At 51.4% G+C, this 68563-nt stretch overlaps 5 protein-coding genes across 7 annotated transcripts; 3 read left to right on the forward strand and 2 right to left on the reverse strand.

Moving 5' to 3' along the window:
• Positions 1–6208: 6208 nt before the first annotated feature.
• Positions 6209–12618, forward strand: CUNH19orf85 (chromosome unknown C19orf85 homolog). Its single transcript, XM_051207445.1, has 2 exons — positions 6209–6441; positions 11863–12618. The coding sequence occupies exons 1-2, from the start codon at positions 6269–6271 to the stop codon at positions 12377–12379; spliced, it is 690 nt and encodes a 229-aa protein (XP_051063402.1). The 5' UTR covers positions 6209–6268; the 3' UTR covers positions 12380–12618.
• A 2917-nt stretch (positions 12619–15535) lies between these two features.
• Positions 15536–22862, reverse strand: LOC127238738 (isochorismatase domain-containing protein 2A). Its single transcript, XM_051207440.1, has 6 exons — positions 22731–22862; positions 18968–19108; positions 18597–18806; positions 18339–18409; positions 18102–18219; positions 15536–15712 (listed from the first exon to the last, which is right to left on the reverse strand). The coding sequence occupies exons 2-6, from the start codon at positions 19103–19105 to the stop codon at positions 15620–15622; spliced, it is 630 nt and encodes a 209-aa protein (XP_051063397.1). The 5' UTR covers positions 19106–19108; positions 22731–22862; the 3' UTR covers positions 15536–15619.
• A 7253-nt stretch (positions 22863–30115) lies between these two features.
• On the forward strand, positions 30116–41820 carry LOC127238593 (isochorismatase domain-containing protein 2). Its single transcript, XM_051207218.1, has 6 exons — positions 30116–30253; positions 36928–37074; positions 37202–37411; positions 37618–37688; positions 38638–38755; positions 41411–41820. The coding sequence occupies exons 2-6, from the start codon at positions 36937–36939 to the stop codon at positions 41504–41506; spliced, it is 633 nt and encodes a 210-aa protein (XP_051063175.1). The 5' UTR covers positions 30116–30253; positions 36928–36936; the 3' UTR covers positions 41507–41820.
• A 110-nt stretch (positions 41821–41930) lies between these two features.
• On the reverse strand, positions 41931–43861 carry LOC127238501 (uncharacterized). The gene is made up of 3 exons (XM_051207117.1): positions 43799–43861; positions 42584–42875; positions 41931–42352 (listed from the first exon to the last, which is right to left on the reverse strand). The coding sequence occupies exons 1-3, from the start codon at positions 43859–43861 to the stop codon at positions 41931–41933; spliced, it is 777 nt and encodes a 258-aa protein (XP_051063074.1).
• Shisa7 (shisa family member 7) lies at positions 42018–58213 on the forward strand. 3 transcript variants are annotated; one of them, XM_051207215.1, is made up of 6 exons: positions 42018–42179; positions 50403–51123; positions 53265–53419; positions 55636–55686; positions 56719–56868; positions 57341–58213. In XM_051207215.1, the coding sequence occupies exons 2-6, from the start codon at positions 50444–50446 to the stop codon at positions 57973–57975; spliced, it is 1671 nt and encodes a 556-aa protein (XP_051063172.1). In that variant the 5' UTR covers positions 42018–42179; positions 50403–50443; the 3' UTR covers positions 57976–58213. The 3 variants fall into 3 exon arrangements, with proteins under 3 accessions (XP_051063172.1, XP_051063174.1, XP_051063173.1); XM_051207216.1 differs by lacking the exon at positions 42018–42179 and adding an exon at positions 43927–44076; XM_051207217.1 differs by lacking the exon at positions 55636–55686.
• Positions 58214–68563: the final 10350 nt, after the last annotated feature.

Raw genomic sequence — 68563 nt, forward strand, 5'->3', positions numbered from 1 at the left:
TTAGTGGCAAGCACCTTTCTTTACACACTAAGCTATCTGGATGACCCTTAATTAAAAATAAATAATAAGAGGGCTCAGTGTTGAAGATGTCCTTGAAAGGACAGATGCCCTGTTTAGTCAGAGGAAAGTCTTTCACGCGAGTTTGCCCTTTTTGTTTTTTTTAACCCTGGTGCCACTCTCAGCCAGTGAAACAAGGGTTACAGGAACACCAGCACTATGGTACTGTGCTCGCCCTCCTGATAACTGAGATGGTTACTAAACGATTAATGGGAGAGTAGCATACACAGTGTGGATACACCAGACCAGGAATTGGTTTTGTAACAGTGAGGAGTGAATGAAGATTTCAACACACCACTCAGAATGGCATGCAGATGAAAAGGAATGGTTATTTCTGAACTTTTCCATGTGATATTTAAAGACCAAGGTTGACCGTATGTAACTAAAACTAGAAAGGAAGATCTCACATTATGTGGTTGGTATGGGTGGGTGGCTCTGAATACCACTGGCTTTCCATTTCACGCACGATCCCATTAACTTTTTTTTTTTTTTTTTTTTTTTTTTTTTTTTTTGAGACAGGGTGTCTCTGTGTAACAGCCTTGGCTGTCCTGGAACTAGCTCTGTAGATCAGGCTGACCTTGAACTCACAGAGATCTCCCAGCCTCCACCTCCCGAATGCTAGGCTTAAAGGTGTGCGCTGCTGCCACCACCACCGCCTGGCAAACTATTTCTTTATAATCTCTTCCTGGAGACATATAACTGTGTTGAAATATCTATCTGTTCATGCCTTTCTAGAATTATTGATTGATCAATTCTTTGAAGGATAAATACTTGATTTTATTGATCCTGTTTCTCTAGGGAAGCTTTTTAAATGGATTTGTTTATTTTATTTATATGAGTTCTCTAGCTGCATGGGCATGCCTGCGTGACAGAAGAGGGCATTAGATCCCATTATAGATGGTTCTGCGACACCATATGGTTGCTAGGAATTGAACTCAGGACCTCTGGAAGAGCAGCCAGTGTGCTCTTAACCACTGAGCCATCTCTCCAGCTCTCTGAAAAACCTTAATGTAGGAAGGATGCACCATCTTGAATTGTATGTCATCAGTCAAGGCATCCTTAGGATTGGGGCTACAAGTCAGAGGTCCCGTTGGCTGTGAAGACCAAGGGACACCATGGATTCCACAGATACAACTCTCCCTTGTGAAACTGTAAGAGTACTCAAAGCTGGGTGAGATCTTAGCCCTGTGAAACAGGAGTGAAGATTGGTCATACCCTCAGGGAAGGCATCCTTATGGAAGCAGCATCCCTGCCCCCCATCTCCCTGACACTGCCTAATTTGAGGGTGGCCCTCGGGGTTCCTCCTGATCCAGCATTTTTTCATTTGCTTGTCTATGGACACTTCAATCTCAGATCCTGAGAGAAAGGGACTGGCTATGCTTGTCTTGCCGGCCATTGTATCCTGGGGCTCTTCACATTAAATCTCCAGTGAGTGTGGAATCCCTGAATTCACTCCCTCCCCTATGCCACTGTGAGTGGAGGGTGAAAAGGGCCAAGGGAAAATAGCCTAACCCTGACTTGACCCCAGGACCAGGGCTTGAAATCCCACCAATCCCTGAGCTTGCCCCAGAGTCAGGCTGTGGAATCCCACCACTCCCCTGAGGTCCCTGAGTTCAAAATGCAATCAACACCCTGAGCTTGCCCCAGAATCAGGCCACAAAAATCAACCAATCCCAAGCCACCCTGGAAAGTTCTGTCCCCACCCCACCCCCAAGAAATCCTATATAAGCTCTGTACCCTGTTCAGTTTGCTGCTGTTTCTTATCAAAGGCAGCCACTCTTGTGGATTCTTCCTTCCCAATAAATTTATTTAGTGAGGTTTGTTGTGCCAGGAGACATTTTCTCTGGATCAGAGTCCAGCTGTACCAACTTTAGCCAGAGTGGAGTAGAGCAGAACTGTAACACTTTCACTGGGGAAGTAGTGAACATATTCATTGACTGAGCAGAGCTGAAACACTGTTTCTACATTAATTGACTGAGCAGAGCTGAAACACTGTTTCCACATTCATTGAGCAGAGCTGAAACACTGTTTCTGCATTGACTGAGCAGAGCTGAAACACTGTTTCCACATTCACTGAGCAGAGCTGAAACACTGTTTCTGCATTAATTGACTGAGCAGAGCTAAAACACTGTTTCCACATTCATTGACTGAGCACAGCTGAAACAGTGTTTCTACATTTATTGACTGAGCAGAGCTGAAACACTGTTTCCACATTCATTGACTGAGCAGAGCTGAGACAGTTTCTACATTGACTGAGCACAGCTGAAACACTGTTTCCACATTCATTGACTGAGCAGAGCTGAGACAGTTTCTACATTGACTGAGCACAGCTGAAACACTGTTTCCCCATTCATTGACTGAGCAGAGCTGAGACACTGTTTCCACATTCATTGACTGAGCAGAGCTGAGACAGTTTCTACATTGACTGAGCACAGCTGAAACACTGTTTCCACATTTATTGACTGAGCACAGCTGAAACACTGTTTCTACATTAATTGACTGACCAGAGCTGAAACACTGTTTCCACATTCATTGACTGAGCAGAGCTGAAACACTGTTTCCACATTTTAATTGACTGAGCAGAGCTGAAACACTGTTTCCACATTAATTGAGCAGAGCTGAAACACTGTTTCCACATTTTAATTGACTGAGCAGAGCTGAAACACTGTTTCCACATTAATTGAGCAGAGCTGAAACACTGTTTCTGCATTAATTGACTGAGCAGAGCTGAAACACTGTTTCCACATTAATTGAGCAGAGCTGAAACACTGTTTCTGCATTAATTTACTGAGCAGAGCTGAAACACTGTTTCCACATTCATTGACTGAGCAGAGCTGAAACACTGTTTCCACTTCCCTTAGAAGAGAAGAGCAAAGTAACACTTTCGCTGAGAACATGGGAGCAGAGTTGTTACACTTGCATTGGAAAAAATCTTTCCCTGGAGCAGGGCTGTAAGCTGCTACACTTATTGTGTTAATCCTTGACTCCTGGCTGCCAGGATACCTTTTCACCCCATCTGCAATGCTCACATGAGGGCTTGGAACAGCGAAAGAAAGAGGGCCTGGTGAATTCTCAGCAGTACATATGAGTGTGCAGGATTTCAATAAATGGTCTTCTCAGCCTGAGGGATTCTCATACAAAATTTGACAAGAGTAACGGGGGCCTGGAACCTTGAGCCAGGCCTCCCAACATCAGCTTGTACATCTGCGCCCCCTAGTGGAGAGCATCCTTAAGCGGCACTCTGTGTGTGCTCAGGCTAGGCATGGCTTGAGAACCTGGGAGTGGGATGGATGTTTCTCTTGGCTCCAAAGAGCGAGGAATCCAAGTTAGCTTCTGGAGCTGGGCTGCAAGAGTGCTGTCCTGGCTACAGCAGTGGTGACCCCTGGCTGGCCCTTGGAGTCTGTGCCTTTCATTCTACTCTCCAGAGACCTGAAAATACACTTCCAGCAACTCCTTACTGAGGAATCCCAACCTTCCCCCACCCACGAAGATTTGACGAATGGACTGTATCTGGAGGCAGAAACAAGCCATTGTCTCCTTTCATAAGGTCTAGGGAGGCAGGTTCTCCTTAAGATAATACTATTCCTCTCCAGAATTCTTGCCCACTGCTGCAATCCCAGGAGCCACCATGAGGTTCAGCTCTGTTTGTGTACCTTTCCTCAGAAAAGTGTAACTTTTTTTTCCTTTTTCTTCTTTTTCCATCAGATTCTGGCCAGTGCCTGGTATGCTCTTAAACTCCCCAACTGTAGCTTTCGGCTTCCTTGGTCTTTTTCTAAAGCTCTCTTACCCCTGCTGTGTAGCTAACTGCTGTCCTGTGGCTGACTTCACTTCTCCATCCCCCTGCTCCTCCACAGGCAGCTGTCAAGATTTATAACTTGCCTACCTTGGGGTTTCCCTTTATAAACTCTGATACGTGTCCTTGAGCTTCCATCTGAGTCTTAATTCTTTTATTAATGGAACTAAGAACCCCCGAGGGAACCCTGATTTCCCCTTCCTGTATCATGACGGTTTTTGCCAGGATACCTCAAGAGATCCGGTAACATTTAAGTCGGCAGAGAAAATGAACCTGTATCTACATCACTAGACGGTAACACACACACACACACACACTCACGTACGCGTAGGCATGCGTGCGTGCAGAGGACTGACCCTGATCAACATAAAAAGGCAGCCACAGTACACATAAATAGTGAGGAACATTCAGAGAATGGAGAGTGTGGTGATGTACTCTTGTAATCCTAGCACTGGGACGGTCGAGACAGGAAGACCAGAAAGTTCAGCTACCTATTGAATGAAAAAGGATGCCATGACCACTCCTAGGTATGGCTGAGGGAGAAGATGCTGTACATATGAGAGAGCAGCTAGAGGCATCTGGAAGGTTCTAGACTGTAAGATGACAGGAATGGGTAAAGAGAGAGAGAGGAAGAGAAGGGAAGGAAACACAGAGAAGCAGAGGGTAGAGCATGTGGTGGGATCCAAGAGAGTGACAAAATGGCCAAGTTATATAGGGATCAGAAGGGGGGGGAGTGAAGCCCCGCCCCTGGGAGGGACAGGGTTAGGGTAAGGGGGGTGAGAAGTACTGGGAGGAGCCACAGGTACCGAGTGAGACTTGTCCTGGGTTTCTTCCTTTTTTCTTTTTCTTTGTATTGTTTTTTCCAAGACAGGGTTTCTCTGTGTATCTTTGGAGGCTGTCCTAGAGCTCACTCTGCAGACTGGGCTGGCCTTGAACTCACAGAGATCTGCCTGCCTCTGCCTCACGAACGCTGGGATTAAAGGCGTGATCCACCACAGCCCAGCTTGCCCTGGGTTTCTTTCAGACTCGACATATATAAAGTTCAAGGCCAGCCAAGAACTACATAAGACCCTCTCTCCAAAAATGAAATAAATAAACACTGAATGGACACGCAAAGTCTCCAGAGACGCAGAGAGGAGCCAAGAAAGACCAACACGGTGGGAGACAGGATCCAAGACACTAGAGAGGAGAGGCGTGTGGACCTGAGGGGCGCCCAGAGAAGGACTGAAGCCATGGTGTGTGTGTGTGTGTGTGTGTGTGTGTGTGAGAGAGAGAGAGAGAGAGAGAGAGAGAGAGAGAGAGAGAGAGAGAATGTGAGGCAGTGGCTTTCTGTATCTCTCTAGCTGTCCTGGAACTCGCTCTGTAGACCAGGCTGGCCTCGAACTCACGGAGAGCTTCCTGCCTCTCCCTCCCAAGTGCTGGTATTAAAGGCGTGCGCCCGGCTCAGGAAGTCTCCTAAGATAACTAGAGACACCAGAGAGGTGGAGATCCTGACTATCCCCAGTACAGACACCTGTCATAAGAGGCTGATTCTGCTTCTCAACCCCAGGAGACAACACCGGGTCCCCAGCACCGACACAGGGAAGATCACAGCCGCCTGTAGCTCCATCTCCAAGGGATCCAATGACCTCCCTCTACCCAGAATTGTGCTCACATGCACATACCCTCACTCAGACGTGCGCGCACAAAAATAAACCTTTAAACCAACCAAAATCTCCCCCCCCAAGGAGACCCCTCCCCCCAAGTCCTCTCCCACTCTTCCGAACTCGAACCTGCTTCCCTACTCACAGCTAGAGCTCCTGAGCAGCTGCCTCCTCTTGCAGCCCAGAGACTCAGGGCCTCGATTTCTCCTTCATGATTCTGTCCCCGGAACAGGGGCCCTGGGGTGGGGTGAGCCTGGAGGTGGTGGGCTGATGTTCTTGACTCACGCCTGGAGGTGCTGACACCCTCTCAGAGACGGTACCCTTCTTCCAACCACCAGCAACCCCCCCCTCCCCAAGTCTCCTTCTAAAGGCCCTCGACATTAATCGCTGCGGTTGACTCTGCACCTGCCTTGGCCTTGCTAAAGAGGCTTTTGTCCCCTTAATTGGCTATCTCCAGGAGCTTTCCTCTGCCTCAGCACCCACGCGCCCCTGTTTTATATCCCAGGCCCAACTATGTGTTAATTGGGCACGAAGGAGATGCATAGAGCACCCCCTCCCCTCCCTGCCCCTTGCCTTCCTATAAAACCCATCACCTGCAGTCATGGGTCATCGGCGTCCAGCATCTGCAGTGGTACAGGGACAGCGAGAGGCTCACCCTAATTGCCAGGGTGGCTTCTCATTCTGCAATGCCAGACCTTGAGTCCATATGCTCCTATCCCATCTCCGGTTTGGGGGGTGATTTCTGATCTGCATTGTGACTGCAGAGCAACTGGCCATGCACCCTGGGTTCCCTGCGGCCCCTGGGGTCTCTGAGCCAGGGCCCCGAGAGCTGTGCGCCTTTGTGAGCGGGGCTTCGGCCCATATGCTGCGGGCCCTGCAGCCAAGGCGTACCAGGCCCCCCAAGCGCAGGCCCAATCACCGGAGGTTTCTACACAACCAGATCTGCAGGTGAGTAGGGGTGCTGGAGGGGAGGCTGGATTTAGCACCAATTAGTGTGTATCTACCGTGCACCGTCTGTGCGCTAGACTCAACACGACACTGAGCAAGGCCAAGGAAATCTTCAACCTTCACCGAGTCCCTGTGGGAGGCAGCCGGTATGGAATGGCCTGAATAAATACGTATATGAGCCAGGCATTATGGCACATGACTGTAATCCTAACACTCCTGAGGAGGCTGAGGCAGGAGGATTGCTGAGTTTGCAGCCAGTTCACTGTACCATGTAAGAGGCCAGCCAGGTTAGGTAACAAGTTTCTGCCTCACAAATAAAGAAATAAAAAATAAATAAACGAGAGGGGATGGCACCACCGTGTGGATGTACCTTGAAAAGAGATTCAGGAGATTCAGGAGAAAGTGGGTCTCAGCTATCCAGCCAGATCCCATGGAGACAGAAGCCCCACAAAGGGGCCAGGCACTCACCGGCAGACAGGCAGTGGTAACAGGTAAGATGTCCCCTTGGAAAGGATGAAATGGCCTAGAGCTAGAGGTATTGGTTGTACAAAATGGCGAACACTGGTCAAGTGTGGTGGCATCTGCCAGTAACCCCAACACTTCAGAGGCCAAAAGGCATGGCCACAGTTACAGGTATACAGGCAAATATATCCCTATAGTTTGCCTTTAATCTTAGCACTAGGAAGGCAGAAGCAGGAGGAGATCTGAGTCCAAGGGCAGCCTGATCTACATAGTAGTTCCAGGACAGCCAGCGCTACATGGTGAGACCTTGTCTGAAACAACAACAAAATAGTTCTTTGTTGTATAGAAGGTCTCGGTTCTAATTGATTTTTTTTTTTTTCCAAGACAGGGTTTCTCTGTGTAGTCCTGGCTGTCCTGAAACTTGCTCTGTAAACCAGGCTGGCCTCGAACTCACAGAGATCTGTCTGCCTTTGCCTCTGTGGGATTAAAGTGCTGTCAATAAAGGTGTGTGCAGACAAGCTAATGAAGCTCCCATTTATCAAGGGTTTTCACCTTTGTTTGTTTTTGTATTTGCTTCAAAATGCCAAATGGCTACAAGGAGGCCTCAGAACTCACTGAGATCCACCTGCTTCTGCTCCCTAGAGCTGGGATTAAAAGGGTGCGCCACCACTGCCGGCTACATTAGACTACATTAGAAGGTGGCAAATGTTATGGAGGGAGAGAAATGGGATGAGAGGGAGTGTGCCTGTTTTAAAGAAGGCCAAGGAGGATGCACTGAGAGTGGGTTTGAGAAAAGACTTGGAGAAGGGGAGGGAGGGAAGGGCACCCTCAGCATCTAAACTGCAGGCAGAGCCAGGGTGAAGACAGTGGTGGTGGTGATGATGGTGGTGGTGGTGATGGTGGTGGTGATGGTGGTGATGGTGGTGGTGGTGGTGGTGTGATGGTGGTGATGGTGGTGGTGGTGGTGGTGGTGGTGATGGTGATGGTGGTGATGGTGGTGATGGTGGTTATGGTGGTGGTGATGGTGGTGGTGGTGGTGATGGTGGTTATGGTGGTGGTGATGGTGGTGGTGGTGGTGATGGTGGTTATGGTGGTGGTGATGGTGGTGGTGGTGGTGATGGTAGTTATGGTGGTGGTGGTGGTGGTGGTGGTGATGGTGGTGGTGGTGGTGGTGATGGTGGTGATGGTGGTGATGGTGGTGGTGATGGTGGTGGTGGTGATGGTGGTGGTGGTGGTGGTGGTGATGGTGGTGGTGGTGGTGATGGTGGTGGTGGTGGTTATGTTGGTGATGGTGGTGATGGTGATGATGGTGGTGGTGGTGGTGATGGTGGTGGTGGTGATGGTAGTGGTGGTGATGGTGGTGATGATGGTGGTGGTGGTGATGGTGGTTATGGTGGTGGTGGTGGTGGTGGTGATGGTAGTTATGGTGGTGGTGATGGTGGTGGTGGTGATGGTGGTGGTGGTGGTGTGATGGTGGTGATGGTGATGGTGGTGATGGTGGTGATGGTGGTGGTGATGGTGGTGGTGGTGGTGGTGGTGATGGTGGTGATGGTGGTGGTGGTGGTGATGGTGGTGGTGGTGGTGATGGTGGTGGTGGTGATGGTAGTTATGGTGGTGGTAGTGGTGGTGGTGATGGTGGTGGTGATGGTGGTGGTGGTGGTGATGGTGGTGGTGGTGGTGGTGATGGTGGTGGTGGTGGTGGTGGTGGTGGTGATGGTGGTGGTGGTGGTGGTGGTGGTGGTGGTGATGGTGATGGTGGTGGTGGTGGTTATGTTGGTGATGGTGGTGGTGGTGATGGTGGTGGTGATGGTGGTGGTGGTGATGGTGGTGGTGGTGGTGGTGGTGGTGATGGTGGTGGTGGTGGTGATGGGTGTAATGAGGGATGGTGATGATAGGAAGGCAACGGTAGTGATGGGGTGATGATTGTAATAACAGTAAAGGTGATGTCGGTGACAGTTGTAATGACAGTGACTGTGATGGTGGTGATGGTGATAACCATGATGGCGATGGTATGGTGGTGATGTTGGTGATGGTGACGATTATCATAGTGATAGTAACGGTGGCCATAATGAAGATGATGGTGGTGATGGCTGTTACAATTGTATGACACTTAAACGGGCCGCCGCGTGCTCTACTAAGCACTTGACTATTAATTACCAACAAGTTAGTACTCAGTCACACTGAGTACACTTCTGACCCGCCTGCCTCTGCGGTCAAGGGCTGGGACGCAGGTGTGCACCACCACACCCAGTGTGTCCAGTGACGGGGATCTGACCCAGGGGTTTGTGCATGCCAGGCAAACACTCTGCTAACTGAGCTATATTCCCAACCCTACAGGAGTAATTATGCCTCGAATTTATGTGTGTGTGTGTGTGTTGTTGTTGTTGCTGTTATTTTGAGATAATGTATTTCTATGTCCCAGTACTCCTGATGTGAGCCAGGTTGATCTCAAACACCCACCAATCCTCCTGCTTCAGCCTCCAAGAGAATTGAGATCACATATGTGTAGCTCGGTGCCCAGCTGACTTTGGATTATTACCTAATATTCTCCCTTCCTCCCTCCCTTTCTTTTCTGTCTCTGGGATTTTTTTTTTCCTTTGTTCACGTGGGATCTCACATGTCTCAGGCTGTCCCCAAGTAAGTATGTGGCCAAGGATGACTCTAGATGCCTGATCATCCTGCCTCTATCCTTCCGGTGCTGGGGCTACGGGCACGTGACGCTGCGCCTGCCGTGAATGGCTATTAAGGGAACTAAAGCCCGGAATGATTTGCCTCTGAGTCTGCAACACTCTAACCCTCCACAGTCAGGAAGAGCGAATCAATCAATCAGGCCCGTGTGTAGACTCTTTATCCCAGGTGTGGCTTTCCCAATCTCATTTAAAACTTAATTTAAATAATTAGTATACGAATTAAACTGGTAAACAAAGTAACTGGTTTCCTTAATTTTTAAAACAGATTTATTTTATTATTCGTTATTCTGGTTTTTCAAGGCAAGGTTTCTCTGTGTAGCTTTGTAGAACTCACAGAAATCCACCTGCCTCTGCCTCCCGAGTGCTGGGATTAAAGGTGTGCGCAACCCCCGCCCGGCTTATATGAGCGGTTTGCCTAGTTGTTGTGTCTGTGAACCACATGCCACGTAATGCCCTCGGAGGCCGGAAGAGGGCATCAGCTCCCTTGGCACTGGAGTTAAAGATGCTCGTAAGCCTTCATGTGATGGTCCTGCTGGGAATGGAACCCAGGTCCTCATCACAGCAGCCTGTGCTCCCAATCACTGAGCCATCTCTCCAGCCTCAAGTACCGCTTTTTACACACACTCAGTTTGTGCTGATCCCGTCGCCTTGTTCCTGTCCGCATCGCCCGGCCCCACCCTTGCCTGTACCCTCCCACCGACGGCCTTCCTCCTCCTGTGTCACGGGTGTTCTGTCACCCTTCCTTATCATGTTCCTTTCCAGTTTCCCCGACTCGACCCACACTCACGCCCACAGAAATACGCGTATGTACACGTTAACCGCTGTGGGCCGGCTCCATGGCTCAGCATGTAAAGGCACTTGCAGCCAAACCTGACTTACTGAGTCAGTTATGGGGAACAGGGTGGACAAGATGGCTCGGTGGTTGGTTATAATACCCTGCTGCTCTTCCAGAGGGTCAGAGTTCAGTTCCCAGCACTCATGCCGGGTGGCTCACAACCACTTATAACCTTCCTCTGGCCTCTACAGGCAACCGGACACACTCCCATAAATACATACACACTAAAATAAATAATAAATAAAACCAGAAATCCATAGAAAGCTGTCCTCTGACCTTCATGTGTGGTACGGTGTGGAGAGAGGGTCAGGAAGGGGGTGGAAGGAACACACACCCAAAAGAAATGTTTTAAAAAAAAAAGAGTTACTATCTCTGACCCCAGTCTGACAACTGGGGAACCAGTATAGGATCAAACCAGGGCTTCTGAACCAGTATTTACCCTAAGTGCATGAATGGGATTTGGGAGCCCATTCCCCATGGAGGGATACTCCCTCAGCCTAGAGACACGGGGGAGGGCTGCCCCTGATGATGTGTCAGACTTTGATAATCCCTCTGGGAAGGCCTCACCCTCCCTGGGGAGTGGATGGTGATGGGGAGATCTGAGAATGGGAGGGAGAGGGAACTGGAATTGATATGTAAAATAAGATTGTTTCTAATTTAAATAAAATTTTATATTAAAAAGTATTCTTTAAAATAATGCAATTTAATTCTTGGAGATGAAGGAATCTGGGGGGCACAATCCAGCCCCGATTGTTTATAAAATTGGGGGGGGTGGATCAGTGCTTCAGCTTCTGGCAAGAGTCACCAGGGAGTGGGCAGAACTGTAGGACGCACACTCATCAACGCGGCCGGCCGCGCGTGCTGGCCCACGGCTGGCTTTGCAGTTATTGATCCAGAGGGGCTCCCCCCAGAGACAGTTTGTAGTGAGATATCCACCCTGCCCATTGGGGTGGGGACAGACGCAGGCGTGATCCCAGCACTCTGCTCTGGGAGACAGAGAGCATCTGTAAGCATCCTTGGGATGGGAACCTACCCTCAGTCATCTGTTTCTGGTGTGATTTTTCCCTGAATAAACATCCATCAGCCTATCTGTTTCCCCAGATTCTTATTTATCCATGATATCATCTCCTTTTTTGTACATTGGAAGAGGGTTATAATAAATCTTCACTGTCGAGATGTGCGGTGCACAACCCCACGGCAATCAAAACTTTCCTGGGAAGATTTATTGACTTGCCAGGCTCAAGAAGATGAGCCAGGGGCCTAGAAATGAGCAGAAAGGAGAGGAAAGGCGGGGGGGGGGGGAGGGATTGAAAAGAAGGAACATGTACCTCTGGGTGAATCGGGGAATAATTAGAAAAGAGGTCTTTTGCTGGCAAAGCTGAGCCTCTCTATCTATCTGTCTGTCTGTCTGTCTGTCTGTCTCTGTCTCTCCAGGCAGTTTGCCAAGATTGAAGCTGCCACCCAACACCTGGCCCTGTCCATCCTATCCCAAAAAGCACCTCCCCGGAGACCACCACCCCGAAGGCCACCTCCACCGCCTCCATCCCCCTTCCTGGGGGTGGCCTGTGCTGAGGCCCCTGTGGAAGTGCCCCACAACGAAGGTCCCACCCTGAGCCTGGCTGCGCTGGACACCTCAACCCTTGACCTCTTTGATGACATTCTGCCTGCTCCTCCGTGTCCTTTGGTGGATCCTGATCACTTCTGCCAGACTCTCTCTGGTGCTACTCCTCAGGAGGCACCTGAGTTCATCTCTTATGCCTCAGGCCCAGGAGACCAGAGACAGCCAAGCACAACGCAGCCTCCAAGGTTCTCCGATCCCCTGCCTCCTCCCCAGAATACCCATGGGGGAAGCCTGGAGCCTGCAGCTCTGGGCTGGGGTTGGGTGGATAGTTGGGAGGCACCTTGTGATTGGGATCCTCAGGGAATCCTGGATGGCTGGGGAACCCTTTGAAACCTATTCATGACACAGGCCAAACCCATTTCAAGCCTGACCAAACTCTCCCCTCTTGACAAACCCGTTGGTAGAGTGCTTGCCTAACACATGCAAGAAAACTTGGGTTCCAGCACCAGAACCCGTAAACCTGTGAAATAATCCAATCCCAGACTCCCCACGGTGTACCACAGCCCAGAGTTCTGCTCCAAGACCCAGGGCCACCTCTGGCCACTTTGAGGACCCCTTGCAGTCCCTGCCCATGAATTTCCCTTTCTCCCTTCCCATCACAGACTGCTCCCCTCCTCCCACACCACTCATCTCTGCCTGGTGTCTGCGCTCTCTCAATAGTCGCCCAGATCTGCTGAGCGCAGCTGTGAGCCAGGCCTGGGACTGGGTGTTAGGACTCTGAAGCAGGCAAAGTAGACAAGCTCTCCAGCTCATGGAGCTCCAGAGAGAGAGAGAGAGAGAGAGAGAGAGAGAGAGAGAGAGAGAGAGAGAGAGGAAAGTACAAACATGAGAGCCCTCAGAGAGCCTTGACAGCAAGATGAAATTCCAATTCCTGATTGGAATGAGCACTGGGATAGAAATAAAAGGTGCTGCTAAGTGGCTATGGCTACTGGACAAGATCGAACCTTCAGGGAAAGGCTCGGATGTCCAGCAGAAGCAGGCTGTAGGAAGGCTTGGGGTCCAGGAACAGCACAGCACAGGCCCTGAGGTGGGACTCGCCAGGCAGGGGGTGGGGGACTAAGGGAGGCCAGTGTGGCTGGGGGCTCTGCGTGTATAGACGGAGCTGACGCCCATCCCATCATGAGTTACCCATCCCATCATGAGTTGGGGAGAATTTGGACTTAGTTTTATTTTTTTTATTCAGTTATTTGTATTTTATGTACATTGGTGTTTTGTCTGCATGTGTGTCTGTGTGAGGGTGTTGAATCCCCTTGGAACTGGAGTTATAGACAGTTGTGAGCTGCCATGTGGGTGCTGGGACTTGAACCCAGATCCTCTGGAAGAGCAGCCAGTGTTCTTAACCTCTGAGCCATCTCTCCAGTCCTGGCAGTGCTGAATTGCAGGCCTGTGCCATCACTACCCCCTCTCATCTCCTACAGTCTCAATATCCCCCACATAAGCTATCTAGACTTTCTGTCCTTATCAGGGCAGGTCCTGCCTTCCTGTGTGTATGTCCGTGTGTGTTTGCTCTAGACACACATCCTACGGTTTAGGACATGGCCTGCGGTGCGGGGTGGGGTTGCTGTCCTGTCCTCCAGCTCTCAGTCCCTTAAAGGGAGGCCGGGGAGTCCTCCCTAAGGAGAAGCAGGGAGTGGGGCCCAGATGTCTGGAAGGTTGCAGGGTGGGCCCAGACTCAGTGCTGGCCAGGGGTAGCCACTATTGTGACTAGGGCAGCATCTCTTGCCACCCCAGCTTCCCCAGAAGCTTACTTTCTATCCCAGGAGTCTACAACAGATATCTACCTGCTGCCTGGTAGGACCTGAGCGCACTAGCTTGTAGCTTGGGGATGCTCCACCAGGAGGCGCCAGTGTCTCTGACTCGCTTGGGCTGGGTGCTGGCTTTATGGTTTGAGAAACTGCAAGAGACTTGCGCCCACAGGCATCCACCTGTCTCCCTTCCCTTGTCCTGAGTACCCACAATGCTGTGGGGTGGTTGGGGGGGGAGTGAATTCAGTTATTCAACAACAACAACAACAACAACAACAAAAAAACCCAACCTCCTGAACACCTACGAGTCTGAGGGTGCAGCAGCTCCCAAGCTTGTCCCTGGCGATAGGAGAGGACGCTGTGCACAAAAAAACAAATGAGAAAATACCAGCTCGGGGCGGGGGTGGGGGGCGCTGAGCAGTATGGGAGGGGGCTTTAGTGAGAACACCCTCTCTGAGGCCATCACATGTCCCCGGCCCACGGCCACGGTGGCCAGCAGTACCTACGACCTGCTAAGAGGCAGGTCCATCCTAAGGGGCACGCTGTATGAAACCTCTCAGGAAATCCAGTGATTCCGCTCCACACACACACACAACCCCCATCCAATCTCTGTTGCGAGTTTTTAGTTCTGACGATCACTCGTGGTCTTCAATTACCACACAGAAAATTCCAGAAATAAACCATTCCTTTTCATCTGCGTGCCATTCTGAGTGGTGTGTTGAAATCTTCATCCACTCCTCACTGTTACAAAACCAATTCCTGGTCTGGTGTATCCACACTGTGTATGCTACTCTCCCATTAATCACTTAGTAACCATCTCAGTTATCAGGAGGGTGAGCCCAGTACCATAGTGCTGGTGTTCCTGTAACCCTTGTTTCACTGGCTGAGAGTGGCACCAGGGTTAAAAAAAAAAAAAAAAAAAAAACAAAAAAAAAGGGCAAACTCGTGTGAAAGACTTTCCTCTGACAAAACAGGGCATCTGTCCTTTCAAGGACATCTTCAACACCCTGGTGTGTCCACTACAACCTAGGCTTCCCCTCCACGGCTTCACGGGTTGCCCACCCGCTCAGGGGCTCCATGAAGGAAATCTGTCCCTGCCTCGCACTGCCTGCTCTTCCAGTCTCTCCGTTGCAAGCCTGTGTGGTGCTATGATGCTGCCTGGGCGCTCTTCCAGAAAGAGTTGTTTAGGGAAGCTTTCTTCCAGGGTTAGTCATGTGGGCTGTCAGAGGCCACTGCAGCCGTGGTAACAGGGGCCCTCCCTCTCAGGGTAGCAGAACTGGAGTGCAAAGGCCTGCAGAATGCAAGTGTTATTGTACCACAGAAGCGAGCCAAGCAGGGTTGGGCGGAAGAACCACCCGAGGAGGGAACAGCCAGAAACTCTTCAGATACACACGCAACCCACTGCGCAGATGTGGCCTGTGTCTAGCCCCCGCTTGGGGCTTGGGGGAGGCACCCTGTTCTCCTCACCTCACTTCATTTTACCCTCCCACTTGCATATCCCAATAGCCCCGCAACACCCCACAAGCCCAATAATGGTTTATTGCGCAGCCATATCCATGTTTATTTGGAGTCTGGGGATCCCAATCTGAGAGACTTCTTTGCTTTTTGATTTTCCACCTCATGAGGGGGAACTGAGTAGAGTCCCTTGTCCACCTGTCCCCCTCAGTCAACCCCCCCCTTCCATTCCCTCGGGAGTCTCATTTGCAGTATTTCCAAGTCCAGCTGTTCAAGCAGGAGGCACAACCACCCTCCCCTCCCACAGGGCAGGTCTCTGGGTGGACTCCTGGGATTCAAAGCTGAGGGAAAATGATGCTTCCGTCTCAAGTCAGGGTCTGGAGTTCAGCAAGAAGGGGTTCTGACCTTGGAAGAGGCCCAGCAGCCCGCTGTCTGGGACTGGCTCCTTAATGATCTTCTGGATCTACAGGCAGAGGAGGTTTAGGTCAAAGATCAAGAACCAACCCATCTCCCTGGTGCTTCGGGCAGCTTCTCCCAGCCCACCACTCTCCTAAAACATTTTCCTGGGGGCTGGAGAGATGGCTCAGCCAGTAAGAGCATTTTCTTTTCTTGCAGAGAAACTGGGTTCAGTTCCCACCACCCAGACAGCAGAGCACAACTCTCTGTAAACTCCATGGCCAAAGGATCCGATGCCCTGCTCTAGACTCCTCGGGCACTGACCGTGTGGTACACAGACATACATACAGGCAAAGCATCCACACACGTAAAGTAAAATAATTCGTTTGTTTGTTTGTTTGTTTTTGTTTTAGGAGACAGGGCTTCTCTTTTGCTTTGAAACCTATCCTGGAACTCACTCTGTGGACCAGGCTGGCCTGGAATTTACAGCCTCTGCCCCCTGAGTGCTGGGATTAGACATGCACCACCATCTCCTGGCCCAATTTTTTTTTTAAGTCTTCCTGGACTAGGCATAGAGGAACATATAACACTTAAGAGACAAAGGCAGGCATATTTCTGAATTTGAAGCTGCCTGATCTACAATTAGAGTTCTAGACCAGCCATGGTTACATAGCAAGTCCTGTCTTAAAAAAAAAAAAAAAAAAAAAAAAAAAGGATAATGAAGGGCTGAAGAGATGGCTCAGAGGTTGAGAGCACTGGCTGCTCTTCCAGAGGTCCTGAGTTCAATTCCCACCAACCACATTGTGGCTCCCAGCTTCTGTAATGGGATCTGGTGCCCTCTTCTGGCCTGCAGGCAGGACACTGTATATATATGTATGTATGTATGTATGTATGTATGTATATATATATGTATATATATCAAACAAATCTTTTAAAAATAATAAAGTAAAATTTAAAAAGGAAAAAGAAAATAAAAGTTCCCCTGGGTGGGCTGGGGAGATGACTCAGTGTAAAACATGTGGACAAGTGTGAAGACCCAAGCCCAGACTCTCACAGCCCACATAAACACTGGCTGGGCAAGGCCCAGTGTGACTGCAGGCTCTGGAGGCAGAGACAGAGGACAAGCTGGCTGGTAAGCGTAGCCTCGTCCTCAAGCTCCAGGTTTGACAGACAGACCCTGCCAGGCTCCATGCATGAGGCAGAAGAGCCGTCAGGGAAGGGGCTAGACACTAACCTCAGGTTTCCATGTGCGTATATACACACATGCTCACCACGCACATGCAAATGCTCACGTACACACAAGCACTCAAAAAAAAAAAAAAAAAAATGGGAAAGAACACGGTGTTCCTTTTCCTTCATCCGCTTCGCAGCGCACCTGCCTGGCTGAGCTAATCACCTGCCACCTTGGTCTGCTGGGTTGCCTTGCACCACTAGTGATGGACGGACGTCTCTTAGGGCCTCCTGCCCACGTCTTCCTCTTCTCCTCTAATCTCATCTTTCCCATCACCCGTTACCCGTCATGCCTTTAAGCCCTCGCTCGGGTGCAGGTCCAGACTCTCAGCTCATTCACACAAGTCCCTCTTGGTTGAACAGGAGCAGCCAACCACATTACCCTCATCAGTTTATCTCCAGACAAACTAAACCAAAAAATGCAAGTTCTGTATCTCCACTGCCTCTTTCCAGATGGGACCCACTACTGATTTCAGGGAGCTTGGGGGGGGGGTGGCTTCTGGCTGGTCACACTTCTCTGCTCTGTGCTACCTAATGTAATACTGCTATTCCAGCCTGCCCTGACCTGGGTGTTTTTCAGAAGAAAATAACATCTCTCAGTAAGGTATAACGGCGCATATCTATAATCCTAGTACTCAGGAGACTGAGGCCAGTCTGAGCCACAAACTGTCTGAGGGGGGAGGGGAAACAATTTAAAAAAAAAAAAAACAACAACAAAGGCTGAAGAGATGGTTCGGTGGTTAAAAGCACTGGCTGCTCTTCCAGAAGACCAGGGTTCGATTCCCAGAGCCCACATGGCAGCTCACGATTGTCTGTAATTCCTGTTCGGGGTTCCAGGGGACACAACACCCATGGCAAAACACCAATGCACATAAAATACAAATTAAAAAGCAAGACGCCTTAGTGAACAAGGACTCGTGTCTTCAAGCCTGACGTGCATTCTATCCTGTCCCTCAAATTGAATTCTGACCTCCATCTACATGCTGTGGCACGTGCGGGCACACACAGTGTAAACAGGAAGCCCTGTACAGAGCGATTTTTTAAAAAAGCCAGCAGGGAGGACCGGTGCTGTAATCCCAGCACTTGGGAGGCAGAGACACGAAGAGCAGATGTTTAAAGCCCCCTTGAATACACAGTGTGTCCAAGGCCAGCCTGGCACGCAGGTGACCCTTTATCAAAAAGGAGGGATCCTCCTTCTATTCACAGAAGCCCAGAGGGCCCAATACCTCCTTGAACTGGGGGTGGGCAGCGTCCCGCACAAGCTGCAGAATGAGCGCTTCGCTGGTGGAGAGGAAAGCCCCGCTCTGCCTCATGCGGGCTAGCGCCACCAGCCGGTCCACCTGGCTACAGGAGAGAGGGAGAGATGAGGACAGGCATCCCTGCTGCGGTGTGCCTGACACTCAGGGCACTGCAGGGCAGGGCCCACCCACCCACCCTCCACCCCCGCACAGAGACCCTCTCACCTTCGGGAAGAGCAGGCATCCACCACCACATGCACCTGCAGTCCCCGCTCCAGGAGGTCCAGGACGGTGTTCTAAGGGCAGAGAGGTCCAGGTCCAGACCCACAGCACAACCAGGGAGGGCTCCCAGGGAGGGACCAGGGAGCCCCAGTCAGAAGGCGGGACTTGGAATCAGGATGAGGAGGCTCAGCCAGCGCCCCAGGGCGAGAGAGGGGGAAAGGAGGTGAGGATGGAGAACCCAGGGGACAGGCAGGGTCTCACCAAGATGCAGACTTGGGTCTCAATGCCACAGAGCAGCACAGACCGCAGCTGGGGCCGCTTGTCCAGCTCCTTCTGTAAGGTGGGCACCATGCTGAAGCACGTCTTACTCACTGGCTTGATGCCCTGAGCACCCAGCTCCGGAACTGTGGGGCCCAGGCCTTGTGGGTACTGCTCCGTCAGCAAGACAGGGACATCCAAAAGCCGGGCCACCTACATGGGAAAGGAAACACAGGGCTGGACCCCAAGGATGAGGGCCGGAGACTGGATTCCTGGGGTCCGAGGAAGGAGGGCTAGGGTGTGGACCCCTGGTCTCAGGGAGGAAGGTTTGGGTCTGGACCCCTGGGTCTGGAAAAGAAGAGAGCAGCTCGTACCTTTAGCATCCGAGCGGCCACTGACACGATCTGTGGGAAGTAGGCAATGCTGGGACGAAACTTCTCCTGCATGTCACACAGGAACAGGATGGAGGACTCGGGGAGGATCCGGCCCAGGCTAGCCCTGGCTGCTGCCATTTCCTAGGGGTGGGCAGAGGGCAGAGGCTCAGGCGGGGATTGTTAGGGATTCAAGTGAAGTCTTCAGTAAATATTAACTTTTGGCCGTGCACAGCCATGCCACGGGGAATGGGTATCTGTTGTTTCTTTGTGCCCTTGATGCCCCGGTAAGGTCACTGGAGCTTTGCACAACGCCGCAGGGGGAGAGGGTTCGCCAGGGCTCACATACTTGGCTCTGTGGTCCTGTGCATCTTGTGCTCCTGCTCCATCTCCTGAGTTTTTCACCTGCTGTCTTGCCCTAAGATTTGTTCCCCTCTCCCTGCCTCCCTTCCTCTTCATCCCTCCTTCCTCCTTCCCTGCCTTCCTCCCTTCCTCCTTTTTCCTTCCCTCCTTCCCTTTTCCTTCCTTCCTTCCCTCCCTCCCATTTCTTTTTGTATCCGAGTGTGATGGAAGCCAGAGGACCACCTCTATTGTTGTTCTTCAGGTGCTGTTCCCTTTGGGGTGTCTGTGTGTATGTGTGTGTGTATCAGTGCATGCACTCACATGTAACATGCATGACGAGTGTGTGTGCCTGTGTAGCTGCAGCAGGATGTCTAGTATTTTCCTCTATTGCCCCTTACTTTTTCTGCCTTTCGCAGGTCCCTCTTTAAACCAGTCTCTCTACCCCCCCCAATGCCGGGGGGGCAACAAGCACATGCAACCATGCCCAGCCTTTCACATCAGCGCCGGGGATCTGAACCCACCCTGGCTTTCCACACGGCAGTCATGCCTGCACGGGCGCACACTTTGCTGAAGGAGCCGCTTCCCCAGATAAGTGAGGTAGATTTATTTTATATTTTCCCCGAGATTTAAAACAGAAAAAGAGGCAAGACTGGCAAAGCCACCTGCCCGGCCACACTTTTGACGAGAGAGAAACCTGTGTGCCTTAAGGGGCCTCAATCATGCTTCTGGGCTTGCCTTGTGTGGTGTCTGTACACCCCCGGAGTCTGAGGTCTCCCTCACAAGCCAGGGCACATGCCAGCCAGGGTCCCTGGGAGGCTGTGCTGATGCTGGAGCCTCAAGTCGCTGAGTAACTGGGGCTTCCCACTGGGCTTTCTCTGCAGCTCCTTCCCACTGTGTGTGGACTTGTTTGTACTAGTTCACCATTACTTAGTCAGGCGGGTATAGGACACAGAGACCCGACAGAGGGGGGCACTGAGGGAGGTGGGACCCGACAGAGGGGGACAATGAGGGAGGTGGGACCCAACAGAGGGGGACACTGAGGGAGGTGGGACCCGACAGAGGGGGACACTGAGGGAGGTGGGACCCGACAGAGGGGGACACTGAGGGAGGTGGGACCCGACAGAGGGGGGCACTGAGGGAGGTGGGACCCGACAGAGGGGGGCACTGAGGGAGGTGGGACCCGACAGAGGGGGACACTGAGGGAGGTGGGACCCGACAGAGGGGGGCACCGTGGGGGAATGTTGCTAAGTGACACTTACTTTTTAAAGCTATGTGGTAAGGACACAGATATTTGTTTACAAAAACCCAGGCCAGATGTGGTGGCACAAGCCTTTGATTCCAGCACTCAGGAGGCAGAGGCAGGCAGATCTCCGTGAGTTCGAGACCAGCCTGGTCTAATTAAGACCTAGTTCCAGGACAGGCTCCAAAGCCACAGAGAGACCCTGTCTCAAAACAACAACAAAACAAACAACTCTAGGGCCTGGGGCTGTAGCTCAGTTGGTACAGTGCTTGCCGAACATACACAAAACCCTGGGCTCTACCCCCAAACCCGGGCATGGTGGTACAAGCCTGCTTCCTGACACTAGGAAGATGACGCAGGAGATGAGAAGCCTTATGTCTTCCATTACATGCCGAGTTCCAGTCCAGCCTGGGCACTATGAGACCTAGTCTCCCCCGCCCCACAATCCACACACGAGTCTATCCTAAGAAATACGCTCCCATGGGGCTAGAGACATGAGGACCCATGTTTGTTCCTAGCACCAACATCAGCTGGCTTTAAAAAACCTCCTGCAGGTACAGATCTAGGAGATCCAACGCCCTCTGGCCTCCAAGTGTGGGCACCTGTGAGCACATACTGTGCAAAATATCCAAGCAGGTACACACATATGAGAATAACAAATACACCTTAAAAAGAAATATGTTCTGTTTGTGTGCGTGCACATGTGTGGGGTCAGTGTCTTCCTCTGTTGCTGTCCACTTTTTTTTTTTTTTTTTTTTTTTTTTTTTTTGAGACAGGGTCTCCTATTGAAGCTGGAGTGAACAGATTCAGATAGTCTGGCCAGACTGCTACCTGGCTCTTGGCATGAGTTCGGGACTCGAACTCAGGTCCTCATGCTTGTGTGCAAGCACCTTCCCAGCTGAGCTATCTCCTGGGCTCCGGTGGCATATTTATTCTATCTGTTAAATACGTCAACGTTAATAAGGTAGGTTTTGTGTCATGGGCCTGTCATCCTAACTACTCCTTGGGAGGCTGAGGCAGGAGGATACAAAATTCAAGGCTTGCCTGGCCAACCCAGTGAGATCTTTGTCTCTGAATAAATGAATAAGTAAGAAAATTAAAAAGAAGGCTGGGGCATGTGGGTGGCTCAATCTACAGCAGCTGCTAAGCATTGGAGAAGACTCCAGTTCAACCAGGTGTGGGTGTGGACGTCTGTAATTCCAGCTTCCCCTAGAAGGACCCCAGTCTTGGCCACGCCACCACAGGCTGGTTTTGCTAACTTTGGACCGTATGCAAATCTTCTATTTATTCTTCACTGAACACCAGTTACACGTTGTACAATCTCATTAATTTGGAAGACAAGGTCCTACTAGGTACCCCTGGCTGGCCTCCAACGCTTGGCTCGGTCTCCTGGCAAACTAGGGTTTCCCAAATACTGGTACTACAAGCCTGTGTCGCCGTGACCCTAACCTCTATTCCAATTGTTGTTGCTGCTGCTGCTGCTGCTTTGTTGTTTTTCTGGAGACAGGGTTTCTCTGTGGCTTTGGAGGCTGTGCTGGAACTCGATCTGCAGGTCAGGCTGGGCTCGAACTCACAGAGCTCCACCTGTTCCTGCGTCCCGAGTGCTGGGATTAAAGGCACGTGACACCACGGCCTGGTTTTCTCCTCCCGTTTAAGAGCACCTTTATTTCATTCCTTTTTTTAAAAAGTTCAGGTCAGCTGGATATGATGATGTAAAGACGGAGTGGGGACCGGGGTGAGGGTCTTGGACAGAAAATAACCGATTTGAAATAAAGAGTGGGGGGTTATGTTTAAGAAGAGGTGAGGGGTCTTTCTGGAAAGATCTGAGGACGTCGTGGAGGTTCTGAGCCCTCGGTGGGGGAAGCCTGTCCTAGGCTGAGGTGAGTGACCTCCTGCTGAGGGGGCTGGGATGTTTAATTCTGCGAGTGGCAGCCGCACACACTGCGGGAACCCAGACTGTGTGACCCTGAGTGGGTTTCACCCCGTCTCTGGGCATCCTTTTCTTCCTAGAAGAAGTGACGACGGGAGTCGCCCTCTCCCGTGGACTGATCCAAAACTTAGCTCTGGAGAGGGTTCGAGTCCTTCCCTGAAGGTCCGTCCTGACACCAACTGGGCTCCCGCCTCGGCCGGACACCCCGCAAGGCTTCCGTTTCCCGGTCTGCAAGGAGGGGCGGTTGGACTTACCCGGAGGTACCAGGTTCGAGTCCAGCCAGCCCCTCCAACAGGTACGTTCCGCGCACTTTCCCCGGGTTCCGGGCTGGGTCACCGTTTTGCCCGCTTTGCTCACGTGGTCGGCGCCCCTGACGTGTCCGCCCCTCCCACCCGAGCAAGCCAATCAGCCCTACGCCTCTGCAGGGCCCTGTGAGGGGCGGGGCGGCCAAGGCGTGTCATCGCGGGAGTCTGATTGGTCCGCACAAGCGCGATGGGGCGGGAGGATAGCGCATCGGACCAATGGAGAGCCGGTAAGGGCGTGAGCGGCGGTCGCTGCTGAGAGCCGCGCGGAGATTGCCAGGTTGCTGGCCAGATCGCTGTGCTTTAAGGAAGATCAGGGTTCCAACCCGGCTCTCCTAACCTGAGCTAAAGGTGGTAGCACCCCGCTCTGCGGAGGCTGAGGCAGGAGGATTGCCAGTTCAAGACCATGGTGGGCTACATAGCGAGAGCCTGTCACAAGCACACACACACACACGCGCACACACAAAGTGCAAAGATAGACGGGCTCTCACACGCATGCATGCAACACAAAATTAATAAAGCTCTCTGTCCTAGAATTCTAGGCATACCCCCCACTCCAATTCTGGGCTCTGCCTCTGCTCCCCAGGGCTCCAGACCTCCCACATACAAGCCTTTAGGGCAGCCCAGGTAGCAAAAAGCAGTATCCCATAGACTCTGCCTCATCCTAGAATATCTAGGTCAGAAGTGGCTATCCTCAGCATTTTCCCACACAATACTTCAACTTGTCCCCAGGCTCCCCCCAGGCCCTGCTCCCCTGGGGATCACCCGCGTCACTGTTATGAGTTTTGTCACCTTATTATGAAACGTTGCAAACTTGCAGAAAAGTTCAGACCGTCATCCAATGGAATGAGTCCCTCAAATAAATAGATAGGTAAATAAGTAAATAAAATGGGTCCCAGAGTCAGGCAAGAGGATCAGTAGTTCGGGGTCATCCTGGGCTACTTTTTTGAGTTCCAGGCTGGCCTGAGCCACATGAGATCTTGTCAGAGAGAGAGAGAGAGATAGAGAGAGAGAGAGAGAGAGAGAGAGAGAGAGAGAGAGAGAGCGCTAGTCCATCAACTGCAGCAGCAACTCAGACTCACCTGGGAACTTGGCACTCCACACCTACAGAACCAGAAGAAGCTGGGGTACCAGACAGGATCCTATGTAGTTTTCTGATGTGTGCCCAGGTCTTATCAATGGCAGAGGATACTGGCGACTCAGCTCCATGCTATTTCCTGCTGCAGCCTGAGTTCTCTGAGATCCCCACTGGGATGGTTGACTTTGCAACGGAAACAAGTTTCAGGAAGAGTGGAGTCTGTAGGAGACAAAGCCGGAGTTTGTTAGGAGGAGATTTTCAACAGATCTAAAGTATAGATGAGTTTTGGGAGAGGATAGCCCTCATCTAAGTCTGGAATGTGTGAGACCCTGCCTCAATAGCCACTAGAATTGTGAAATTCTGCCTCATAAAATAGAACGGAAGGAAGGAAAATGCACACCCGTGTGGCCAGAGTACCGAGCTGGCGGAGGGTGTCGGGATTGAAACACTTAACAGACCACCACAAGAAGTGAAGAGGAAGCTGCTGCCTTTTGTTACAGAGAGTAATGGGCTAAGCATAGGAGGAAATCATGCACCACCCACACTTGGGGGTCAAGGCTCGGGCACTGCACACCGGAAAGTTATGAGAACAACCCTGATTGATCAACCTTGAGAGAATGGAGTTCTACAGCTGGGTGGAAAGGAAGAGAGCTGAAAGGGACAAGCACTTAAATTTCCCAACAGGGAAAGATGCTTTAGCTGTGTTCTCCCTTTCTTATGTTTTTCGAGACAGGGTTCCTCTCTGTAGCTTTGGAGCCTGTTTTGGAACTCGCTCTGTAAACCAAACTGGCCTCAAACTCACAGAGGTCCACCTGCCTCTGCCTCCCCAAGTGCTGGGATTAAAGGCTACCACCAATGCCTGGTAAGCGGGATCCAAGGTCATCCTCAGTTAACTCCTGACCTCCCTGCCTCCGCTTCTGGAGTGCTGGGATATCAGTCTATGCTATCCCGTGGTAGTAAGTGTGGAACTCAGTCCTTCACGATGCCAGGCAAGCACTGTGCCCACAGAGCTGCTTCCCAGAACTGTTGTTCAAAGCGCTTTTTAAAAATATAATGTATTTATTCTTATTTTACGTATATTGGGGTTTTGCCTATGTGCGTGTCTGTGTGAGGGTGTCAGATCTTGGAGTCACAGACAGTTCTGAGCTGCCGTATGGGTGCTGGGAATTGAACCCAGACCCTCTGGAAGAGCAGTCAGTGCTCTTAACCATCTCCCCGGAACGCAGAGAGTTTTTAAAATGATATTTGTTTGTCCGCCCAGAGGCGGTGGATTAAATGAGCTGTCGCCCACAGTGTTGGGCTTTTGAACACTTGTTCTGCTGTTTTCGAGGCTTAGGAGCTATGGCTTTGGTGGAGAAGCAATATCACTAGAAGCAAGCTTTGGGAGTTTAGAGATGCTCACATTTCTAGTTCACTCTGCCTCCACACTTACAGTGGAGGATGCAAGCACTCAGTTTCTGCCCCAGCCGCCACCGCCATGTCTGCTGCTCGATGCTTCTGCTCTGTCATCGTGGACTATTACCCTGGAAGCCAGGGTAACCTTTCCTTCTATAAATTGTCTTAGTCACGGTCCTTTATCGCCACAACAAGAAAGTAAATAGCATATAGGGCTATGTGCATTCTAAGCAAGCATTCTACCCATTGAGCCACCACCCTTGACCTCTATTTTATTTATTTATAGGTTTTTTTTTTTTTTTTTTTTTTTTTTTTGAGACAGGGTTTCTCTGTGTAACAGCCCTGGCTGTCTTTGTAGACCAGGTTGGCCTAGAATTCTGAGATTCGCCTGTCTCTGTCTCCCGAGTGCTGGGATTAAAGGTGCGCTCCACCGCCGCCGCCACCAGACTTCTTTCAGCTCCCACTTTTTAGTAAATTCCCTCCCTCCCCTCCCCCACCCCAGCCCAGGTTGATCTTGAACTTGTAACCCTCCTCTCTGTTAACTGAAATCTCCAGGTGGGTAAAGAAATAACCTGGAAGCCTGGTGCATCATACACCTATAATCCTAACTCTCAAGAGATGGACGTGAGAAGATCTGGAATTCAAGGACAACATCAGCAACATAAGGAGTTTGTGGCCAGCCTAGGATACATGAGGCCCTGTTTTAAAGAAGAAGAAAAAAAAAGAGGAGAAAGAAAGAAGGAAAGAAAACACGTGTGTGTGCAATGCACTCACACAGACACACAAATAAAATAAACGTCATTCTTCTTCAAAGGTGGCTCAGCGTTAGTCACCGCCCTTTGATGATGATGGGAAAGTAGATGGCACCGGGAAGGATATTAAACAGAGTGACTCTGGCTCGGGAAACCAAACCCTGCTTGTTCTTTCTCAGACGCGGATTCAGGCTTTCGGGTTTGTATATGTGTGTATTGTGTGGAAACGAGTGTGGGTGGAGGCCGGGGAAACTGGAAAGGGACCCAGGAGGAGGAGATCTGTAAGGAAGGGAGACGGGGAGGATAACAGAGCACCTGTGATGAGGAAGGGGGGGGGTGTGGGTGGCGGGGGACAAGCCGGGAAGTGGCAGGAAGGAACAAGAGGAAATCAACCTAGAGTCGCTGTGCGTGAAAATGCCATAATTGTCACATTTCTGTGTGAATTAATTCCTATGCTAATTAAATAACAACACAAAGATTCCCAAAAGTGCTATGGCTCTGTGGGTAAAGGGACTTACCGCCAAGCCTGATGACCTAAGGACCTGCAAGGTAGAGAGAAAGAACTGACTCTCTCTCCAACATTGTCCTCTGATGTCCTCATAGGCACCATGGTGTTCACACACAAGTGTGCGCGAGTGCACACACACACACACACACACACACACACACACACACACCATGCATGTAGGGGGAAAAGGGTCAGCCATAGAAACATACCCTGAGCAGAGCCAACGAAACAGCAGAGCCCTGGAATCAGAGCCAGTGAATGAAATACACCCTGGCCCTAAACTTAGAGCCAAAAGGTGAAAGAAACACTTTGGCACTGAAACCAGAACCAAATCCGACCCTAAACCTGTGCAAAAAACCAACCAATCCCTGAGCAGGATATCTAGCGAATCTGAGCTCAGGGACTGAAATCCCCACCCTGGGAAAACTCCCCTTCTAAGAATCCCTATATAAACCCTGTACCTGTTCAGCTTGTAGCTATGTTGGACCCTAATTCCGGGGTCCTGATGGGCCAGTGGCAGAGCCCCTCGACACAAACACCAAAACCAGGAGATGCAACAAGCAGTGTTGTTGAACAAGTGCACTCGGGTGACAGCAAACTTGGGGAAAGCTGCACAGCCCTCAAAGGGTCCAGGCTCCTTTTTATAGAGAAAGACCACAAATCAGCATACATGCATGGGGCACAAGGTGATTGATTACAAAGTATGATCTCACGTTTGAGAGATCACCCAGGTCTGACCCATTCTTATTCAAAGGATAAACCATAGAATGACTTGGAAAGTCCCCAGACTGTCCATTGGCCAGGAGTGACCCAGACAGGGCTGTTCATATGGAATCATTTGTTCCAGGGTTGGGGGCTTATTTCCTTGTAGTGGGCCAAGACCTGTGAGAAATTTTTTTCATACTCTGGCTTTCTCTTGGCTGTATAATAGCCCTGTTTAACAAGATCAGCCTGCCCCTTTGTTACATCCTTGCTCTGCAAACTAAAATCTTTCCGCTATCCCAGCTGCCTGGCTGTCCTCTGCATCCCTGGTGCAGGGCAGCCACTCTCCTGGATTCTTCCCTCCCAATAAACCTCTTGAATGAGGTTTGAATGAGCCCTTCTTTCATTGGAACGGAGCGGAGGAAGAGAAGTAACAACTTTTCGAAGGAGCCAGAGCCTAGAGGAGCGGAACTCCTATCACACAGGGGAAGCCTTTCCCTGAAACAGGGTTGCAAACTGCTACCTTTACTGTGACCTGTAGCATTCTGTGGCTCCCGAGTGCCAGAATCCCTTTCCACCCACGCCACAGTGCTTACAGCAAGCCTTTAATCCAAGCACTCAGGAGTCAGAAGCAGGAGTATCTCTGCGAGTTTGTCAGCCTGGGCTACCCAAAGAGCCCTGTCTAGCGGGAAAAGGAGGAGGAAAAGGAAAGGAAAGACAAGCATCACCCGGTGTTAAAGAGTCTACAAAGTTAATCGACCCATGCTGGCTGTTCCCTTACTAGTTATTCATGCCAGGTGCAGCCGGGCATGTCTGACTCCAGCACTGAGCCTGCGGCTCTTGTCTGGAATGAAATGGATAACGAGGAGGCACCTCGTGCCTGGCATTTCAGGAGATCCCTGAGAAGCAGGGGAGCCCATGAAAACCATTCGTGACACAGTCTGGGCCCCAGAAAAGCCAGATGCAGGCAGCCCCTCGGGAGTCTCCCCCCACCCCCGTTCTCCCTCCCTGGCAGAGCTGAGGAAGAAACTCTGTGGAACACTTGCCCCGGAGTCCTGAGTTCAAAGGCAGCACCACATAAATCTGTACAAAAATAGAACCTGGAAAAATAAACCAAGCCCAGGCTCCTATCTTAGACCACAGCGCCAGAGCCTCCTAGACTCAGGGCCCACCTCTGGGCCTTTTAGGGACTCCGATCACTTTCTCTCCTACTTTCTCCCTTCTTTTCTCCCAGTGGCAACCCTCCCCTCCCCCCGCACAGACTGCTCCCCACCACCCACACCACTCTTCTCTGCCCCGTGTCTGCTCTCTCCCAATAGTCCCCCGTTCCACTGAGCGCTGCAGTGGGCCCGGAACTCAATTTTAGGACTCTGAAGCAGACGAAGTAGACAAGATCCCCAACTCAATGGAACTCGAGTAGGTGTGTGCACATGAGCACACACACACATACACACGCGCCTGCACAGATACACAAGAACCTGCAGAGAGCTTCAAATAGCAAGATGAAATTCCAATTTCTGATTGGAATGAGCGCTGGAATGCGAGCAGAATCAGGCTATGGGGAAAGCATGGCGTGCAGGAGTCAGAAACAGCACACTTTAAGGGCCTGGATCAGGCCCCTGGGAGGCCAGTGTGGCTGGAGTGCAGATAGGATGGGAAGATTTTGGGTTGTGGTTGGTTTTTTGTTTTGTTTTGTTTTGGTTGGTTGGTTTTTTTGTTTGTTTGTTTGTTTTGTTTTGTTTTGGTTGGTTGGTTGGTTTTTTTGTTTGTTTGTTTTGTTTTTTGGTTTTTTTGTTTTTGTTTTTGGTTTTGTTTTTTGTTTTTTAAACAGGGTTTCTCTGTGTAGTCCTGGTCCTGGAACTCACTCTGTAGACCAGGCTGGCTTCGAACTGTGATTTTTGTCTTGTTTTGGTTGGTTAGTCGGCTGGTTGGTTTGTTAGATTTTTGTTTTATTTTGTTTTGTTTGAGACTGTGTCTCTGGACCCCACGTGAGTTCTCTCTAGTGTGGAGACCAACCTTGAACTTCCACTTCCCAGGTTCTGGGATTACAGTTCTGGTCCACCTCCCCGGTATCTATACAGGCTTCATGCATGCCAGGCACGCACTCTACCACCGAACTACATTTCCAGCCTTGTTTTTTCTGTTTATAGGACTCTAGGTAGCTATAGCTGACTGGCCTCAAATTCTTCCCCCAAAATGACCCCCGTACCTCAGCCTCCCAAGTGCTGGGTTTACAGTTACCCACCATACCTAGCCGTTTCCTCGTATCTAGAAATCAAAGAAATCCTCCTGCCTTCGCTTCTGAGTATTTGGGATCATGAACAATAAACACCGTACTTCGCTTTTTTGTTTGGTTTTTGGTGTTTTGGTTTTGTTTTGTTTTGTTTTTTCTTATTCCTTGAATTGAAGACAATCCCTACTGGGAAAGTGCTGAATACATGGGAAGAAAAAGAGAAGACAAACCCGCTAAGGGGGTGGGGAGTGGGACACAAAATGTCCTAGGCATGTTCTTTTGTTGCTTTGGTTTTTGTTGACAGGTTCTGCCTGAGTAGTCCTGGCTGGTCTTGAACTGGCAATCCTGCTGCCTCAGCCCGCCTACAGCTAGGCCTGCAGAAGAGCATCGCCTCTGCAAGCCCTGAGGCAGCAGCGGGAGGCCCTGAGCTCTCTACACTAGCCTGGGTAGAGCCTACAGCTCCTGGCAGCATCCACCCACATTCGGGCTTAGTGTGCTGAGCTCTCAGCCAGAGCACGCCCTCCGTGGATTCCCATTGGCCAGACTCACTGCATCTCCGCCTTCCCCAGACCAATCAGGTTAACTGAAATGAGAGCTTCTATGCATTGGCCAGAGGAGTGGGACAGAGTGAGGCGAGCACCGATTGGGTGGCTCGGCCACGGGAAGGCAGGACAGTGACCCAAGGCTCGGCCCACGTGTCCTCACGGGGTAAAAAGGAGACCCTGTCCGGAGTCCGTGGGAATCCAGAGGAGAAAAGTCACAGGGCTTGCTGGAAAGGGGACCGGGCTCGAACCTGGGACTTGCGGGGTAAGTCCCGTTCGTTCGCTGAGCGCGCGCTGTTTGTAAACCCGCAGTTCACACCAGGAAACGGAAGCCTTGCAGGGAGTCGGGCCGGGGTTTGCGGTGCAAGTCCAGCTGGCCTCAGGCTAGACCCTCGGGGAGGGGCTCCCACCCTCTTCAGGGCCAACTTTCGCATCAGCCCCGCGAGTGGGCTAAGCCAGGAGGAAAGGGAGGCCCAGAGAGGAAGCGAAACCCACCCGGGTTCACACAGGCAGCCCCGACCCCTTCCAAATGTGTTCCCAGTCCATCTCCATCAAACCTGGCAGTACTGGAGAACTGAGCCTAGGGCATCAAGAATGCCAGGCGAGCGCGCGCTATCACCGAGCTACGGCCACAGCGCCCTCTCCCCTTTTAGAAACGCATTTGCCACAGTCATACGCAGCACTTGAGGCTCCCAGCCATCTGTAACTCCAGTTCCAAGGGATCTGACGCCCTTTTCTGGCCTCCACACAACATGCATGCGTCAATGTCGTGCCAAACAGTCATACATAATAAACCTAATAAATGTACATTTTTGTTCCCTGGGGATCCACGTGATGGAAGGACAGAACCGTCTCCCTCAAGTTGACCTCTGACCTCTACATGTACACCGTGGCATGGGCATCCTCTCCCATATACAAATTAAACCACTGGAATTTTTTTTTTCCTCTTTGTTTTTCCAGTCTGGGTTTCTCTGTGTGGCTTTGGAGCCTGTCCTGGAACTTTGTAGACCAGGCTGGCCTGGAACTCACAGAGATCCGCCTGCCTCTGCCTCCCCTGGGTGCTGGGATTAAAGGCGTGCGCCACCGACTGCCCAGCAATAAATGGAGATTTTTAAGAAAGGTAAAACCCTACCTTTGGGGTCGGGGCACAGATGGGGGGTATCCCACACCATGTTTTCAATTTTCCCTTCTTGACGCCTTTGGTGTATAACCCCAGCTACTCTGTAAACTTAGCAGGAGAATTGCAAACTGAATCCCAAGCCCCCTGGGCGATTTAGCAAGATTCCTCCGTCTACAGTGTTGAACCTGATCCCTAGCACTGCCTGTATAAACTGTGTGGTGGTGATTCGGGTTTATAATGCTAACACTCAGGGGGTGGAGGCTGGAGGATCTGAAGTCCAGGGCCATCCGTAATCACGGTGGAAAAGAAAAGGAAAAGTATGTATCACAGCACAGCGATTCCGTACCTGTAACCCAAGCATTTAAACCACTAAAACAGGAGGGTTGACATGAGTTCGAGGCCAGCCTGGACTGCATGAAAAGCTATCTGCTGTACAGCCCCGTGGGTGGGAACAGATAAAGCACCGTGGGTCATTAGGAGTCTCTAAAGGTTTGCCTAAGGCATCGTGGCTCACCAGGTGTCCAGGCTGCAAGTGTCAGTAGTCTGGGCATGTCTGTATTTATGCTTAACCCTTTGTCCCCGAAGCCCTGTCAAAGAGTCCTGTGATTAATAAGCTGGTCCCTGTCGGACAGATTTCTGGATCAGAAGATTTGTGTCCCTGTCATTTTGAGGGCGGTGGCCGTACTCTTTCCAGTACAAAGGCAAGTCGGGGGTCTGACATCTGTCCGGCTGTGAGACCTGGGTCTCCAGTTTTGACCCTCCGCGGCTTCTTGCTGCCTTCAGCCGATTGCCAGGTCTTTGCGATGCTCGACGTGACCCTCATCCATCGCTCGCAGACGTCTCTTGCTGCGGGTGCAGATTGCTCAGTGGGTAAAGTGTTTGCCAGTCAAGCGTGAGGAGCTCAGGGTCCTTGGGAAAGCCAGGCGCAGTAGCATATAATAACTGTGACTGCAAAACTCACACTGGGAAATGGGCGATGAAGATGGGAGACCCCCCCAGAAGTTTCCCTGACAGCTAGTTTGGCTGGCGCAATAGCAGACGAGAGACTTTATCTCAGGGTGGAATGTGGCGGCCAACACCTGAGGTTGTACTCTGTGGTCTTCACGTGTGTGTTCTCTTGTACGCTTGTGCGCACACTCTCGCACACACAGTTGCAGACACTCGCTGGTCCTCTGGGAAAAGGGAAGCAGGGGTCTTAGGGTGGGGCCTGACTGGGCTACAGTTGAGGGCTCCGCTCTGAATCTAGACGTTTGTGGCCATGTGGGCATGGCTTGCATCTCAGTTCTCAGGACTGGGAGAAGGCACAGGGCCAGAGGGAAGTGGCTGCCAATGTTGGACCTCATCCCCACAGTCTGTTTCTGCTGGCTGTTGACTTTATTGCAAAATATGTATTCATTCTTCGCTGGACAACCTGTTACACATTATACAATCATAAATTTCTTATTGCTTAGCTTTTTTGGGGGCAAGGTCACAATGCAGCCCTGGCTGGCCTCCAGCTCTTGGCACAACCACCCAGATAAGACTCCCGAGTGCTGGGATTACAAGCCTACCTCACCGTGCCTCACACCATTATTCTAATTTTATAGCACTTTGTTTCATTTCTTTTTCTTTTTTTTCTTTTCTTTTTTCTTTTTTTTTTTTTTTAAATAGGGAAACTGGATCCAGCACCCACATGGTGGCTAGTAGGGTAACTCCAGCTCCAGGCAATTTGATACCCTGTTGTAGCCCCTGTGGATACTGGCATCTGTATGACCCGTAGACATATACTCTTACACATAAAGTAAAAAGAAATAAGTCTTAAAAATGAAGAAGGGGCTGGCTAGAGAGACGGCTCAATAGTTAAGAGCGCTGGCTACTCTTCCAGAGGTCCTGAGTTCAATTCCCAGCAACCACATGGTGGCTCACAACCATCTGGTGCTTTCTTGGTGTGCAGGAAGACATGGAGGCAGAATGCTGTATTCATTATAAATAAATAAAAATTTTAAAACAATAAATAATAAGTATATATGTTTAAATTGACCCACTTAGTCTGGGGAGATGGCTCATTCAGTAAATGCTTGCCTTATACGGGACCTATGTTCTACGTTCAGCACCCACATAGAAACCAGGGCTGAGCCTGTGCCCATGTAATCCCAGCACTGGGAGGGAGCAGGCTCACTGCCCTGCCAGTCTAGCTAAATATCGGAGCCCCAGGTCTCAGAGAGAAAGAGAGACCCTGTGTGAAAACACAGAGTAGATGTCTGGCCTCCACACATTTATGCAACAGTATGCATTGTGGAAGGGAAGAGATTACTTTCAAATAACTTAATTTCTGAAAAGGGGTCACATATAACCCAGGTTGGCCTCAAACTCACTACATCGCAGAAGGTGTCCTCGACTCCTGCCTCTGCCTCCTGAGTACTGGGCTTGCTGGAATCTCAAGCGAATGGCACCTCAGTGAGTTTATGTGGGGCCGGGGGCAAAGACCCCACCAACTGAACCACATTCCTAGTCTTCTCGGGCATTTGAGAATGCACAGGTGGCCATCAGCATGTCCGTGATGTGTGCAGCCGTTAATCTATGTCCAAGTCATTTTTGTTCCCCCTAATGGAAACCTTATAGCCTTTAACAGTCACCTAAATCTTCCCTGTTCCTTCCCACGAGTGTTTGCGTTCCTGGTGTTGACTGCTCTGTACACTTCTAGTTTTATTGTAACTGATTTTGTTATTGTCATTGTTTCTAACTTTAAAAAAAAAAGTGTGTGTGTGTGTGTGTGTGTGTGTAAATTTTGCCTGCATGCATATCTGGTGCCCAAAGAATCCAGAAAGGGCATTGGACCCCCTGAAGCTAGGTTTACAAAACTTGAATCACCACGTGGGTTCTGGGACCCAAACCCTGGTCCTCTGCAAGAGCAGCAAGTGCTCTTAACCACTGAGCCATCTTTCCAGCCCCTGTGTCCCTGTGTTCTTATTTCATAAAGGTGTGTGTGTGTGTGTGTGTGTGTGTGTGTGTGTGTGTGTGTGTGTGCGCGCACCAGGCTTTCCTTTGGTCCCAAGTCGAGACACGGAGACTTATTAGTTATGAATGCTTGGCCTTAGCTTAGGCTGGCTTCTTGCTAGCTAGCTCTTAGAACTTAACCTGCTTCTCTCTGTGTTTTGCCTCAGGGCTTTCTCTCTCTCTCTCTCCCCCTCTCCTCTCTCTCCTCTCTCTCGCTCTCTTTCCTCTCTCTCGCTCTCTCTCTCTCTCCTCTCTCTCGCTCTCTCTCTCTTCTCTCTCTCTCACTCTCTCACTCTCTCTCTTCTCTCTCTCTCTCCTCTCTCTCGCTCTCTCTCTTCTCTCTCTCTTCTCTCTCTCGCTCTCTCTCTCTCCTCTCTCTCTCTCGCTCTTTCTCTCTCGTTCTCTCTCTCTCTCTCTCTCTCGCTCGCTCGCTCGCTCGCTCTCTCTCTGCCTGGCTCCTGGCCCTGAGTGTGTCACTCTCTCCCATGTCCTCCCCTTGTCTCTAGATTTCTCCTTCTACCTATCTGTCTGCTGTCACGTGAAAAATAAACGATCCAGAGACAGACATTGGGGTTCAAGCTGAAGATCAGGGAAGCAAAGCAGCCAGGCCAACAGAGAGCTCTCACCTCTAACAGGGCTGGGCCAGTCCAGTTCTCAGCGTGGCTGGAAAATGAATGCTTATCTTCAGTGTGTCTGCTGAACGACTGCCTGATACTGAGACCTTGCTCCTGTCTTATGTACCTCCCTAATGCTGAGATTAAAGGCGTGTGATCTTGTGTAGATCAGTGTGTCCTTGGACTCAGAGATCCATCTACCTCTTAATCCTGAGTCCTAGAATTGAAGGTGTGTGCCAATACCTCCTAGCTTCTGGCTGCTGGGATTAAAGGTGCGTGCCTGGCCTCTATGGCTTGTAGACTGACTTTGCTTTCTGAATCCTCTGGCAAGTTTTAATAAATCATAAATAATATACCACCACACCAGGCCTGCCTATCTCTCTTCTGCCTAGCTACTGGCTGTTTAGTTTTTTTTTTTTTTTTTTTTTTTTTTTTTTAACCAATCAGGTGCCTTAGGCAGGCCAGGTGAAACAAATGTGAGGAAACACATCCTCACATCATTAGACAAATGCAACATAAACAAATGCAGCACATCTTTACATAGTTAAACACACATCCTCACGTCATTAGACAAATGCAACATAAACAAATGCAGCACATCTTTACATAGTTAAACACACATCCTCACGTCATTAGACAAATGCATCATAAACAAATGCAGCACATCTTTACATAGTTAAACACACATCCTCACGTCATTAGACAAATGCAACATAAACAAATGTAGCACATCTTTACATAGTTAAACACACATCCTCACATCATTAGGAAAAATGCAGCATAAACAAATGGAACACACCCATTACACAGAGTAATATTTTGCAGCATAAACTGTTGCTGGTGGTTCTCTTGTCTGCCCTTCACAGCCCCAAATGAACACATAGATGCTGTATTAATTATTAAACTGTTGGCTGATGACTAGGGCTTCTTATTGGCTAGCTCTGTCTTCATTATTAACCCATAGCTATTAATCTATGTATTTCTACATGGTCTGGGCTTACCAGAGAATTCCCGGACCTGTTACTCCTTTGTGGTCTACATGGCGACTGTCCCAGATCTCTCTGCCTGCCTTTCCCAGAATTCTCCCTGTCTCCTAGCCCTGCCTGTCTTCCTGCCTCTATTGGCCAAACAGTGTTTTTTATTCATCAACCAATAAGAGAAACATATATACAGAAGGACATCACCCATCAATAAACAAATGTAGCATATCTCTGCCTGGTTAAAATAATATCCTGTGTCGGTTGTGTGTGAGAGAGAGACGTATGGAGGTCAGAGGACAACTCTTGGGTGTTGGTTATCTCCTTCCAGAGTCCAATCAGCCCTTAGGTTCATTGGCAGGCACGTCTACCCACTGAGCCTTTGTGCCAGCTCTGTTTTTGGCCCAGGCTGCCTTGGAACTCATGCCACCCTTGAAATCTCAGCCATTCTTGCTGTCCTGGGCTCTAGGGTTACCGTGTGGGCGACCGCACGTTTCACATGAGTGGGCCCTGCCCTGTGTTTTGGTCTCCTTCACTAAGCGTAACATTTTGGGAGTTCTGTGCTGTTTAGCACATGTTTGGCCTTTGTTACATCTGTGGTTTCTTAATACCCAGTCTGTGGACACACCACCCTTTCTCTACCAGACCCAGAAAGAAGTTCAGCACTGGTGTTTTACACATAGGTAAACTGAGGCCGGAAGGAAGTATTGGCTGAGCTGGGGGGTGGTACACGCTTGCTATCCTAGAACTCGGGAGGTTTTAAGTTGAGGGCCAGCGCGGGCTACGCCGTAGCAAGATCTTGTGGCACTTTTCCTTATATGGTTTTGGTTGTGAGCCCGCTCGTTAACGGCTGAGCCATCTCTGCAGCCCCCTGTGGCTGTAGAGATATCTGAGAGACAGTGTCCAAGATCTGTGTGTTCCTGAGCAGGTCACCTTATGGTGACATGCTTAGACCTCGGTTTTCTGGGAGTGAGTGGCTTCCATTAGGGACAGGTAGAAAGAGGTCACAGCATGGCTTGCCAGCATTGTACAGTCTTTGGGGTGGGAAAAAAGGGAGGTGCATTCTGGGAGGCTGACACTGGCAGTGGGAACAATGTGGACTTGCTCAGAGAAGACTTCGGTGGGCAAGTGTCCTCACCTAGGATGCAAGGGTCCAGGGGTAGAAGCAGCAAGATGAGCCAAGTGCACAGACCCCGAATGAATCCCTGAACCACCATCCCCACCTGCCCCTGCCTACTGTCCCTCTGTCCAGCTCCAGACAATGGCAGCAGCCAGGGCTAGCCTGGGCCGGATCGTCCCCGAGTCCTCCATCCTGTTCCTGTGTGACATGCAGGAGAAGCTTCGAGACAAAGTCCTATACTTCCCACAGATCGTGTCCGTGGCTGCTCGGATGCTTAAGGTACGTGCCAGCTTTACCTTCCCAAGACCCGGGGAGTGTAGACCGGAACCCTCGTCCCTCAGACCCGAGAATCTTGTCCTCAGCCCTCATATTCAGGTCCCAGCAAAGTGTTTTCCCTCCCGTACAGGTGGCCCGGCTGTTGGATGTCCCTGTCTTGCTGACAGAGCAGTACCCACAAGGCCTGGGCCACACAGTTCCCGAGCTGGGCGCTCAGGGCCTGCCAGCCGTGAGCAAAACGTGCTTCAGCATGGTACCCCCGCTGCAGCAGGAGCTGGACAGGCGGCCCCAGCTGCGGTCCGTGCTGCTCTGTGGCATTGAGACCCAAGGATGCATCTTGGTGAGACGTCTTGTCCTCGGTAGTCTGTAATCTCCCTGCCTGCCCTCTCGTGTCCTTTCTCCCGTCCTGGGGCCCTAGCTTTGACGTGAGCCTCTCTCCTCTGCTGTTTTCAGTCCTGGCTTCTGGTCTAGGATGCTCACGCCCTCACAGGGTCCACTGTCCTGCTCTGAGTCTCACCTTGACCTTGACCTTTCTCTGCCCCTTAGCACACCGCCCTTGACCTCCTGGACCGAGGGCTACAGGTCCATGTGGCAGTAGATGCCTGCTCTTCTAGAAGGTGAGAAGGTCACCCTGTGATTGGTGTATGTTGGGGATATCTGGGCCACTGTCCATGTGTCATATGGTTGTATGACAAATGTTTCCTGAGGAATTCCAACACTCAGACATCTACTCACCCCAGAAAGGGAACCTACTACAACCGATGTTACCTTTATACCAAAACCTGTGTCAGCAGTTGAATCAATGGCTTCCTTAGCTTTTTTTTTTTTTTTTTAATATTTTATGTGCATCAGTTTGAGAGTGTTGGATCTGCTGGAACTGTAGTTATAGACAGTTGTGAGCTGCCGTGTGGGTGCTGGGAATTGAACCCGGGTCCTCTGCAAGAGCAGACAGTGCTGTTAACTGCTGAGCCATCTCTCCAGTCCTGAACCAATGGGTTTTTATTGGGGTGGATTCAAAAGCTGCTTTGTCACTGAAGAGCCCAAGTCAACACTGGTTGAGGACAGCTCAACTGTCCAAGCATCTCGTCTAGTCCACTCTTGAAGCTGTTGGCCTCCTCATTTTATAAAGCTGGGAAGGGGCCTTTGAGAACCTTCCAAGTGTCAGCTTTCCTAGGCATGTGGCCTTTTGAAATTCTGTTTTATTCAGGTACAAATGTTTCCCTTACCTGTGTGTGTGTGTGTGTGTGTGTGTGTGTGTGTGTGTGTGACACGTGTGCAGAAGACAGAAGAGGGCGTCAGATCCCCCTGGAACTGGAGTTACAGGTGGCCACGAGCTGCTGTGTAGGTGCCGAGAATTGAACCTAGGTCCTCAGCAAAAGCAGCCAGTGTTAACCACGAGCCATCCCTCCAGCCCCACGTGTGGCCTCCTGTTTACCTCCTGAGTCTCACGAGCCTTCCCCTGCTACCTGAAGAGAGTGTTTCTGTTGAGAGGAAACTGTCCCTCAGCACAGATGTGCACAGCATAGGTATTTGCCCTCTCCTCCTGCTCTGCTCTGTCCTCTGCAGCCAGACGAACCGGCTGGTGGCACTGGATCGGATGAGACAAAGTGGCGTCTTCCTGTCTACCAGCGAAGTACTGATTTTGCAGCTGCTGAAGGACGCCGCACACCCACAGTTCAAGGAGGTAAAGGCCCTCCTGCCCTCTTACTGGCCCTCCACTGTCTGTCACCCAGGCGTAGAAGAAATGTTTTCCTTCTCTCTCATTTTTTTTTTTTTTTTTTTTTTTTTTTTTTTTTGGTTTGTTGTTTTGTGTCTTTAACTTTGGTTTTATTGTATGTTTCGCCTGTATGTATGTCTGTGCATCACTTGTGTGCTTGGCTGTTCGGTGTCCTCAGAGGCCAGAACTGGAGTTATAGACAGCTGTGAGCAATCAATGGGTACCGGAAATCAAATCTGGGTCTTTTAGAAGAGCAACCATCACTCGAAATGGCCGAGCTGAGAAACCAGCCCGCTTTTTTTTTTTTTTTTTTTCCGTCCTCAAGCTTGCAATGGAGACCAGGCTGACCTCGAACACACAGAGATCCGCCTGCCTGAGTGGTAGGATTAAGGTCCAGCCTTAAAAGAAAAAAAAAAAAACAAAACAAAAAACAAAAGAAACCCAGTTGGCAAAGCGCTTGCTATACAAACCTGGGGACCTAAGTGTGGATCCCCAGAAGCCACATAAAAGCTGGGTGCTGCAGTGAGGAGCTAGGATCCCTAGATCATTGAGAGACCTTGTCTCACGAAGGAAGGTGGAGAGCAATTCAAAAAAGAAAAGATACCTGACTTCATATCCTGGCTTCCCTGCACACACATACACGTGAACCCACACAGTCATGCATGCATACCACACATACACACATACACAGTGCATACACAGTGCCAACCCAGGACTTGGGGTGGAGCTCAGTAGAGGGTGTGGCTGGCATTCAGGAAGCCCTGGGTTTGATTACCCAGAGTCACACACACTGTGTGTGATGGTGCTCGTCTGTAACCCCATCCCTCTCTCTGCTGCTTCGTGTTTCAGATAGGCTCTTTCTGTGTAAGCCTGGCCGGCCTTTGGAGCTCAGGATGGAGACCAGGCTACCCTCACGGGGATCTGCCTGCCTCTGCCTCCCCAAGTCTGGAATTAGATGTGGGCACCACCATACCCTGTTGTAGTAGTCTTGAGGTACAGGCACTTGAAGTACTCTTGGCTACACGGTCAGTTTGAAGGGTGCTATGATGGACCCCGTCATCCCAAAAACAGTCAGCCCATGTTTGTTAATATAACCTGGAGCGGGATTGTGAAGAGTGTTGAGAAAATGGTCGCAGGTAACCTTGAACACCCGGGAGATAGCTGGAGCAAAGGCCAAGAGCTGGGGTTGTTTGTCATACTCCAGGAACTGGGTGTAGCTGAGTGTGGCCAATGCTAGCAGGTTGGGGGAGGAGATGATAGCAGAAGCTTCTTGTTCCTCCTGGTCCCGCAGCCATTTAATCCCAAATAAATACACAGAGGCATATATTAATTATAAACTGTTTGGCCGATGGTTCAGGCTTCTTAGTGGCTAGCTCTCTCTTAATTATTAACCCATTTCTGTTCATCTGTATCTCCACATAGTCTTGGCTTCCTGGAGAATGCCCCTGGCATCCTGTCGTCCTGGTAGCTACATGGCGTCTCTGTGGTGCCTTAACTCCCTGTGTCCTCTCCCCAGGATTCTCCTGGTCTGCTAGCCCACCTATACTTCCTGCCTGACTACTGGCCAACCAGGGTTTTATTCATCAACGAATAAGAGAAACATATATCAACCGCATACAGAAGGAGAGGGAGACAGGAGCCATGTCTTAGGAAAGATTCAGGCTTTAGCAATACCCCAGCCACTTGGTGCCCAAGGGCAGTCTGTGCATGTTCTTACTATAGAGCAGCTGCCTAGCATCGGCGAGACCCTAGGTTCTATTCCAGCAACACCAGCATCAGCACGAAGTAAAGCAAACCCATGTGGCGAGTGTTTGCCTCGTCCATAGATCCGAAAAGTGCATAGGGTAGGAGTCAGCTCCCTCTTAAGGAAGACTACATGTGTGCTTTGGGGTGTGCTACTAGAGCTGTAGGCTAAAGAAAAAAACAAAACAAAACCACCTCTCTTTGCTCCTAAAATCTACTTTAAAATATCTTAGTAAACTTCAACTGTGCTTCATTTAAAACAAACAAGAGTGGGAGCTGGCCTAGAACAGAAGGGAAGATAACCTTCACACGTGCTCCAACCAGTAGTAGGACTTAAGGAAGAAGAGACTGTGGACGTGTGGGATTTGCATTTGCTTTTTGTTTTTTGGTTTGTTTGTTTTTTTTTTTGTTTTGTTTTTTGTTTTTTGTTTTGGTTTGGTTTTTTCTTGTTTGTTTGCTTTTTGGTTTAGTTTTCTGGAGATAAACTTGGCTGAACTTGCTGGTTGATGGTAATGTGGTTGGTTCCTCCTGTTCAGCCAGGAGTGACTTGTGTGAATGAGTTGAGTTTGGGCCTGTGTGGGAGCCGAGGGCTTAAAGGAATGATGGGAAAGGTGAGATTGAGTGAAGAAAAGGAATATGTCGGCAAGAGACCCCGCCAAAGTAGACACACCCACCCTTAGTGGTGCAAGGCAACAGAGCAGACCAACATGGAGGTGTGCTGTAGCTCCACCAGGCCACCAAGGAAGCTTGTAAGCGGTTGATTGGAGAAGGGTTCTGACGGAATGATGAGGGAGATGAAGATGAGGAGGTGCTCCCCAGATTCGACCTCAAGGAGATGGGGAGGATGGTTCTTGACTTCCTGACCTCATCTGCCTGTAGGTCCAGAAGATCATTAAGGAGCCAGCCCCAGACATCGGGCTGCTAAGCTTCTTCCAAGGCGAGAACGACCCCCTGTCGCTGAACCCCAGACCCTGACTGGAGGGATGGACCCACCCTCCTTGTCTCCCAGACGTTGATGGATGGATGCCTTTTCCTTCATCCGTGGATCCCAAGAGTGGTGCAGTCCGCCAGGAGGACCGCCCCCGTGGGAGAGGAGGCGTGGTTCTGTCTTCTCATTGGGCAGCTAGTCCCGGAAATGCAAATGAGGCTGCTGGTGCCGGGTGGGAATTGGCTGAGGGGAAGGTGGAGGCGGGGCTGGGCCCCGGGCCACTTCACGGAGCGGGAAAAGGAGGGGGAAGGAATGTCACAACTGGGACCCGGTCTCAGAGAATAAACATTGATGTGCCTGAGGACCGAACCATTATTGGGTTTGGGGGGCATCACAGGGGCGACGGGGGTCTGTGGGAGGGAGGAAGTGGGGTCCCCTGCAAGTGGGGTGGGGGAGGCGCCTCTTCTGAGCTCAAAGCCGGAGCCGAGACACAGGCGAGGGCTGGCGGCGGCCACATCTGCACTGGGGCCGGTGCGCATCTGCACGAGAAAGAGCTGCCGGCCAGGGTCCCCGCCACGCTGCCTGCCGCCCCCACCCCCATCGGCGCGCGCGCGCCCAGCCCCGCTGGCTGGCAGACACGCGCTCGCGCTGCCTCCCTTGGCTGGCCCCCACGCTGCCACCCCCGATTATTCCCCGAGGGTCCCGCATCCGGAAAGTGAGGTGAGCGCATCCGTACCTGGTGAGCAGGGGGAAACTGAGGCACGGGGGAAATGCGGGGGGGGGGGAATAATAGGGAGGCAAGGACAAGTGTATGAATGAATGGATCGATGGGATGGACAGTTGCTGCTCGCTCAGTGGTTCGTACTCGCCCAAGACGCAGAATTCTGCAGCCCCTAAGAGATCAGAGTGTCGAAACTCTACGGGCGGCCCCCCACCCCACCTTCAACCTCCACCGCGTCAAACCCTCACTCAAGATTCGCAGAGTCCTTCCCCAGCCTTGGGAGCCCTTAGAGGCGCCCTGAGTCCGTCCCATTGACAATCAGACTCACCCCACCACCACCGCGGATCCTGGCAGCCCAGCCCCCTCCCAAAAGGCCTGGCACCAGTCACCTAGCCCAGCATACCCTCCCCGGGGACCTGGGAGTCCCAGTCATCCTCCGGAGCCCTTTGGGACACGGGCGTCGGAGCCCCGGCCCCCGCCTTCCGGATCCAGGTGTCCCCTCCGCACACCCAGCCCGAAGCCTGCGTCTCGAGGCCGCGCTCGCGTCGCCATGGCAACGGGAGTCTATTTTGCGCCGGGAACACACAGCTCCCTCCGCAGCGCCCCCCACCCTCCCTGCTCAAGAGTGAGGGGCTCAAAGGACGGACCGGGGGCAATGCCTTGGTGGGGCCCAGACGCTTAGGAGAGACAGAAGCCTGGGGCAAACAGGAGGAGACTGAGCGCCCCTGACAGAGGAACTGGGTGTGGAGACTACAGGAAGGATACAGATCCAGGCGGGGGAGGCTGGGGATGGAGGCCCCAGACAGAGATGCGGGACAGAGCCCCAGACAGACGCAGAGATGCAGAGGGACAGAAGCAAGGACCCGACGGCAGAGTCGGGTTAGAAAGAGAGAGAAAACAGCCGGCTGGGCTGGATGAAGGCAGGGGTCCTGACGGGAAGTGGACGGAGTCCCTAGGCAGGGACCCCAGACATCCCAGACAGAGAAACACTGCCTGTGGTGCTGGGGAGACACCTGCTTTATCCTCTCTCTAGCAAGAATTTGGGGATCTTTCCAGGCAGCCAGGACCCGCTCCTTTTCCCTCCCTCTGCGTCTTCTACAGGTCCTCAGTCTTGCCTGATTTCCGAATTCCTACCTTAGAGTGACTTTCTAATCCCTGACATTCATAGGAACCTCCTCCACTTGCTCTCCAACCCCAGCCTGAGCTGCCCTCCCCCTACAACCTCCGCAGCTGCCACCTGCAGACCCTACTCAGGCCATTTGAGAGGTTCTGGTCCTTGATGGCTGTGCCCTCTCCATCTCCGAGTCTCTCCTCTCTCACTCTCTCTCTCTCTCCCTTCTTTCTCTCTCTCTCACCCACCCACCCACCCCTGCCCAGCCCCGCATCCCGCCCTGCTCAGGGGCCTCTTTTCTTCCCCCCCCCTCTCTCTCTCTCTCTCTCTCTCTCTCTCTCTCCTCCCCATCACTATCCATCCTCCCAGTACCACCCCCTGTGGGTTTCTATCTCTTTCCTGACTGGCTGTCTCTGGCTGTCTTCCTCTTTGCTTCTATGCTCCCCTCTTTCTGGACCCTGCTCCTCTGTTCCTCTCTCTCGGGCACCCTCACCAGCCTCCCCCCACCTGCTGCTGCCCCTGCAAGAATCCTCGAGAGGCACTCTGACCCACCCAGCCCACTTCTGCCATCCTAGCCAAGATTCTCCACCCGCTGCTGGCAGGGATGGGGTAGGACTTGTTGAAGGCTTCCTCTCCTCGGCCTGGCTCCCTTTCTCTGCACCTTGTGTCTCTCAAGTCCTAAGCTGCATTTGAGAACCAAGGAAGGTGCACCAGCAGGAACCGCCAGGGGTTTGGGGCCTCCCTTCCCACCCACCCCCTCTGGCTGTGGAGGAGGACGTTGACTTGTGAGTGAGAACTGGAGGTTGGGGGCGGTCTAGGGCTGGGGGCGGATCAGGGGATGGGGCGGGGATAGAGGCGCTGCAGGAGTTCTCACAGCCAGTTGCAGATTCTGCACAGCTGGGCCAGAGTGTGCTTGCACCTATAAGGCTGCGTGACAGAGCTAGGATGCCTGCCTGTTTGCCCCAGTGCAGGGAGCTGGACTTGGGCCATAGTGTCTCTGGTATGCCTTGACATCTGAGTCTTGGGCACTGTTGGCTAAAGTGTGTTGCAAGTGTTTGCATGTCCGCGTAGAGGGAGGGGCGTGCGTATGTGCACACGCTCACACACACGCTCTGGAAGGAGGTATAAGTGTATCGTCAGGATGACACTGAGTGTCCTTGCTTTCGTCCAGCGCTCAGGTACCACTGTGGTCATCGGTTCAGTGATGAGTCTGAGTAGTGTTGTGTGAGGGGAACTGAGACCCATCCCCCTTGTCTCCAGTGTCTGCTCTGGCTGCTGCATCTGCAGATGGGTGTCCTCTGTCAACTCTCAGCCTTTGAGCAAGGCAGACAGCTGCCTTCCGCCTCATCAGCCCAGATGGCTTTCATTCCTCCAGCCAGATTCCCATTGTACATGACAGTGCTCAAGGAATGAAGGGATCTGTATGGCTGCGTCTCAGAAAGGCTGCTCTCTAGGTGCTCCTCCCCCCCGCCCCCGTGTTGGGATAAAGCCATCTAGATTAGTACCTGGAGACCCAGGTTCACAGCCTAGCCCCAAGTCCGGCCACAGTGGGACTTAGCCAACCCATAGGACCTGTTAGAATTTCGTTCTCATTTGGCAGGTGGGGTGGGAAGGCTGTGAATACCGGCTTCTCATACGCGCTCCAACACTTCCTGAGACATAAATGTTCTCTCGGGCATTCACATGGATCAGAGACTGACTCTGAGTGCTGCAGAGAGGCAGTGAGGATGAGCTCAAATCATCTGCCTTCACGGACAGTCTAGCCTGGGCGTGAAAGGAGCTTGGAAAGGCACCATGTGCATCCTGTGGCAAACGCACAGGAGTTCTGAAAAACAGTGAGGGTGGATTAAGGAAGTTCACAAATGCCCTAGTAAAATAAGAGCAAGTGTTTATTTTGGGAGCATCCACACATGGTCTTCCGCCCTTGAAGGTGCAGGATGCTGTGATCCGGGATGATGATTAGGTCTCAGCCCATCGCCCCAAGAGAAAGCGAGAGCAACCCCAACTCCATAAGGGATTACTTCGGCACACGGAAGCCACGCCCAATGAATCCCCCACTACAAGTCAGCTCAGGCCAGGGAACACCAGCGGGTCTGGGGCTGCTTTGGGACTAGCTGAGGTGCTGAAGGCAAGCTGAGATCAGCTAAGTAAGGCAGCAGCAAGTGCTAAGGGAAAAAAGCAGAGAGTTCTTGGGCACCACGACCCTAGAATGGTCTGGAGAGATTGTTCTCCACCGACGGGTCGCGACCCCTTTGGGTCCACAAGGGTCACTTAAGCCACTGGAAAATACAGATATTTGCATACAATTCTTAACAGTAGCAGAGTTACAGTTTTGGAGTAGCAATGAAAATACTTCTATGGTTGGGGTTACCACAACATGAGGAATTGTATTAAAGGGGTCGCAGCATTAAGAAAAAAAAAAAAAAGTTGAGAACTTCTGGCCTAGAAGAAAAGGAAAGGGCAGGCACTTTAGGTAGATTGAGGCAAGAAGTCAAGACTTGGTCTGAACAGGGCTGTTGATGTCATCTGCCCATTTTTGCTTGCTTACGTGGTTGGTTGGTTGGTGTTTGGTTTTTTGAGACAAGGTTTCTGTGTGGAACAGTCCTGGCTGTCCTGAAACTCATTCTGTAGACCAGGCTGGTCTAGAACTCACAGAGACCCTCCCGCCTCTACCTCCCGAGTCCTGGGATTAAAGATGTGTGCCACCACTGCCCACCTGTTTGTTTATTTTTAAAGACAGGGTCTAACGTACTCATAATTAAGCTTGTTGACTTTGAGTTGTGACCCCTGCCTCTACCTTGCAAGTAAGTACTGGGATGAGAAGCAGGAGTCACCATTGCCTACCTCCATTTTTTAAAGAATTGTGGTAAGACGTGGTTGGATGTGGTGGCAAACACCTTTAATACCAGCACTTGAAGGCAGAAGCAGGCAGATCTCCATAAATTCAAGCCAGCCTGATCTACATAGTGAGTTCCAAGCCAGCCAAGGGTATAGATAGTGAGACACTGTCTCAAAAAGCAAACAAAACAACAAAAACACTCAGGGAAAATGACGGAAACAGATGCAGAGACCCACAGGCAAACACTAGGCAGACCTCCTAGAATCCTGTGGAGGAAAGGTGTCAAGGGGTGGGGGCTGAGGATTATGGGAGCCAGGGGAGTCAAGGACACCATGAGAAAACCCACAAAACCAACTAACCTGCGCTCATATGGGTTCACAGAGACTGAACCTCGGTCCCAGGAGTTTACGTGGACTGACCTAGGCCCTCTGTACATATGTTACAGTTGTGTAACCGGTCTTTTTGTGGGGCTCCTAGCAGTGAGAGTGGGGGTATCTCTGACTCTGTTACCTGCGTTTGGGACCCTTCCTCCTACTGGCTCACCTCATCCAGCCTCTACAGGAGAGGCTGTGCCTATTCTCACTGCAACTTGGCTGGCTGATATCCATGGGAGACCCACCATTTTCTGAAGAGAAACAATGGAGAAGTGAGGGAGGGAGGAAAGGATGGTGGCAGAGGAGGGAGAGAGGGAGGGAGGGAAGGAGGGAAGGAGGGAGGTAGGGGAACTGATCAGACTGGGCAAAAAAAAAAAAGTATTTATTTGTTAAAAATTAGAAAAAATACATAACATTTACATTTAGCCCCTTTAAAATGTACAACTCAGTGATGCCTGGCATATTCCCTCTGTTGTGTGATGATCTCTGCTATCTAGTTCCAGAACACTCTCTTTTATTTTAGTTGTTTGTGTGTGTGTGTGTGCGCACCTGCATGCATTGTGCACCATCGTTGAAGCATGCACAAACGCCATGGTTCACACACAGAAATCAGAGAACAGCTTTTGGGGGTCTGTTTTTCACCTTCTACCATCTGGAAACCAGAGGACCCAATCAAAGTTGTCAAGCTTAGCAGCAAGCACCTTTACCCACCTAGTCATCTTGCCTGCTCTAGCTCCAGAACTTTCTCATCACTCCAAAAGGAAGCCTTCTGTGCACGAAGCCATCCCTCCCATGCCCTTCCTTCCAGCTACAACATATAAGTAATAAATAGGATTTCTATCTGCATGGGTTTAACTATTGTGGGTATTTCATACAAGTGAGCACATATACTGTGTAACATTTTATGTCTTGCTACTTTCGCTTAGCACAACGTCCTCAAGATTCGTCTATGTTGTAGCATTCGTAGTTACCAGAGCTTAAGTGAGAAAGAAGCTTTTATTAGAAAAGGGAGGGAGGGGGGAAGGAAAGAGAAAAGAGGTAAAGGACACAAAGACATAGAGAGAGGACAGAAGAGAAGAGGGAGACAGGGAAAGTCTTGTGTGCCCCAGAGGAACCGCGGGGAACAGAGCAGGAAAGAGGAACCAGAAAAAAAAAATGGAAAAGAGATCATGAGTGGGAGTGGGGGGTCTTCCTTTTAAAGGGTCCTTTGCACCTGGGCTGACCAGGGTACTGCCTGAGTGCATTCTGTCAGGTGACAGGGACAGGCCAGCATAATGCCTAAATCCTTATACTATAGACTTTCATGCGTGCATTTTGTATGCTCATACGTACTTAGTCCTTTGGGGGTAAACACAGGAAATGGAACTGCTGGTTCCTATGGTAACTTACAATTTATTTGTGCGTGGTATATGGGATGAAGCCCTCAACCTCCAGCAGGCTATGCAAATGCACTACCCCTGAGCTATATGCCCCGCTCTCTCTTGGACTCAGGGTTGGCCTTGAACTCACTATGTACCTGGGCATGTCTTGAACGTGCAAGCTTCCTGCCTCAGCATCCCAGGCAGACTGGATGGCCACCATGTATGACTGGTTAAGTTTTTTATTCACCACCAAACTCTTCAACCGTGAGAGCCATGCCATTTCTAAAGGCCCCTTTAAACACCCAATGTGAGAGCTCCCAGTAAGCAGTGAAATGTTGTAGGCTAGGGTTCAGGGGAGAAGTCTAACCTAAGGCTAAAAGGTAAAGTTGAAGGCTAGGTGTGGACATGCACTCAGGGATTAGAGGCAGGAGGATTGAAATTTCAATGTCAGCCTTCATTACATAGTGAGTTTGAGTCCAGCAAGGGCTCCATGAACTTTATTATAATAAAACCAAGCAAAAAGTAAAGAAGAAGGGAGAACAGGAAGGCAGGGGGTGGGTGGAAGGTGTGGAGGGGGAGGGAGAAAGGAGGAAGGGATGGGTGGAGAGAGAGAGAGAGAGAGAGAGAGAGAGAATGCACTCATGCACCTGTAATCCCAACACTTGGGAAGCGGTGGCAGGAGAATCATTCACTGGTTTAAAGCTAGCCTGGGCTACACAGTGAGTTACAGGACAGCCTGAATTAGAGTGAGACTCTGTGTGTGTCTGTGGCGGGGGGGGGGGGGGGGGGGGGATTGAATGCCAAGCAGTAGTGGTGCACATCTTTAATCCCAACTCTCCGGAGACAGAGGCAGGTGGATCTCTGAGTTTGAGCACAGCCTGCGCCACAGAGTGAGTTCTGGGACAGCCAGAGCTACACAGAGGAACCTTGGACAGCAAACAAAGAAAAAAGTTGAGATCCCACGTGATAAGACTTGAAGCTAAATGTTGGGGAAACCCAGTACCCAAAAACCATCTCCCATTCTAGCTTTCCAGCACTTTGGTTGACAGTAGCCACACACACACACACACACACACACACACACACACACACACACGACAGAACAAAGTATAAAATCACCTAGTGGTTTTCACTTAAATACTTCCCCACCCCCTTCCTTCCTCTTCTGCGGTTTCAGCTCCCTACTGCTTCCCGATGTTTCTCCTCAGTAGTCTGTCTAGCACCTCCCTCTTCTCTCGAGAGGGTTGGAACCTTAGACCCACAGGGACCTGTGGGCTTGCTTTCTTCATTCCAGATCGCATTCTTAATGCTCCCCACAGCTCAGGGAGGGTGGTCAGGACCCTCAGGCATGCCCCCAAGGATTGTCTCCAGAAGGAGCCCCTGTCCCCCCCCCCCGCACTGGGCACAGCCTCTGCTCAAGGTGGCATTCGAGAGTAGGGAGAGACGCTGAGGAGAACCCCCAGAGCCTGCTGCCTGCAGCCCCAGCTCTGAGCTGCTTATCCTGCTTACTGGTGGGGCTCTGCCAAACTGTCTCTACACCCCCGTATCTTCTCCTGCCCACCCTGGCCTCTTCCTGACCAGCCTGGACCGTTGCCGTGGAGACAGCTAGAAGATCTGCCCTTCTGACCCACCTCCCCAATCCCATTTCTGTTCTCATCACCCCCACATCAAATGTTTCTTCTAAAACTGTGAACAGCAGTGACACTTTTGTATAGGAAATCATGTGCGTGCACATGCGTGCAAGTGTGCCTCGTGCGTGTGTGTGTGTGTGTGTGTGTGTGTGTGTGTGTGTGTGTGTATTGTATGAAAGAGGTAGGACACGCTTGGAAAATTGAGAACCAAATAGCATAAGCCAGTAGTTCTTAACTATACTGTGTCCCCATCACCAAGACAACTTTCCTTTGTCGGTTTGTTTGCTGGTCTCCCCATATCTTTGGCTGGCCCAGAACTTAACTATACAGCTCAGGTTGGCCTCAAACCTCAGTCCTCCTGCCTCCCTCCTCCAGAGTGCTGGGATTACAGGCATGTGTCACCATGTGTCACCAGGAGGCATCTTAGGTTGTCACACACACCTGCATGCCTGTCAGCTGTTCTACGGGTTCATAGGACAAGAATGTTTGACGGCTTCCATATCAGTGTCAGTGTCCCTGCACCTGTGGCAAGAGTAAAGCTTAGCTGGTAGCTCACCTGACTAATTTTCATACTCTCTCTCTCGCTCTCCCTCCCTCCCTCCACTACCCTGCTGCCCCGCACCCTCTGTCCCTCCTTCCCTCCCTCCTCTTTCCCTCCCTTCTTCCTTTCCCTCCTTCCTGGGCTCCGCGGGTCCCTGCCTGCGGCTCACCCCCCCCACACACACACACACACACTTCTTCTTCAACTCCCCCCTCTGCCTTCACACCTTCCTTCCCGGTCAAGTCCTCCCTTCTTTATAACTTCTGCACGCCCCTCCTCTGTCCCCGCCGACCTTTCTTTTCTCCCGCTGCGCCCCCCTCCCCGCCCCCGTTGCTCCCTTTGCCTTCCCCCTCCCACCCCTGCAGTTCGGCTCCGGGATCCGCAGCCTGGCGTCCCGGTGCGCACCATGCGGGCCCTGCTGCTGCTCGGGACCGTCGCGCTGCTGGCCTCCGCCGCGGGCCCAGCCAGGGCGCGCCCATCCAACGACACGAGCGCAGTGGCCCCGGGTCCGCTGCCCGCGCTCCTCGCGCACCTGCGGCGCCTAACCGGGGCTCTGGCGGGCGGCGGGAGCGCGGCGGGCCCCGCGGCCAACGCCACCAAGACCAACCCGGCGGGTGGCGCGGGCGCAGCGGCACGGGCTCCCCCTCCGGCCGAGCTCTGCCACGGCTACTACGATGTCATGGGTCAGTACGACGCCACCTTCAACTGCAGCACCGGCTCCTACCGCTTCTGCTGCGGCACCTGCCACTACCGCTTTTGCTGCGAGCACCGCCACATGCGCCTGGCTCAGGCCTCCTGCTCCAACTACGACACGCCACGCTGGGCCACCACGCCACCGCCTCTAGCCGGAGGCGCCGGGGGCGCCGGGGGTGCGGGAGGGGGTCCGGGGCCGGGCCAGGCAGGGTGGCTGGAAGGGGGCCGGGCCGGGGGCGCTGGTGGACGTGGAGGCGAGGGTCCCGGGGGCAGCACAGCCTACGTGGTGTGCGGAGTCATCAGCTTCGCCCTGGCGGTGGGCGTCGGTGCCAAAGTGGCCTTCAGCAAGGCGTCGCGTGCGCCCAGAGCGCACCGGGAGATCAACGTGCCCAGGTAGGTGTGCGGCGGGACTGGAGGGACAGGGGGGAAGCTGGGGCTCTGAGAGGCCAAGCAATCTGATGGAGGCGGTGCCTCGATGCTGGGTGGTGAAGCAACTGGTTAATGGGCAGGGCTTATGCGGTGAGAGGTTCAGGAACCTGCCCTGGGGGCGTGGCCTAGGAATATGGGCGGCTTTGTGGGGCGGGGCCTGCTCAGTGGAAGGCGGGACCTGTTGGGGCGTGACTACACGGATAGGTGGGGTCCAAGTTAGAGGTGGGAAATAACTGGGGACTGAGAACAGAATCAATGGAAGGACCTAGCTCTGGAGAAGAATTGGGTTAGGAGAGTTCATTCCTTCAATCGGTATTTCTTGAAAAACTTTGTGGGTCAGGAGCTGAGGAACACAAGCCCTGCCCTTCTGGATAAGCCTGCGTCCCAAGCCCAAGAATTCTGCTTGTGATCTATGTGATTAGAGGCCTCTGTGCCTCGGGTTCCTCGCATAGACAACAGGACTGAGGACAGACCTCCGTCTATTCGGATTCTAAAGATTAACTGAGCTGATTCACGTAGAGTCCTAGCTGAGTAAGTGCTTTGTGGTAGAAGCCAGACATTAGTGGTGCACGCCTTTAATCCCAGCACTCAGGAGGCAGAGGCAGGCCTCTGTGAGTTTGAGGCCAGCCTGGTCTACAGAGTGAACTTCAAGACAGTCAAGGCTACAGGGCAAAAAAAAAAAAAAAAAAAAAGGACAAAAAATTTCAAAAAAAAAAAAAAAAAAGTGTGGTAGACCCAGCAAGCATATATGCAACATAACTCTAAATATTGGCAACTTCTGCTAAAAAAAAAAATTGTAAAGCATTAAGGGAAGGAGTAGCGTTGATTTGGGGGAGGGATGGGTTTAGTTGAAGATGAGAAAGAGTCTGTCTGAGCTGGAATACTGGCAGCTACTGTGTGAAGGTCATTCCAGGCAGAGGGAGCAGGCACATTCCGGAAGTGTCCTGTGTGTACATGGTGTCTGAGGAGGGAGCAGGCAGGGGCTGTTTCTTCTGTGTGCTATGAAGAGCCACTAGAGGTAGACAGAGCCCATTCCAACACCCTGAGGCTGTGTGTGTGTGTGTGTGTGTGTGTGTGTGTGTGTGTGTGTGTGTGAAAGAGAGAGAGAGAGAACAGACCAGGAGAAAGTGACTTCCAGGCTGATGGACAATGTATTGTGGAAGTCTACTTTGGAGGACTGCAGAGAGTTCCACAAGGTTTGAGATCCGCCTATGTGAACTAGTAGGGTATCTTTTATTGCAACCAGGAATGGTGCCCAGTGAACAGTAATGGTCTCAGTTCATGACGGGGCAAGGCCACACAGGAAGATATGGACGGGCCCCGGAAGGAGTTCTTGAAAGAATACGTCAGGCAGGAAATGCAGCTGAGAACAGCTGACATTAGAAGGTGCCTAGCCAAAGATAAACAAAACAAAAACCATGTAGTACTTTAAGAAAAGTGGTGCCCGAGAGAAAGATGCCATGCAAGAGGGTTCAAGCAGGGTTTTAATTAGGGAAAAATCATAAACAAGAGAAAGGAAAGAAGGGAGACCCACCTCCAAAGACAGGAGCAGCAGGAGAGGGAGGAAGGAAAGAGGGGGAGAGGAGAACAGACAGAGAGAGGGAGTGAGAGAGGGAAGGAAGGGAGGTGGGCAGGGCCCTTTTAAAAGGGAACAGAGTGAATGTGCACAGGAGGTGCTCCTAGTGGCTGTAGCTGAGGGCGTATCCTGTCAGAACCCCAAGTTCAGGCCAGTACAGATGCCTGAATACTAACAACCTCTGCATTGCAGACTCCATAAAGAACAGCATTGGAAACCAGCCAGGCAGCGGTGGCGCCCGCCTTTGATCCCAGCATTGACTGGGGAGACAGAGGCAGGTGGATCTCTATGAGTTTGAGTCAAGCCTGGTCTACAGAGCGAGTTCCAGGACAGCTAGGGCTGTTACACAGAAGAAACTCTGTCTTGAAATACACACACACACACACACACACAGAGAGAGAGAGAGAGAGAGAGAGAGAGAGAGAGAGAGAGAGAGAGAGAGCATAGGTTGGGGAAGAAGCCTGGGTCTTTCCTCATCTCCCCCCCCCCTCAGTCCCTGACTACCCATCCATGTGCCTACCATTTTCAGAGCTCTGGTAGACATTCTGAGGCATCAAGCAGGACCTACAACCCGCCCAGACAGGGCTCGAAGCAGTTCTCTGACCCCAGGGCTAGGAGGCCCAGAGAGTGCACCCCCCAGGACACCCAAGAACCTTTACAACACCATGAAGCCCTCCAACCTCGGTGAGTGCCGGCGACAGATGCAGCCTCTTTTGGGGCTCTGTGCTCCTCCGTGTGAGTTTCGATTCCCTGGCCCCACTCCAGCCTCCATCCATCAGCCTTGAAACTTTCCTTTCTCCCTTCACCACCCATTCTGCTCATCCTGAGAGAAAGTTCCAGAGGCCACATGGGACAAGAAAAAAATTCTGCCCTTGTCTGAGGCTGGAAATGGGGGAGGGTGGCGAGGCGGTGGCGGTGTGGGCTTTTTCCCAGGGAGAGGAGTAACTTGTGCTGCAGGAACTCTGGGTGGCTGGAGCAGAGCTAAGGTCTGAGACCACAGACATCATGTATTCTAGACTTCTTTGGTGCCAGGCTGAGCCTCGGCACTGTGCTCTGAAATCAGTGAGAAACCACTGAGGTGTTTTGAGTGGGGAGCAACACAGATAGTTGTTGTAGCACACACAGCTGTAGCATCAGAATTCTGAGTGGAGGATCAAGAGCTGGAGGCACGCCTGGGTTAAATAGCAAGACCCTGCCTCAGAAAACCAAGGGGTAGGGATGCAGCTCAGGGGTAGAATGGACCGATAAGGATCTGGAGATGGAACCCATGGGTAGACCACTTGTCTAGCATCCAACAGGGGGGGATTGGGGGTGTTGTTCAGTGGTAGGGTGTTTACCTAGCATGCGTAGGGCTCTGGCTTCCATCCCCAGCCTGGAAAAACATTCAAAGGAAGTCAGGCTTGGTGGCTCATGCCTTTGATCTCAGCACTCAGGTGGCAGAAGAAGGAGGAGCTCTGTAAGTTCAAGGCCAGCCAGAGTGAGACTGACTGACTGTATGTATGTATGTATGTATGTTCTGGAATCTGTAACCCATGTTAAGGGAAGAGATGAGATGAAAGAGGGTCTGGAAACTAGAGTTATAGCCCATGTCAGGGGTGAAGGGAGGAGATGTTTTGGGGTTTTTTTTGTTTTATTTTGTTTTGTTTGATTTTAGAGACATGGTCTCTCTGTGTAGCCTTGGCTGACCTGGAATTTTCTCTGTAGACCAGGCTGGCCTCTAACTCAGAGATCTTCCTGCCTCTGCCTCCCACGTGCTGGGATCAAAGGCATGTGCCACCACTGTCCTGGCGGGATGAGATGATTTTCAATAGTAATAATGAAGAGACATTTTTTGTTTTTGTTTTCAGATAAAGTTTCATATAGTCCAGGCAGGGCTCAAACTCCCTATATAGATGAGTGTGTGTGTGTGTGTGTGTGTGTGTGGCTTTTTTGTTTTATTTGTTTTTCGAGATCGGGTTTCTCTGTGGCTTTGGAGGCTATCCTGGAACTCGTTCTGTAGACCAGGCCGACCTCGAACTCACAGAGATTCGCTTGCCTCTGTCCTGAGTGCTGGGATTAAAGGATTGTGCCACTCCCACCACACAGCCCCCAACCCCCAGCATGAATCTGAACTTGAACTCTGATCCTCCCCAAGTCTTTGGAGTGCTGGGATTAGAGGCTTGTGTCAGAGCATCAGGCTGTTTGGTTTTTTTGTTTGTTTGTTTGTTTGTTTTTTGTTTTTCCTAACACTGTGCTGTAGGCTGCCTGGAACACCTGTAGCCTGGGCTGGCCTGGAATTCACGGCAGCTCTTCTGCCTCAGCCTCCTGTTTGTTGGGGATGCAGTCATGAGCCATTCAGTGAAGCCTCAAGCTAGCTCTTGAGGGAGGTTTCATTATCCAGGCAAAGAGGGGGAGGCAGAGATCCAAGGCATTGAGACCAGAGTTACAGAATGTGCAAACGTCCTGTGGCGCGCCTCAGATGCCACACCCATGGTCCACTCTCCCTGTGGGGCGTGGCGAACCATGGAAGGCATCAGAGTGCCAGAGGGGCAGCCGCTGTGGGTCTTCCGGCCTTCACGTGGACTGGGAAGAGGGCAAACAGGCATATCTGATGATTCAGAGAGAGGGTGTCTGTCAAGGCAGAGATGTGGAGTCAGGAGGGACCACTAGGCCTGGATGGTGAGAGGGAAAGAGGTGGTATGGAGTTCTGGCCTGGTATTGGGATGAATATGGAAGGCAGCCCATGACCCTGCCCCTGCATCCGTTGTTTCCTCAATGGGACAACTGGTCAACCTGTGGGACTCTAATGGGGGGGGAGGGGGACTGTACTGAACTGGGAGCCAAAAGTGACACACTTCCGGGCAGGATTGCCAGCTGGGATGGCGATGACAGTGACGTCACCTCCCTTCTCGGTCCCTCAGATAACCTGCACTACAACGTCAACAGCCCCAAGCACCGCGCTGCCACACTGGGTACGCAGAGGGCCGAGGCGCCCTGGGAGTCGGGGTCCTTCAAGCCCTCACTGTGGGCAGCCCCAGCCTGGTGCTGGGTGGAGCCCCAGTAAGCGCCCCCCGTGAGCCGGTGCTCACGTGGGGGCTGGCCACCAAGGCAGCCGCAGTATCCTTGAGAGGACACCCGAAGTGGTGATCTCCTTCCAGTCGAGTTTTGGGAAGATGCCTGGAATGCATCCCCAGCTGGGGCCAGGAATCACTGGGTGCTGACAAATGCCAGCGGTCCCCAATCTGGAATGTGATTTCATCCTCAACCACAACCCTGTCCACTATGGTGGGAAAGGAGGGGCTCCTAAACGTTGGAGCTTTTGCTGGCTAGAGAATCCCAGATCTCTGACCTCCCAAGACCTAGACCTCTGAAGGAGGAAGGTGGGAGACTGAAATCTCAGGTCCAAGGGGAGAAGATGAAAGCATGGACCCCCGGGGCCTGAGAAAAGACGCTGGGATTTGAAATCCCAGATCTAAGGGAGGAGGGTTAGAATACACACTCGGGTCTGAATGAAGAAGAGGGCGGGACCCCAGACTCCTGGATCTAAGGGAGGAGGGCAAAGATCTGCTGGACCCTAGGTCTCGGGGAGGAGGGGTAAGACCTGGATTCCTCTGCCTGAGATTGGGGGTTGGATGGAATCTGGACCTTTGAGCTTGAGGGAGGAGTACTAGCATCTGGATTTCTTGGTCTGAGGGAGGAGGGCTGGGCTGTGGGTCCCTGGGTCCGAAGGAGGAGGGCTGGGCCTGGAACCTTAAGTCCTAGGGAAGAGGGCTGGGATTTGGGAACCTGGGTCCAAGGGAGGAGGGCTGGGCTCTGGGAATCTGGGTCTGAGGGAGGAGGGCTGGGCTCTGGGTCTGAGGGAGGAGGGCTGGGATCTGGGAACCTGAGTCCAAGGGAGGAGGGCTGAGCTCCAGGAACCTGGGTCTGAGGGAGGAGGGCTGGACTCTGGGAATCTGGGTCCGAGGGAGGAGGGCTGCACTAACCGGGTCTTCCCCCTACCACAGACTGGCGAGCCATGCCACCACCCAGCCCCAACCTACACTACTCCACACTGTCCTGCTCGCGATCCTTCCACAACCTCTCTCATCTTCCCCCATCCTATGAGGCTGCTGTGAAATCGGAACTAAATCGCTACTCCTCTCTCAAGAGATTGGGTGAGCCTGAGAAAGGGGAACTCAGCCAATGGCCTGGGGTGGGGGGCGGACAGCAGTCAGCAGTCAGGGTGGTGCGGAACTCCAAAGGTTCCAATCTTCCTACAGGCTTTTTTTGTTTGTTTTTTCCTAGCTGGTTCTACATTACCTGGAATATTTTGGGTTGGGCTTTTGTTTATTTGTATTTCATTTGCTGTTCTGAGACTGTCTCACTTTGTAACCCACTTTGTCCTGGAACTCAGGATGTAACACAGACTGACCTCAAACCGGTGGTGACCTGCCTATTTCAGCTTCCCTAGCGTTGGGAAGGCAGGTGTGAAGCATCACACCCTGCTGGGCATGGTGACTCTTACTGACCAAACATTAAGACCTCCTGGGTGCGGCCTGAGTGGAACTCGGATGAGGAGGCAGCATAGGAGGAGGAGGAGGAAGGCTCTGGGTTGCCAAGGGGTCTTCTTTCTCTCTTCTCCTCCAGCTGAGAAAGATCTGGACGAAGCCTACCTGAAACGCAGACATCTGGAGATGCCCCGCGGGACACTGCCCTTGCATGCACTACGGCGGCCTGGCACTGGAGGTGGCTACCGCATGGATGGCTGGGGTGGTCCTGAGGAGCTGGGCCTGGCACCGGCACCCAACCCCCGGCGGGTTATGTCGCAGGAGCACCTGCTGGGTGACGGCCGTTCCCGCTATGAGTTCACACTGCCCCGGGCCCGCCTGGTGTCTCAGGAACACCTGCTGCTGTCCTCACCAGAGGCCCTTCGCCAGAGTCGAGAGCATCTGCTGTCCCCACCGCGAAGTCCCGCACTGCCCCCAGATCCTACCACCCGGGCCAGCCTGGCCGCCTCACACTCCAACCTGCTGCTGGGGCCTGGGGGGCCCCCCACACCCCTGCATGGGTTGCCTCCGTCAGGCCTGCATGCTCACCACCACCATGCCCTCCATGGCTCTCCTCAGCCAGCCTGGATGTCTGATGCAGGAGGGGGCGGGGGCACACTGGCCCGCAGGCCGCCTTTCCAGCGCCAGGGCACCCTGGAGCAGCTCCAGTTCATTCCAGGACACCACCTGCCACAGCACCTGCGCACTGCCAGCAAGAACGAAGTGACGGTCTGAGGCCAGGATGGAGCGCTGGGGGCTGTGGCTTCTGCGGTGGCCCCCTCCTCCCAGCCCAGATCTCCATCGCAGGGTTATCATACACACCGAGGGTCTGAGACCAGATGGGCCCTTGGATCGGAGACCACGCCTCCTTTTGGGATGTCACAGTAGATGAGATCTCTCTTTCTACTTTGTCACTGTTCGAACCAAGGCCCCCTTCCCATGATGTCATCACAGAGGAAGAGGCCCGCACATGGGGTCACCACTGGCAAATATGTCTGTGTTCTATGATGTCGTCGCAGGAACTAAATCTTCTTCCGATGAGGTCACCACAGAGGAAGAGGCCTGCCCATGAGGTCATCACTAGAGGCTGTGTCTATTTTGCATGACATCACCACAGAGACTTCCTTTCCTGTGATGTCACCACAGACAATGCCTTGTCCCATGCCATCATCCCTAGAAGCAAAGACTTCTTCCTGCGATGTCACCAGAGACAGGGTCTCACGCTTCCCGAGACTCCTTTGATACCATCCTGAGCACCAAGGCCTCGTGAAACTGTCATCACAGGAAAAAAAACATTCCTCTGCCATGGAGAAGACACCTCCACCCCATAATGCCATGACTACAGACGAAGCCATTTTCCTGGGACACATTGCAGGAGACCATGCCCAGCCATCGGTGTCCTCGATAAAGATTTCGGCCTCCTTCCCAGTGTCGTCACAGGATTTTGCCTCCCTCCTGTGATGCCATCACCAGAGTCGGTGCCTTGCCCGATGGCGCCATCACAGGATCTGTGCCTCTTTATGTGACGTCGGTACCAGAAACGGCCACCTGTTCCGGCCGGGGACCTCCACAGGACGAGGCCCTTCTGTGGTGTGACCACCAGTTACCACCCACTTGGAAATGACACCAGGAGACACCTTTACTGCCGTGCCATGACGTGAGAAAGTCGGGCATGTCCAGCCCAAGACCACTGGGGAAGATGTCAGAGGAAGCAGCTTTTCCCGGGGTGTAACATGAGGGCGTGGGCACTGGGGATGTCTGTAGGAGGCTGGCGATGATGCCCTCCATTGCTTGGACATCTTCACCAAGGGTCCCCTTCTCAGAGGCAGTCCCCTCTCTAGATGACTACCGGTAGTGATTACGTCATCGGAGTCTTTGTCTTGCTTCCCTATAACTCAGCCCCACGGCTTCTTCCCATGACCCCAGGGACATGGCCAACAGGACGTCTACCAGCACCTCTAAAGGAAGGTCGGGCCCGTGCGGTGAGTCCTTGGGGATGAGCACCCATGGATGAGCTTCGGCCACTTTGATCCATGAGGCTTCTAAAATCCTGGGACTCACAGGTGGGCCAAAGGCTGACATCACTTTCTTTCTGCCATATTTAAAGACATCAGCTCTATTGACAGAGCTCCCATCTCCTGTCGGAGGTGGAGGGGTGAGGTGTATGTGTTGCTGATTTTTGCCAACGACATCACCAGTGCTACCCAGTGTCCCCCTTTCATGGCATAGCTAGCAGTTGGGGTCCAGTGTTAACCGTGTCATTTCCCAGGATTCCATAAGGCTCACCTCAACTAGCAGAGCATCACCTACCGGGAATTATCACCAATAATGGTGTCACACCATTGTCTCCCAAGATTCCGCCCAACCATGGTGTCATCATCTCCCAGGGTCCACATAACATGTTGTCATCACCATTTCCCATAATCCACCACGACATGCAGGTACGATGTGCCAGGACCCACCACAAACATGTTCTCATCGCCTCCCATAATCTGTCGTCACAACAAGCTCACTTCACCATCTCCCAGGATCTATGCCCGCCACGCTGTCTTCCCCATCTCCCAGCAATCACCACAGCCACAACGTCTCCACCACCTTCCAGGACCCATCAGAGGCACGCTGTCCTCATCCCTCAGGAGCCACCACAACCACAGTGCTCTTGTCTCCCCTGATTGTGCCAAGGCCAATGACGTCCTCACCTTCCAATGTCCATTATGCCTCGTGGTGGCGCTCTCTAAGAGGACTTGGTTGGACAGGGTAGTGCTGGTGTTTCTCAGAATTCCTTAGAATGGCACTGTCATCTCCCAGGACCCACCTTAACCACATCTTCATGTCTTAGTAGCCACCAGAGCTATGATGGTGGCTCATAAAAATCCACTTCAACTGTGGTCTCCTTGGATTCTTGCAATCCTGTACCACCACATCCTGAATCCATTTAATAGTATCCCAGTTATAATCTACAAAAAACTCCATGAGAGTCACGGTGTCATCACCTCCCAAGCCCCACATCGATCATGTCCTATCATGATTCATCAGGATCTACTTGTAACCATGGTGCCATCATCTCCAATCAGCCATAACAGCCAATCGTATCTTCATCTCCCGGGACCCACTTTAACCCCAGAGTCTCCATGACCTAGAGTCCCTGACATCCAGTGACGTCATTATCCTTGGGGTCCACCATAACCATGGATCCATGACAACAAATAATGCCATCATTTCCCAGAGTTCACTTTAGTCATGGTGTCATCGCCTCCCAGAATCCACGTTAAAACTATGTGTCATCGTCACCCAGGATCTATGTGTCCTCATCTTCCAGGACCCATGGCACTAGTGTGCCATTTGTCAGAACCCACCACCTTAGGGTCCAAATGGGGTGACAGGCTATATTTCAGTTGTCCTCTGGGGTCTCATGGCATTTACAATTCCTCCCTTCAGGGGAACCAGCACAACAGGCCATTTCCCATTCCCTCCAAAAAACTAGCGTGGAGCCAGCTGTCTCCCTCTGATAATGTCACACACACACACACACACACACACTGGCCCTTCTTGATTATGTCACTGTCTCACCCCTGATCTGGACGGATCAGCTTCACCTACAGACTTGGCCTTGGCCCCATCCTTTACTCACTGGTGAGTGCATCCAAACTCTTCCTTGTAGTATCACCGCTGTCCCTCACCCAGCCATCTGATCGGTGACAGGGTCAACCCAGCGACCTCTCCACAGCAGAGGTGGGGCTTCCTAGTGCTTGGATGGCATCACTGCCCTACCCTCATTCAATCCCTGTTACTTGGACCACCCCACCGGGATCAGAACTCGCTAGCTTGGGCCAGACCCTCTTTAGAGAATCTTGACCTGTGGGAAGTTGCTGCAGCGGATAAACCACTTGGTGGCCAGTTGCTGGGGTGGGTATACCTGAGAGCAATGGGCGCTGCTACCTTCACCTGCAAAGGCCAAGAAGGATGCTCCTTCACCCCTTCCCCTAATGTACTAGGGAGCACCCAGGGGCTTCAGGGAGTCCCTAACACCCAGCGCACAATTTGACCCCTCCACACACACAGTTCTCTGCACATATAGCCATGTTTCAGGGGGGCGGCCACTCCCCATTCTTAAAGGGCTACATGTCCCCCTCCCAGCCCCCCAAGGCGAGGAGGGGGCCTCTCCTCCCTCCTCTGGGCCGCCCTCTCCCTCTTATACCCTCTTTCCCCACCAAATATTGGCCTCTGTGTTCATCCCTTCTCGCCAAGAGCCTGGGTGGGACAGATGGTGCCAGGGTCTCACCACTGCTGGAAGTAGGAGGGTGCCACCGATCCTCCCGATCTCCAGCGCCAGGCTTTCAGTCTCCCAGCTGGCTAATAGACGTTCCTTCCTTTCGTGGGCTCCCCATCCATTCGAGGGCCTCCCTTCGAGCAGCGAGCGCTTAACCCTCCCTCCCGCGGAACACACAGCCTTCTTCAGCCCCCAGCTTCGGAGGGGCTCGGGAGCTTTCAGCTTTTTGTTTGTTCCCTTCTCTCTCCTTCCCTCCCTCTCTCCCTCCTTCCTTCCTTCCATCCATCCTAACCTGGGTCCCTTCCTGGGATCTGCCCTCCACCCTCCACTCCCCTGCCTGACCCTGGAGCCTCTTATCTCAATAAAGCCATAGTGGGGAGAGGTCTAGAGGGTGCGCAAGCAGGCGCTGTTCTGCTCACCGCACCCCCCCCCCCACTACCACCACAATGCTTCCAAAACTGGGACCCGGCTTTCTGAGTCTTCCCCCCTGCTCCCCAGTGAACACACAAACACACGCGGGCAGGGTGTGCCCTGTCTTGAAGGGAAGCATCTCCCCTTCTGGCTGGGGGCTGCAGAGGGGCGCACCAGAGGACCCTCCGCACCTCTGAATCCCTCCCCCTCCCCCACTCTTCCTTCCAGTGCTGGACCCGCCTTCAACTTCCTGGTGACAGCAAGAAGAGCTGGCGCTTGGTGTGGGGTGTGGGGTGTGGGTGTTTTTCCGATTTGGAATAAACAGCTGTTTTTCCTGATCCTCAGTCTCCAGATTTTCTTCTCACTTGTTCACTGGGAAATTGTGGACACACACACACACACACACACACACACACGTGTAGTAGATGAAAGTATAGGTTTGGCCGAAGGCATACTGGTTTTTATCAAGGGAGAAACTTCTAATGTTTCCAGAAAGCTCAGAGATGCCTCTTGCCGCTTGACCCATGAAGCTGAGTCCTTCTGCAAGACCACTGGGGCTCTGAGCAAACGACTTCGCATCTCCAGCTCCCTCGGTATTTAATACTATGTTCATCTATCGTGTGTATGTGTGTCTGTCGCTGCACAGGTGTTGTACCAGTGAGCTGTGTTTCCAGCCCTTCTGTGGTGGCGCTCACCTTTAACTGCAGCCCTTGAGAAATAGAGACAGGCAGATCTCTAAGTTTAAGAAATAGAGACAGGCAGATCTCTAAGTTTAAGGTCTACAAAGCAAGTTCCAGGGCAGCCAGGGCTACACAAAGGACTCTTGTCTCAAAACGAAATAAAACAGAGAAACCAACAAATGATTTTTTTTTTAATTTTATTTTAAGCCAGGTTCTCACTGAGTTGCCAGGCTGGCTTTGAACTTGCTGTAGTCTATAGCCCAAGCAGCCATTGAATTTTCATCCGCCATTATCTTCCTTCTCACTAGGATGACAGGCCCATGCCAACAAGCCTGCCACCAACATGTTTTCTGAGGGATGCTATTCAAAGGGGGAGTGGGAAGGTATGTTCCTTTGCAGTGCCCATTTGTATGGTAAGTGGGCAGCATCTTCCCTGCCAGTTTCCCTCTCTTCAATGCGTTGAATTATGTTCTCATTGGATTCTCTTGCTGTGATAAACACCAACTTGGAGAGGAAAGGGTTTGTTTCTGCTTAAAACTTCCAAGTCCATTACTAAGCAAGTCAGGGCAGGAGCTCAAGGCAGGAAGCTGGAGGCAGGGGCTGAAGCAGACACCATGGCTTGCTGGCTTGCTTCCTCTGGCTTGTTCAGCCTGCAATCTTAGACAGCCCAGACCCACTACTCGCCCAGGGATGGGACTGCCCACCTTGGGCTTGGCCCTCCTAGTCACAGGCCAGTGGCATGGAGGCAACTCCTGCCAAGTGTGCCAAGATGGCAGCTGAAGCTAACTATGTCAAAAGCACTGCTGTGGCCACAGTTACTGTCTTCCTGCTTCCCCGCAGGCCATGCTGCAGCTGCAGGAGGAGGAGGCGCCTTCATGCATCTACTTGTGAACTTTGAGGAGGGTTTGGGGCTGGGGCCCCTGAGGTGGTTCAGCCAGTAAAAGCACTGGCAGTCAAGCCTGACCAGTTCCTGGGAGTCTGGTGGTGGAAGGAGAGGACTAACACGTGCAAATTGTTCTCTAGTGCCCAATCCACTGTTCACCTGCATGTGTGATTTTGTTACACATATACACACACACCTGCACACCTATACACACACATACACACACCACACATGCACACACACACACCTACACACCTACACACCTATACACACATACACACCACACACACACCTACACACACACATATACCACACACACATACACACACACCACACACACATATACACATACACACACATACAAACATATACACACATACACACACATACAAACATACACACACATACACACATACACACACCACACATACAATAAATAGATAAATAAAAAGAGGGGTTGGAGAGATAGTTCAGTGGTTAAGAGCACTGACTTAGGAAGAACCCCATCCAAAGGACCGGGGTTCAAGTCCCAGTACCCACATGGCAGTTCACAACTGTCTGTAACTCCAGTTCCAGAAGATCTGACACCCTCACACAAACATTCATGCAGGCAGTACACCACATAAAAACAAACCAATCTTAAAACAAGTAAATAAATAAATAAGGGCTGGGGAGATGGCTCAATGGTTGAGAGCACTGGCTGCTCTTCCAGGGGTCCTGAGTTCAATTCCCAGTAACCACATGGTGGCTCACAGCCATCTGTAATGAGATCTGGTGCCCTCTCCTGGACTGCAAGGATACATGCAGGCAGAACACTCACTGCATATTAAATAAATAAATAAACAGATATAAAATTTTAAGGACACTCTCCTTGGCGTTACTAAGAGTCTGCCTCTGCAGTACAAGCTTTCGCCTCAAAGTATTTATTTGTCAATCACGTGGAAGCAGGGTTGAAAGGCAGAAAGATAAGAAGTAGAGGTGGACTTGGACATTGTAATGTACAACAATAATCCCAGCACTCAGGAGCAAAAGGGCAAGGCCAAGGCCGTCAATTTCAGTACTTAGGAAGCGGATATGGAAAGACCAGGGTCCAACACCAGCCTATGCTACATGAAACCCTATCTTAATAAAATATGATAAAGTTGGCTGAGAACATAGTGCAGTCCATAAAGTGTTCAGCACCCAAGACTGGTGACAGGAGTTGCGTCTCCAGCATCGATACACAGAGCCAGGGACAGGGACACTGGGAAGGCGGGCACAGGTGCATCCCTGGGGCTTGCTGATTAGTTTAATCCCCATGCTCCAGTGGACAGCTCCTGAGGAAGGCCACGTGGAGTTGAGATCTGGCTTCCACACACTTGAGCGCATGTACACAATCATAAGGAGAAGTTCAAGGTCAACTTGGGCTACAGGGTGAATACCAGTCCAGCAGTGGCTACACAGCAAGACTCTGCCTTAACTGCCCTCTTTAAAAAAAAAAAAAAAATTTTAAAAACCAGAGATAGAAATGAAAATGAAGGACCAGGAGAGGGACGGGAGGAGGAAGAAAGGGAAGAAAGGGACAGAGATAAAGGCAGTAACCTCCCTGGGGACTCTAAGGAGCCAGCTCGGATTCATATTTTTGTTGTGCCAACCCGAAGATTTTATTCAACAAAATGGAGTGAACAGCACAAATAAATCCCTGTTCCTGAGGAGTAAATGGCTCTCGGAAGTTCCTGAATTCTCCCACAAGCCTCTCTTGATTGGGCTCCCATTCCTGGCAGCCAAATGTGCCTTGACAATGGAGGGGATTGTAAGGGGAGCAGATGAGAGGAGCCAGGGAAGCAAGGACAGGGCCAAGTGAACATCAGCCAGTCAAATTCCATTTGCATTTTTATGTGTCCTTCCAGAATTTTCCTCATGCAAATACATTTCCCCCAACAAAGCAGTCTTCCTAAATATAGGTTGCTGTATCACCTGCTTTTCCTCATCTAATAATACAAGAGTGTTGTGGCATACACATACTTAACTTATGGGCACCCAGCTGTATGTCTTTGGTACAGAGGGAGAGAAAGAAAACAAGAAGAGAACGCAGGAAAAAAATAATGAGGACGGCCTCTTTGTGACCCGATGCCTGATAGAGATACTTCAAGATGATGTTTGTTCTTGATGTTGCTAAGAAGCAGCAGGGCAGAGAGGCTCATGCCACCAAACCTGACAAGCTTTGATCACTGGAACCCACATGGTGAGATGAGATAGCCAATGTCCAAGGTTATAGTCAGACCTCCACACACGGGGTGGCTTCTACACATACATCACACAAATACACACACACACACACACACACACACACACACACTCCAGAAATAGATGATGAAGATGATGTACATAGATAAAATGGTAAATAGATAGATACGTAGATACAATGGTAGATAGATAGATGTTACATAGATACAATGCTAGATAGATAGGTAGATGTTACATAGATACATAGATACAATGCTACATAGATAGATGTAATTAAATTTAGAAAAAGGAAGTGTGGGAACAAGATTCTGTCAACCTGATGCGTGGGAGGAGGATACCTTAGGATCAGACTTCAAGGTCAGCTGCACAATACATGGCCCACACTTTTAATGCCAGCACTCAGGAGGCAGAGGAAGGTGAACTTCAGGCCAGCCTGGTCTACATGGCAGTTGCAGGCCAACTAAGACTACGTAACAAAATCCTGTCTCAAAAACAAAACAACAATGCAAAAGGTTCAAGGCTTTCCTTAGTCATACATGAAATTCAAACCAAAAGAAAAGGGTAGGGTGGGGCTGGAGAGATGGCTCAGCGGGTAAGACAGATTGCTGCTCTTCAGAAAACCCCACTCTGGCTCCCAAAATCCAGCCCAGCAGTTCCCAAAATCTGTAATCAGGCTCCAGAATCTGATGCCCTCTTCTGGCTCACCAGGGTACCTGCACTCACACATGTACACACACACACACACACACACACACACACACCAAAATAAAATAAATTGGGGACTGTAGAGAGGGCTCGCTCAGCAGTTAAGAGCACTGACTGCTCTTTCCAGAGGTCCTGAGTTCAATTCCCAGCAACAACATGGCATCTCACAACTGTCTGTAACTCCAGTTCCGGGAAATCTAATGCCTTCACACCAATGCACATAAAAAGATAATATTTTATTTTAAAGGGGGTGGAGGGATAAAGGGAGGAAGGGAGGAAGGGAGAGAGAGAAGCTGGGCTTAGTGGTGTGTGCCCATAAAACCAGAACTCTGGAGGCAGAGGCACTAGGATTGCAAACCAATTCCCAGTCAGTCAGGGCAACATAGTGAGACTTTGTGTCAAGAAACAGTGTGGGAAGGCCAGCAAGAGGGGACTGGAGACAGCGAGCTCAGTGGTTAAGCGCACAGGCTGTGCATCCAGAGGACCCGTTCAGTTCCCAGCACTCACACGGTGGCTCACAACCATCTGCAACTCCTGTTCCAGGGAACCCAACATCCCCTTCCAGTCTCTAAGGGTCCTGCATGCATATGGAGCACAGATATATAAGCAGGCAAAACATTCATACACATAAAATAAAATAAAATAAAACCAGAAGAGGAACGGGGAGGGAGGGAGGGAGGAAGAGGGTGGAGGGAAGGAAGGAGAGGGCAAGCAAGGACGAAAAGGAGAGGGTTCAGCTGGTAAAGATGATGGACACCAAGCCCGATGGCCTGAGCAGTTAAGAGCACTGGCTGCTCTTCCAGAGGTCCTGAGTTCAATACCCAGCAACCACATGGTGGCTCAACAACCATCTGTAATGAGATCTAGTGCCCTTTTGTGGCCTGCAGGGTTACAAGCACACAGAACATTGTGTGTGTGTGTGTGTGTGTGTGTGTGTGTGTGTGTGTGTGTAAGAAAGGGGTGGGAACGAGGGAGAGGAAAGCGCCATCTCCTCCTACTGCACTCTGGGATGATGAGTCTAAGTCTGGATACAGCCTTTGTAACCTAACACCCGTCCTTCCCTGGCTCCCAACCCCACAGTGTCAATATCACATTCGCTGGGCAGCTATTCTTAATGTGTCTTGTGAACCTTTAAAATCTACACCAGACTGTGCTTTTTTAATTCACCTCATTAGCTTTGCCCTTGCAGAGAACCTCAGACTTACAGACGTTCCAGGACTAAGTCCAAGCTCTCCTGCGTCCGTGTGGCCGTGCTTACGCTTTTGCCGTTTTCCTTCGGGGTCTTCTTCCCAAGTACAGATTCCCTTGGAAGCCCCCTGACGCTGGAGGATAGTTTTGAAGGATGGGACAGTTTAACATTGGTAACGTCCGTGCACAGGGGCCCGGAGGGATAGCTCAGTGGTCAAGAATGTCGGAACACGGTCTAGAAACGGAGTCCTGGGGGTAGAATTCTGAGTGCTTGTGAGAACGCTCCAAGAAAACAACGTGAGAGTCTGGTGACCTCAGTTTCTTCAAAACTCGGAGGGAATTGTTCTCGGGATGCGTTTTGTGTTCCTCTCCGGTGTAGCGCCGATAGGAATGAGTTTGTTTCTGGTTACTTCTTATTGCGTGCTGGTGGTATTCACGTAAATGTTTAGACTATCCTTTCCATGCCTTTATGGGAAAGCATGTTTTTGCCACGTGTGGCTTGTGGTTGTGATTGTATATTGCCTGAACTCATGAGAATGTTACTCAGGTGACCTTACTTAACCCTCAGGGTCTGAACTGTCTGCGGCTCTGCATAAAGCTGGCTATTATTGCCTTATTTATCGGTCCCATTCTCCCAGGTCCCACTGCCTCTAACTTGGTGACAAAGGACACTGTTGTCTCTTGCAGAGGACCTGGGTTCCAGTCCCAGCAACCATATGGCATCTCAGAACTGTCTCTAACTCCAGATCCAGAGAATCCAGTGCCCTCTTTCAGGCTCTCTGTCTCTGCATGCACAAGGTGCATACACACATACAGGCAAAATACCCAGACACATAAAATATAAGTATTTTTTTTCTTTCCCTTAAGCCCACATACAAGTTAAACCAATTTCCAGAGACTGGCGTCTAGAGACATCTTCTTTTCAGTGAGTTCCAGGCTAAACTTGTTTATTTGTGGTTA

The sequence above is a fragment of the Phodopus roborovskii genome, unplaced genomic scaffold, assembly GCF_943737965.1.
Source record: "Phodopus roborovskii unplaced genomic scaffold, PHOROB, whole genome shotgun sequence".
Taxonomy (NCBI): domain Eukaryota; kingdom Metazoa; phylum Chordata; class Mammalia; order Rodentia; family Cricetidae; genus Phodopus; species Phodopus roborovskii.

Excerpts from the sequence above, each read along its gene's own strand:
- CUNH19orf85 (XM_051207445.1), top strand. The coding sequence starts at position 6,269 with ATGCACCCTGGGTTCCCTGCGGCCCCTGGGGTCTCTGAGCCAGGGCCC. Across the intron at positions 6,442-11,862 it reads CTACACAACCAGATCTGCAG|GCAGTTTGCCAAGATTGAAG; the intron begins GTGAGTAGGGGT and ends CTGTCTCTCCAG.
- LOC127238738 (XM_051207440.1), bottom strand. The coding sequence starts at position 19,105 with ATGGCAGCAGCCAGGGCTAGCCTGGGCCGGATCCTCCCCGAGTCCTCC. Across the intron at positions 18,220-18,338 it reads GATGCCTGCTCTTCCCGAAG|CCAGGTGGACCGGCTGGTGG; the intron begins GTGAGAGGGTCT and ends TCTCTCCTGTAG. Across the intron at positions 15,713-18,101 it reads CCCACCCCCAGTTCAAGGAG|ATCCAGAAGATCATTAAGGA; the intron begins GTATTGGGCCCT and ends CTCTGCCTGTAG.
- LOC127238501 (XM_051207117.1), bottom strand. The coding sequence starts at position 43,861 with ATGGCAGAAGTGGGCTGGGTGGGTCAGAGTGCCTCTCGAGGATTCTTG. Across the intron at positions 42,876-43,798 it reads TCTTGCAGGGGCAGCAGCAG|GCTTCTGTCTCTCCTAAGCG; the intron begins GTGGGGGGAGGC and ends TGTTTGCCCCAG. Across the intron at positions 42,353-42,583 it reads CTCCCAGGTCCCCGGGGAGG|GGGCTGCAGAATTCTGCGTC; the intron begins GTATGCTGGGCT and ends CTGATCTCTTAG.
- Shisa7 (XM_051207215.1), top strand. The coding sequence starts at position 50,444 with ATGCGGGCCCTGCTGCTGCTCGGGACCGTCGCGCTGCTGGCCTCCGCC. Across the intron at positions 51,124-53,264 it reads CGGGAGATCAACGTGCCCAG|AGCTCTGGTAGACATTCTGA; the intron begins GTAGGTGTGCGG and ends TACCATTTTCAG. Across the intron at positions 53,420-55,635 it reads CATGAAGCCCTCCAACCTCG|ATAACCTGCACTACAACGTC; the intron begins GTGAGTGCCGGC and ends TCGGTCCCTCAG.
- LOC127238593 (XM_051207218.1), top strand. The coding sequence starts at position 36,937 with ATGGCAGCAGCCAGGGCTAGCCTGGGCCGGATCGTCCCCGAGTCCTCC. Across the intron at positions 37,075-37,201 it reads TGGCTGCTCGGATGCTTAAG|GTGGCCCGGCTGTTGGATGT; the intron begins GTACGTGCCAGC and ends CCTCCCGTACAG. Across the intron at positions 38,756-41,410 it reads CACACCCACAGTTCAAGGAG|GTCCAGAAGATCATTAAGGA; the intron begins GTAAAGGCCCTC and ends ATCTGCCTGTAG.